At 45.2% G+C, this 52,316-nt stretch overlaps 2 protein-coding genes and 2 non-coding genes across 4 annotated transcripts; 1 reads left to right on the forward strand and 3 right to left on the reverse strand.

Annotated features, from left to right (window-relative positions):
* The first annotated feature begins 2,473 nt into the window (after positions 1 to 2,473).
* On the forward strand, positions 2,474 to 8,788 carry KLHL35 (kelch like family member 35). The gene is made up of 6 exons (XM_068556413.1): positions 2,474 to 3,366; positions 4,444 to 4,628; positions 5,105 to 5,223; positions 5,868 to 6,056; positions 7,487 to 7,675; positions 8,600 to 8,788. The coding sequence occupies exons 1-6, from the start codon at positions 2,489 to 2,491 to the stop codon at positions 8,786 to 8,788; spliced, it is 1,749 nt and encodes a 582-aa protein (XP_068412514.1). The 5' UTR covers positions 2,474 to 2,488.
* A 13,901-nt stretch (positions 8,789 to 22,689) lies between these two features.
* Positions 22,690 to 28,183, reverse strand: RPS3 (ribosomal protein S3). The gene is made up of 7 exons (XM_068554637.1): positions 28,100 to 28,183; positions 26,767 to 26,897; positions 26,395 to 26,488; positions 25,486 to 25,580; positions 23,839 to 24,026; positions 23,221 to 23,417; positions 22,690 to 22,760 (listed from the first exon to the last, which is right to left on the reverse strand). The coding sequence occupies exons 1-6, from the start codon at positions 28,127 to 28,129 to the stop codon at positions 23,224 to 23,226; spliced, it is 732 nt and encodes a 243-aa protein (XP_068410738.1). The 5' UTR covers positions 28,130 to 28,183; the 3' UTR covers positions 22,690 to 22,760; positions 23,221 to 23,223.
* Positions 23,528 to 23,672, reverse strand: LOC137772781 (small nucleolar RNA SNORD15). Its single transcript, XR_011075581.1, has one exon. It is a non-coding gene; the product is annotated as a small nucleolar RNA SNORD15 (small nucleolar RNA).
* LOC137772782 (small nucleolar RNA SNORD15) lies at positions 27,054 to 27,203 on the reverse strand. Its single transcript, XR_011075582.1, has one exon. It is a non-coding gene; the product is annotated as a small nucleolar RNA SNORD15 (small nucleolar RNA).
* Positions 28,184 to 52,316: the final 24,133 nt, after the last annotated feature.

Below are 52,316 nucleotides of genomic sequence, written 5' to 3' on the forward strand. Positions count from 1 at the left end.
CAACTTCTAGGGGCTGGGTACCTCAGTCTGTGTCAGCACCCTCGGCTTGAGGTGCCTAGACTCTTAGCTGGGATAAGAGAAAACTAGATCAAGCCCTGCCTGGGAATCCCTACCTTTCATGTTCCAATGGGGTGTCCTTCGGCCCCCAGACTGGAAATCCCTAGGGTGGAAACTGGGTCTGATGTCCCAGTGTGTCCACAGTGCCCAGTGCAGTAGACAGCAGGAGAATGAATGAAAAAGTACTGGCGCACTTCCCAGGAGGGGACTCCCTCCCTCTCCCCTGGCAGCCCCTTGTGCCGGGACATCTCTGCAGAGAGAAGTCCCACCTGACGCTGATGAGACCTGCCCTCTTGGATCTCAGCTCAGAGTGGGCTGCCTTCTCACCCAGTGGAAAATAGAACGAAGGCAGCATGCTCCCATGACCCCTATCAACTCCTTCCAGTGGTCCTGCGCTGCTCCTTGGGATACACCCCAACCTTGGCAAGTGAGGCTGAGCCGCTAGGCATGCAGAGTCTACAGCCAGGTGGGTTCAGGGCCCAGCCCCTCTACTTGGGCAAAGTAGTTAACTCCCTGGGACCCTGCCCATCAGGGAGCTCATTTCCTTTGATGCTAAGACAGGGGACCCACCACCCTGGATGGCCCAGGCATTAACAGTGAGAGCCAGACTGACTACTGGGCAAGATCTGACCTCCAGGGCAAAGCAGTCTCAGGGGAGGCAGAGCAGCTGGGATCAGGAGAATGGAGGGAGAAGCAAGGAGCAGAGAGCAAAGGTCTGCTGCCCTAGAGTAAGTTGCTACATAAAGGTGTGTGCGCTCCTTGTCCCTGGAAGTATGCAAGCAGAAGCTATATGTTCATAATGGCCAAACCATAACCAATCCGTCACAGCCCTTCAGGCTATAGAATGCTTTCACAAACACCCCTCCTTTGATCCTCACAGCAACCTCTGAAGGGCAGGTTCCATCAATGTGATTGTTTCCTCATGACAAACTTAGAAAAGAAGAGGGGAAGGAGTCTAAAGAAACTCTTCAGGTTTGTGAGGATCAAATGAAATTATGTACATAAAAGCAACTAACACATGGGGTGTGCTCCCTTCCTCTTGGGTAAAAACATGTTAAGGAAACATTTGTTGAGTTTGTACTGTATACCTAGCACTTTTCATACATTCCATTTGACAGTCACCAAGTCACAACAACCATGTGAGAGAGGCATTATGACCGCATTTTTAGATGAGGAACCTGAAGGGGAGTAACTTGAGCAGGTCACACAGCGAGTCAGTGGCAGAGGCAAGATTAGCACCCGGATCAGTCCTTAGAGCCAGCTCCTTCCACTCCCCCACAGGGCTTCCTTGAGAACAGAAAACTTACAAAAAAGGTCAACTTCCCTCTCAGCCTGGGCTCTAACCTCATGTCCTCTTTCCCTCTGGGCCTCTGCACAGGCTGTTCTCTCAGCTGGAGACTTCCTCCCTCCACTCCCTTCCCTTCACCTGGCTAATTCTACTTATCATTCTCAGTCTCCACTCAGGGATGCCTTCCCTGACTCCCTTCCAACTGGGTTCAGTGCCCCTTCTGAGCTCCCCTAATGCTCTGTACTTCCCCATGGGACCCTGCCAAACTGCGAGCTCCAGGAAGGCAGGGACTGTATCTTGTTCATTGACTGGCACAGAAAAGGCTCTCAATAAATAGTAACTTAATGTATTCACTCGACCTTGAACAGGCACTAACTGAGCACCTACTATGGGCCAGATCCTGTACTCTTGGGGGGGGGGCAGATATTAAATAGAATAATCAGGGTGTGGTCAATAGGGATCACCTGCCGGAGATCCCAAGTAGAGTGGACGGGGGTGAGGAGATGGGGGTAGAGTTATACTCCCCCGCACATACTGGATCTCTGTGGGGTCGACTGAATTCCTTGACCAAAGGCTACAGCTCCTGTCAGAGGGCCCTCCTTATACGGATATTTTGTGCAGGTTCCAATAACCTCCCAGCCCTCCGCCTTTAGACCTTGGGGAGGTAACGTCTCCCTGCTGTTGGTAGCCATGTGGCACTGCTCTATCCCTTGTGGGAGTCCCAAAACAGTCTATGCTTTTGTAAATCCTTCCTTTATTAGAATCTTCTTAAATTACCCCATCTGAGAGCATGCCATCTGTCTTCTGCCAATACTGATAGGAAAAAGCTTAGCACGTTTGAAGAACAGAAAGAGCAGTATGGCTGATTGCGTAAGTGGAGGAGGAGGTGGTACAGCTAAGACAGGGTCTAGACCTTCAGGTAGGCAGGGACTAGCTCATTGAGGCCATTAGGAATCTCGACGGGTGGATGGAAGGAAGAGTGGTTGCATGAATGAAAGCACACTAGTTAAGATAATGCGCGCCTGCCTGACTAAACCAGTGAACCAACGGCAGGAATGGTGGGTGAGAGGCCTCCTGCCCTCTAACCGGGCCCCAGCCAGGTGGATTTGCCGACGACGCGGTCTGTGTTCTCTGCCCGGCAGGATGCTGGAGGGCCCGGTGCCGGAGGAGCCGGAGCGGGACTGGGGCTCCGAGGCGCCGTGCGCGGGGTCCTGCCACGCACAGCGCATCCTGCAGACCCTGAATGCGTATCGGCGGAGCAGCACCCTCACCGACGTGGTGCTGCGTGCCGGTGGCCGCGACTTCCCATGCCACCGCGCCGCGCTCAGCGCGGGCAGCACCTATTTCCGCAGCCTGTTCGCGGCTGGGCAGCCAGAGCGTGGCCTGGCCATGGTGCCCGTGGTACCCGAGGCGCCCGGCCCGGCCGGGACAGCGGTGGCGACAGCGCTGGCCGTGGTGCTCGACTATCTGTACGGAGCGGGCGTGCGGCTGCGCGCGGAGGACGAGGCGGCTGCTGTGCTGGCGCTGGCCGAGCGGCTGGGCGTGGCGGGCTTGCGCGAGGCCTGCGCGCGTTTCCTCGAGGGTCGCCTGCGCGCCGCTAACAGCCTGGCGCTGCGTCGCGTGGCCGCTGCCTTCTCCCTCGCCTCTCTGGCCGAGCGTTGCGGCCGCGTGCTGCGCCAGGCCTTCGCCGAGGTGGCGCGCCACGCCGACTTCTTGGAGCTGACGCCCGACGAGGTGGCAGCGCTTCTGGCCGACCCAGCGCTGGGCGTGGCGCACGAGGAGGCCGTGTTCGAAGCGGCCATGCGCTGGGTGCGTCACGACCCGCCAGCCCGCCGCGGACAGCTGCGGCGCTTGCTGGAGCACGTGCGCCTGCCCTTGCTGGCGCCCGCCTATTTCCTGGAGAAGGTAGAGGCTGACGAGTTGTTGCAGGCCTGCGGCGAGTGCCGCCCGCTGCTGCTAGAGGCCCGTGCCTGCTTCATCCTGGGCCGCGAGACCGGCACACTGCGGGCCCGGCCACGGAGGTACGCCCCGCCCCCTCCCTCCCAGCCGCCCCTTGCCTCCTGCCCTGCATTATTTCCTACGTTATTCCCCTGTTCAACCGCTCGCTCAGCCCTCCATCATCCTTTAATCCTATCACTTGATCATGCCTCTTGAATGAGATTCAGTCATACATTCAACAGACATTTCATAGGCTTGGTGCTGGGTCCTTAAAGAGTTCACAGTCCAGTGGGGGAAATGAAGGGATCTCACATCTCGTGCACATTCTGCCTCAGTGCGGACTCAGGAGTGATTTGGAAACACCCTTTACCCTCAGGGAGCGCAGTCTAGTAAGGGGTATAAATAGGCAGGGCTTGGGGGAAAAAAAGAAAGAGGCTTATTCCCACCCCTGGAACACCAGACCAGAAGACTTGGGGTGGAGCAGTCAAGACGGTCTGTCACCCTCACAGGAGTAAGGGACAGACTCTGTCTGACTCATCACTTCATCTCCAACAGTAAGCTCAGGACCTGGTACAAGATGTTCAATATTTGTCAAAGGAATTAGGTAGGAATTGGCTAAAGGGTTTGGAAATTCTGGTGGGGCCAGAAGTCTGAGGGGTCAGTGGGAGGGGAGAATGCTTTGCTGAAAGGGTGTGTAGCCTGGTTCAGTGGAGTCAGTGATTAGGGGATGAGTTTAGGAGGTGGTTATAGGAGGAGGGACACAGCCAAATTAGTCCACGACGGAGGTCAGAAAAGGGTGAAGAGAATGAGTTAGTGGCACACCAACTTGGGCTTGAATTCCAGCTCTGTCTCTTACAGCTACATGACTTTTGCAAGCCAAAGTCAGGATTAAACAAGGTGGTTTTTCTAGGTAAGAGTAAGGACTTTGTAAAGATTTTTTTTCCCGTAACTTAGAGGTCAGTAGAATGGGGTAAGGAGCAGTGCCCCTCTTCCCCTCAATAGCCAGAGGGGAGGCTGAAAGTGGCAGAGTCCAGCATGCGGAGGGTGGGGCAGAAGCGCACGGAAGGGCAGCAGGACCATATAGTGCAGTCCATGAGCGGGTGAAAGAGGGCTGAAACACGTGTGTGGGTTAACCGGCATTGGGTTTGTCCCCACGCCAGATTCATGGACCTAGCTGAAGTGATTGTGGTCATCGGCGGTTGCGATCGCAAGGGGCTCCTGAAGCTGCCGTTCGCCAACACCTACCATCCAGACAGCCGGCGCTGGACCCCACTGCCCGGCATGCCCGGCTTCGCGCGCTCAGAGTTCGCGACCTGCACTCTCCGCAATGACATCTACGTCTCTGGTGAGGGCGGAGCCATAGCCGGAGTCCCACAGGATTGGTTCATCACTTCCCGTGCACCGCCCTCTGTTCTTCCCTCCAACCAGGCTATAGGAGCAGATCGGTCCTGATAACCTACAGTTACTGGCTGAGGTGGTACTGCAGAGCCAATCACTGGTGTGACTCCATCCTTGCAATGTTGACTTCAACTCAGATTAGTATTGATCACTTCTCTTTAACTAGCCTACCATGTGCTATGCATTATGCTAAGCAGTTTACATTAGTTATTTAATTCCCATTACAACTCAATTTTACAGGGAAATTAAGAATTTCCCCTGTTGTCTTGACAATGGCAAAGATCGGTTTGATACCAATGGACGGTGCCCTCCCTGAGATTCGAGCCCTAAAGACTCAGAGAATAAAACACAGTCCCTGCTCCCCTGGAGTGCCCTGGGGATAGCAAGAGGGCCTGGGAACAACAGCTGCTTCTCTCTCCCTAGGAGGCCACATCAACAGCCGTGATGTGTGGATGTTTAGCTCCCATCTGCACACCTGGATCAAGGTGGCCTCGCTGCACAAGGGCAGGTGGAGGCACAAGATGGCGGTCGTGCAGGGGCAGGTAGGGACACCCGGCAGCTGCTGCCTTGGGCTCAAGGTAGAGATCTATGGACTGCCTGGGGGAAGGCCCTTTATAATCCGCTCTCTGTAAGAAGGGATCTGAGGCCCCCAAAAGAAAAAGGACTTGCCCAAAGTTGCATAATGATGCTAATGCTAATAATGATAGTAATTATTGTAACAGTACAGCCTAGTAGTCAGGTGGTCAAGGGTGTGTGCTCTGGGGCCAAAGAGCCTCGGTTTGAATCTTGACTCTGCCACTTAAGACCAAAAAGAAAAAGGAAAAAAAAAATCTGCCAATTATCTTTGCAAGCTACATCCCTAATTCAGAAATGCAAATAAAAGTGCTTCTTAGGATCACTTAAGTAAGGTGGTAAACCTTTAAGAAATTAGTAGGTATTTTTATTAAGCATCAACTTGGTGCCAGTTATTTTACACATCTAATCTGTATTCAGCACCCATCCTACAAACCAGTATCATCCCCTTAGTACAGGAAAATCTGCTAAGGGAGGTTCAGTAATGGGAAGTCAGGACACAGAGCCAGGAGCTGGGATGCGCCCCTGGTGGGATAGTTTCTCCACACACAGCCAGAGGCTGTGGGGCCGAAACGCAGACAGCCCTGACTCTTGGCGACCCCCTCATCCACAGCTATTCGTGGTGGGTGGCTTCGACGGCCTGCAGCGCCTGTGCAGCGTGGAGCGCTATGACCCCTTCTCCAACACCTGGGCTGCTGCGGCCCCGCTCCCAGAGGCAGTGAGCTCAGCTGCCGTGGCACCCTGCGCCGGCCGGCTCTACGTGATGGGAGGCGCCGGGCGGGATGGCATCAGCACCAACAAGGTGGGCTGGGAGAGGGCGGTGGAGGCCTGCTGTGTGACTGGCGCAGAGCTGGGTCTTTCATGTCCTTGTCCAGGCACTGAAGAGTCATCCCCATGTTTCAGGCAAGGAAATGAATTCAGAGGGATGACTCAAAGGTCACACAGTAGGTCTGGACCTGGATGTTTGGGCTGGTGCCATATTGGTTTCATAGATTTTAAAAATTAAGTGAGGGCAAGGGTGCGACTAGTTAAAATGCTTTTCCTCCATTCCAAAATATAATACACTTGGGACTTCCCTGGCAGTCCAGTGGTTAAGACTCTGCACTTCCACTGCAGGGGGCATGGATTCGATCCCTGGTCGGGGAACTAAGATCCCACATGCCACGTGGTGTGCCCGAAAAAAAAAAAAAAAAATACACTCATTATTGAAAATTTAGAAAACAGAGAAATAGAAAAAAAAAATCATCCAAAATCTCACCACCTAAGGATAACTACTACCATTAATATTTGGTGCATTGCCTTCTAGGCTTCCTCTGAGTTGACTTTTGCTTTTGTTTTAGTTTTAGTAAAATTTTGTATTCTGCTTTCTCTTGTTCTAAGTATAAGCACTTTCTACATGCTTAGAAACTCTTCACAGCCATCATTTCAATGTCTGTGTAACAGTCAATGGAGTGGATGAATCACAGTCTACCAAATTTTCTATTGTACATTTAGGCTTCCTGTGAATAAAAACTGATCTTCGTTGTGGCAGCTCCCTCCCCACCCTGATGGCCTCACAGGCATGTGATCCTGAGATCTGACTCTTCCCCAAACTAGGATCTCTCACCCTCCTTATTCCCGCTCCACTCCCAGCACACCTTCCTGGGCTGGCTGGGGGAATGCCCTTTAGCACCTTCTTGTGCAGCACTGACATGAATAGGCCATTCTGGGGGTTTCCAAGGAAACAACTGAGGAAATAGGGAGTACGGTGAGCAGGCAATTACAGGTATGAACCCTCAGAAATTGTAAAAGGCGTCGTAAACACCTGTGGGCCTAGGAGGCCTGTGGACAGCTATAGACGTGGGGGCTGTGAGACACCCCAGCTGGAATCTGGGCATGACCTCAGCACACCAGGGAGGAAGAGGGTTGACAGTATATGCAGCCAGGAATGCATCTCCATGGGAGCTCTGAGAACCCTCTACAGCACTAATGCAGACGGTATCTCCACCTCCTGGGATACAGACCTCTTCCTGGACCTTGAAAGATGAGGAGGCTTTTGACAACGGGAGTCCAGGGGGAGGAGCTGGAATGTGGAACCAGACTGAGCACACGTGAGGGGAGACACGCAAGCTCAGGCCTGGTGGACATAGGCAAATGTGTTGAATGAGTCCCCCCGACCGAGAGAGATGGGAGGTGTGGGCAGCAGGGCAGTTGAGGGGTTAAGGCTTCACCTCTGCCACTCATTCCTCTCAGGTGCAGTGCTTTGACCCCAAGGAGGACCGGTGGAGCCTGCGGTCACCAGCGCCCTTCTCGCAGCGGTGTCTCGAGGCTGTCTCCCTGGAGGACACCATCTATGTGGTTGGGGGCCTCATGAGCAAAATCTTCACCTACAACCCTGGCATGGATGTCTGGGGGGAGGCAGCTGTCCTCCCCAGCCCTGTGGTAAGTGGAGGGTCGTGGGCACAGCCCTGGCACTGGTTCCATTTAGGAGAGTAAAAACCCACTTCTAAGGATCTGGTTCTCAGAGGTAGTGAGTCCTGTGTCTGACTCCATGCTAGGCGGTTTTACGTAGTTCTCTAGCTTTGTCCCATAATGATAATCAGCCTTGGGCTTCAAAGATAAGGAGACTGGCCTTAGAGAGGTTGAGGCCACCAGTAAAGCCATGTAAGGCAGAACCTGGAACCCCAGTCCCAAGTGCTGTAGCTTGGGATTGGGGGCTTGGTCTCAATGACCCTGCAGTCTCTCCTGATCTGTAGGCTACCAGGTGGTAGCTTACTGTTGGAGGAGAGGGGAGAATGGAGAGGGGACTTGGTAAGTTTCCCTTGCCCCAGTGATATCAGAGAAGGGAGGTCTAGGCCCTGGACGCTCCACCCCTGCATTCCTTGCCTCCCCACACTGTTCTGTTCCCTCTCCAAAGAGACTATATAGGGGTGTGGATAGATTGGTGATCCCTGCCAGTTCTGGCCTCCGGTGATTCTAAGAGCCTGAGATTTCTGGCTTCTCTGACTCTGGTGGTACTTATTATTGGAGTGCTTACTATATTTCAGGCACTATGTAAAATGCTTTACATGCTTAATCTCATTAACTGTTAAAGGAACCTTATGAAGAAGGTACTATTATTCTCCTTACTTTGCAGATGAGGAAACTGAGGCCAGAGAGGTGAAGTGACTTGTCAAAGGCCATTCATTTAGTAAGGGTCAAACCAGAGCTTGAAGTCAGGTCCACCCAATTCTTACCTCTCTACCTTCCAGACTGCCTACTCATATTCTGTGGGTCAAGGTTTTGTTGTCTGGCCTGGCCAGCTAGGGACAGAGGGAGCTCCAGGCTGGACCCTATAGCTAACTGTCTTTCTGTCTGTCCACCCAGGAGAGCTGTGGCGTGACTGTGTGTGATGGGAAAGTCCACATCCTTGGCGGGCGGGATGATCATGGGGAAAGCACCGACAGGATCTTCACCTTTGACCCCAGCAGTGGGCAGGTGGAGGCCCAGCCATCCCTGCAGCGCTGCACCAGCTCCCATGGCTGCGTCACCATCGTCCAGAGCCTGGGCAGGTGACTCATACTTGAACCAGGAGGTGGGGAGAGGAGGGAGAACTCAGGTTCACCACTGCTCCCCTCATGGCACCTCGGTGTAAACAGCCTCTTAACTTATTGCCCCTTTTCTTGTAGAAATAAAACCTCCTTCAAAGGTTGGGTCTGTGTTCCAGCTCAAGCCTCCTTTGCCTGGAGAAGTAATGCCCAATATCTGCTCCCTGCTTTGACTCTTTACAAAGCACCTTCATATGTTACCTCGTTTACCTTCATAATAGCAGCGTGGACATTTTAAAAAATTATGAAATATTTCATGCATAAAAAGAAGAAACATTTTGTACAGTTTAAGAATTATAATAAAATAAATATCTGTGTTCCCACGACCTAGCTTAAGAAATAGATCACTAGCTTAAGAAATGCCTTTGTAGGCCCCTCTATTTCCAAACCCATCCCTTCCCACATTCCTCCCAGGAACTGTCACTATTCTTAAATTTCAGATTATCGGCACTTAAAAAAAAAAACTTTTAGTGAGCTAGTTACTAATATCTGTATTTTACAGAGAAGCAACTGATTTTAAAAGATAAGGAGACTCACCCAAGGCAACATACTTAGTAAGAGGCAGAATCTATGACTCATAGATTTCATGAAGCTTTAGAATCTATGAGACACTTCTGGTCAGGATGGTTCTTCCTTTCTAAACCACCCTCTCCAATTCAAACACCTAGCAATGATAGATAAAATTAAAAGCCAGACAACTGAGGCATAGGCTTGTAAGTAAGCAAACATGTCTGAGGACCAGAAACAGAATTGTAAAACATAAGGCAGAAGCTCAAGCTTCTAAATTCAGATTCTGGGATAAAGGCTTTCAAACCAGGATGACAAACCAGGATCACTGCTAGAAGCCTGGGCCAAGCTGGGGCTCCCCTTCTCATGAAAGAAGCTGAAACAAAACAGAACAGTTGTAGAACCCTGAGCAGCCTCGGGGGTCAAGACTCGCAGTAAACTGGAGGCCCAGGGTAGTGGGCACCAGAGCCACAGGCCTCTAAGACACCAATGAGCCCAGCTCTGCACCTGGATGTGCGAGATCCCCAACATCAACATGCGGTACAAGCTCCTGATGCCATTATAAGCACCTGAGTTGGTCTGGGGCTCAAGGGCAGCAACATAAAACTGCTGGGTGGGAGGGATGAACTCAGTAGAAAGAGAGGGAACAAAGGACTGATGCCACATATTCTGTGAATCAAGGCCCAGCGGTTCAGATTCTGTGCCTGTATTTCTGAGGCCCAGGGGAGCTAGCCAGGCCCCATCTGGGGCTCCCCTTATTTGCACTCAGATTGCCTTTTGAAGAGCTGTCATCTGCTCCTCCATCTCCTCCAGCACAGGGCCAGCCCTATGCCCCTCGGCATCTTCCAAAGCCCCAGGGCCCTGTCTGCAGGATCTCTCCAGCTGGGGCTGACCCATCAAAGAGCAGCATAAAGGCCTGGGTCCCAGCTGAGCTCCTACCCTCCGATTATCCCGGATTAGGGAGCCTGTGACCATCTGGACACAGCTGATAATGGCAGAGGGGGAGGGGAGTGGGGTAGAGGCCCAGCCTCAGAGCCTTCCTGCTCCCACCCCATGCATAACACCCAGGACAAAGCAAAGGTGCTGTACTGCTTGCTTACCCAGGCGAAAGCCGGAGTGGAAAGGGTAGGGGCAAATCCAGGGCAAGCTCTCCCCGGAGACATGGGCATCTTACCCAGGCTCAGCACTTCTGTGTAGCCAGACAGATTGCCCAGTTTCCCCCATGATGGCCATTTGTGCCCCAGTGCTTGCTCATGCAAGTGCCAATGCCCTTTCCTGCTCTGTCTGCCTGGGCAGACCTGACACCCTCCACCCAAGAGCTGACCACTCCCTCCTCGTACCCCTTCCTTATCAGCCCTTCTTCCATCACCTGACATACGGCCAGGCCTTTGTGTGACATCTCTGGTCTCTCCGGACACACCCATATGATGCCTCTTGAGGCAGGAAAGGTGTCACCTTCATCTCTGGGTCCTCCAGTACCTGGAACAAACGCTTCCACTGAATATCTTAAATCAAGGTTTCCTGGATTTCTATCTCATAATACCTGTGAGGTAGGTACTACTGCTCCCCTCCCCCCCTCCCACCTCCGATTACAAATGAGTAAACAGACCCAAGAGATGTGAAGTGACCTGCTAACTAAGGTCACAGGGCTGGTGAGTGGTGGCAGAGCCAGGATTCCAACTCGGGTCCAGCTATCTCCAAAGTCTGCTTCCTCCATGCAGCCTCTGCTAACCTGAGAAAATGGTGTGGGGCACAGCAAAGCAGTTGTTTAGAAGTAGGAGATACATCATTTCCACGTGGGAAATTCCAGCCGGATAGGATACTGTCCCTGACCTTCTGGGCTTCCGACTTGATGAGAGACATGGTGCTTGTCCCTGGTGAGTGAGGCTCACAGGAACACAAGCAAAAGGTGAGAGCCACGTGTCCTAATTTCCAGGACTACTGGTTAGACCGAGACCACATATAGAGGATCCCCCTGGCTCCTAGTCCACTGCTCTCTGGCCCCCCAGGCTGCCTGCTGAATGTGAACTGTTACCATTCAGTTCGGAGGGAAGCCAGACAAGTCCATGACCCCTCAGCCACACATGGGTTTGCCATCTTCTCCCCGGCTGAGAACAGAGACAACTCTTGGTATGCAATCAGAGAGCGATGAACCCAAATTTCATTTTTGAGTTTCTTTTTTGAGTAGATCTATTTGTAAAGATTGGTATTTTACGACTATAACTCTTTCTTAGTCGGCTTTCAAAGAACAAGGAGAACTTTACTTCTTACATAATAGAATAAAACTTTCTATTTTGTAATCACTATATGGACTTGGATTCTTTTATAAATCTGAAACATATCCATGCTGTATACGCTACCCACCCATTAGTATAGGAAAAAACATAGTATATGTAGAGTTCCCTACTATCTGCGGTTTTAGGCATCCCCTGAGGTCTTGGAACATATCCGCTGCAAATAAGGGGGGACTACTGTATTCAATTAAGTTGTTCAAGAGGAAAGATTTCATCACCCAATTCTTTATGACAAAAACCTGGACTATCCCGGTTTGCTCAAAGATAATGTGACAGTATGTATCTTTTATGATGCCTATGCCCCCAAATTTACTTGGTAGTTTGTTACAGTTCATAGAGACGAGCTGAAGGCAGTTGTACATAAAGATGAGTGGAGAGAAACAGATGCTGTAGAAATTTTAAAAATTCATTGGATTGGTCATTTGAATTGACCTTTATAAATCTAAAAGTGAAAATGTTTTAAAATTATGAAGCAAAGAAAATGGCTATCCTCTCTTCAACAAAATTTTTTAAGGCACTGCATGTTGACAATCCAAGTGTAAAACAAAACAAAACAAAACCAAAAAAGCCCCAGAAGCTAGAGCTTATTAGAGATGTATTTGAAATCTGGAATCAGCAGCTAAAAGATGAATACCTTCACTTCATGGCAGTTGGTAAGCATTTCACTGCCTTCAAGTAACATTGCTCATTTGGGGTATATATCCTTCTAGACAATGAAAATGTGAAGTTGTTTGCTGTTATAACTCATATAGGTATGTGTATATATACACATACATATATATGTATATATGACAGCTCTACTGAGATACAATTCACATACCATAAAATTCACCCATTTGAAGTTTACAATCCAATGTTTTTAGTATATTGTTATGCTGTTAATACTTGCTAAATTTTTTTTTTTTTGATCATTCTTTTTTTTTTTTTTCACACACACACACTGTATTTTATTTTTACAAGAGATAAATAGACTGACACCAAGCATTGTACATGGATGACCACAACAAAAGCAACAATGATTGCAATTACCAAACATGAAACACACTCATACTATGTCATAATATTGACATTCAGTCCAGTAATCCTCCACTGTAACAGCTCCTTTACTTTGCAGTGAAAATTGATTTGTATATTCTTTGCCTCTGAGTCCTTGTGGGATTTTTTTTTTTTTAATTCAGACAGAAAGTCACAAAAATTATACTCATCCTCATCAGTTCACTCAGTCCCATGTAATTAAATTTTTTTTTTCATCTTGATCTTTTGTTAGCACTTTTATGAGTTCATCAGTTTTTCATTAGAGTTCTGAAAATGCTTATTCATTCAGTTCAGCAGTACAGTCAGTTACCAGAAACCTGTACTTGTCAGAGTCTTTTCCATGAATTTCTTAAAGATGAAACCCTTTTATAGGAACATATTTGCAAAAGCATCAGAGTACACACAGAACTGTCTGTAAATGACAAAAGACTTAAAAGTGACCACAGTTAAAAATTTGATGAAAGTTCATAATAATGCAGTTGACAAGAAAATTAGTTATTTCTGAGATATACATTTTAAGGTAATAACTAGGATTATGACTTATAACATTATACCAGAACATATAAGATTTTTAGAAATTTCATGTAATGTCTGAAACATTTATATTAACATATTTCCATACAAATAACCCAATGAAAGTTTAGTATTAGTTGTTTTGTTTGTTTTTTTTATACTGCAGGTTCTTATTAGGCATCAATTTTATACACATCAGTGTATACATGTCAATCCCAGTCGCCCAATTCAGCACAACACCATACCCACCCCACTGCAGTTTTCCCCCCTTGGTGTCCATATGTCCGTTCTCTACATCTGTGTCTCAACCTCTGCCCTGCAAACTGGCTCATCTGTACCATTTTTCTAGGTTCCACATACATGTGTTAATATACGATATTTGTTTTTCTCTTTCTGACTTACTTCACTCTGTATGACAGTCTCTAGATCCACCCACGTCTCAACAAATGACTCAATTTCGTTCCTTTTTATGGCTGAGTAATATTCCATTGTATATATGTACCACCACTTCTTTATCCATTCGTCTGTTGATGGGCATTTAGGTTGCTTCCATGACCTGGCTATTGTAAATAGTGCTGCAATGAACATTCGGGTGCATGTGTCTTTCTGAATTACGGTTTTCTCTGGGTATATGCCCAGTAGTGGGATTGCTGGGTCATATGGTAATTCTATGTTTACTTTTTTAAGGAACCTCCATATTGTTCTCCATAGTGGCTGTATCAATTTACATTCCCACCAACAGTGCAAGAGGGTTCCCTTTTCTCCACACCCTCTCCAGCATTTGTTGTTTGTACATTTTCTGATGATGCCCATTCTAACTGGTGTGAGGTGATACCTCATTGTAGTTTTGATTTGCATTTCTCTAATAATTAGTGATGTTGAGCATCTTTTCATGTGCTTCGTGGCCGCCTGTATGTCTTCTTTGGAGAAATGTCTATTTAGGTCTTCTGCCCATTTTTGGATTGGGGTGTTTGTTTCTTTAATATTGAGCTGAATGAGCTGTTTATATATTTTGGAGATTAATCCTTTGTCCGTTGATTCGTTTGCAAATATTTTCTCCCATTCTGAGGGTTGCCTTTTCGTCTTGTTTATGGTTTCCTTTGCTGTGCAAAAGCTTTGAAGTTTCATTAGGTCCCATTTGTTTATTTTTGTTTTTATTTCCATTACTCTAGGAGGTGGATCAAAAAAGATCTTGCTGTGATTTATGTCAAAGAGTGTTCTTCCTATGTTTTCCTCTAAGAGTTTTATAGTGTCCAGTCTTACATTTAGGTCTCTAATCCATTTTGAGTTTATTTTTGTGTATGGTGTTAGGGAGTATTCTAATTTCATTCTTTTACATGTAGCTGTCCAGTTTTCCCAGCACCACTTATTGAAGAGACTGTCTTTTCTCCATTGTATATCTTTGCCTCCTTTGTCATAGATTAGTTGACCATAGGTGCGTGGGTTTATCTCTGGGCTTTCTATCTTGTTCCATTGATCTATGTTTCTGTTTTTGTGCCAGTACCATATTGTCTTGATGACTGTAGCTTTGTAGTAGAGTCTGAAGTCAGGGAGTCTGATTCCTCCAGCTCCGTTTTTTCCCCTCAAGACTGCTTTGGCTATTCGGGGTCTTTTGTGTCTCCACACAAATTTTAAGATGATTTGTTCTAGTTCCGTAAAAAATGCCATTGGTAATTTGATAGGGATTGCATTGAATCTGTAGATTGCTTTGGGTAGTATAGTCATTTTCACAATGTTGATTCTTCCAATCCAAGGACATGGTATATCTCTCCATCTGTTGGTATCATCTTTAATTTCTTTCATCAGTGTCTTATAGTTTTCTGCATACAGGTCTTTTGTCTCCCTAGGTAGGTTTATTCCTAGGTATTTTATTCTTTTTGTTGCAATGGTAAATGGGAGTGTTTCCATAATTTCTCTTTCAGATTTTTCATCATTAGTGTATAGGAATGCAAGAGATTTCTGTGCATTAATTTTGTATCCTGCAACTTTACCATATTCATTAATTAGCTCTAGCAGTTTTCTGGTGGCAGTTTTAGGATTCTCTATGTATAATATCATGTCATCCGCAAACAGTGACAGTTTTACTTCTTCTTTTCCAATTTGTATTCATTTCTTTTTCTTCTCTGATTGCCGTGGCTAAGACTTCCAGAACTATGTTGAATAATAGTGGTGAGAGTGGACATCCTTGTCTCGTTCCTGATCTTAGAGGAAATGCTTTCAGTTTTTCACCATTGAGAATGATGTTTGCTGTGGGTTTGTCATATATGGCCTTTATTACGTTGAGGTAGGTTCCCTCTATGCCCACTTTCTGGAGAGTTTTTATCAGAAATGGGTGTTGAATTTTGTCAAAAGCTTTTTCTGCATCTACTGAGATGATCATATGGTTTTTCTTCTGCAGTTTGTTAATATGGTGTATCACATTGATTGATTTGCGTATATTGAAGAATCCTTGCATCCCTGGGATAAATCCCACTTGATCGTGGTGTATGATCCTTTTAATGTGTTGTTGGATTCTGTTTGCTAGTATTTTGTTGAGGATTTTTGCATCTATATTCATCAGTGATATTGGTCTGTAATTTTCTTTCTTTGTAGTGTCTTTGTCCGGTTTTGGTATCAGGGTGATGGTGGCCTCATAGAATGAGTTTGGGAGTGTTCCTTCCTCTGCAATTTTTTGGAAGAGTTTGAGAAGGATAGGTGTTAGCTCTTCTCTAAATGTTTGATAGAATTCACCTGTGAAGCCATCTGGTCCTGGACTTTTGTTTGTTGGAAGATTTTTAATCACAGTTTCAATTTCATTGCTTGTGATTGGTCTGTTCATATTTTCTGTTTCTTCCTGGGTCAGTCTTGGAAGGTTATACCTTTCTAAGAATTTGTCCATTTCTTCCAGGTTGTCCATTTTATTGGCATAAAGTTGCTTGTAGTAGTCTCTTAGGATGCTTTGTATTTCTGCAGTGTCTGTTGTAACTTCTCCTTTTTCATTTCTGATTTTATTGATTTGAGTCCTCTCCCTCTTTTTCTTGATGAGTCTGGCTAATGGCTTATCGATTTTGTTGATCTTCTCCAAGAACCAGCTTTTAGTTTTATTGATCTTTGCTATTGTTTTCTTTGTTTCTATTTCATTTATTTCTGCTCTGATCTTTATGATTTCTTTCCTTCTGCTAACTTTGGGTTTTGTTTGTTCTTCTTTCTCTAGTTTCTTTAGGTGTAAGGTTAGATTGTTTACTTGAGATTTTTCTTGTTTCTTTGGGTAGGCTTGTATAGCTATAAACTTCCCTCTTAGAACTGCTTTTGCTGCATCCCATAGGTTTTGGGTTGTCGTGTTTTCATTGTCATGTGTCTCTAGGTATTTTTTGATTTCTTCTTTGATTTCTTCAGTGATCTCTTGGTTATTTAGTAACGTATTGTTTAGCCTCCATGTGTTTGTCTTTTTTACGTTTTTTTCCGTGTAATTCATTTCTAATCTCATAGCGTTGTGGTCAGAAAAGATGCTTGATATGATTTCAATTTTCTTAAATTTACTGAGGCTTGATTTGTGACCCAAGATGTGATCTATCCTGGAGAATGTTCCGTGTGCACTTGAGAAGAACGTGTAATCTGCTGTTTTTGGATGGAATGTCCTATAAATATCAATTAAATCTATCTGGTCTATTGTGTCATTTAAAGCTTCTGTTTCCTTATTTATTTTCATTTTGGATGATCTGTCCATTGGTGTAAGTGAGGTGTTAAAGTCCCCCACTATTATCGTGTTACTGTCAATTTCCTCTTTTATGGCTGTTAGCAGTTGCCTTATGTATTGAGGTGCTCCTATGTTGGGTGCATATATATTTATAATTGTTATATCTTCTTCTTGGATTGATCCCTTGATCATTATGTAGTGTCCTTCTTTGTCTCTTGTAACATTCTTTACTTTAAAGTCTATTTTATCTGATATGAGTATAGCTACTCCAGCTTTCTTTTGATTTCCATTTGCCTGGAATATCTTTTTCCATCCCCTCACTTTCAGTGTGTATGTGTCCCTAGGTCTAAAGTGGGTCTCTTGTAGACAGCATATATATGGGTCTTGTTTTTGTATCCATTCAGCAAGCCTGTGTCTTTTGGTTGGAGCATTTAATCCATTCACGTTTAAGGTAATTATCGATATGTGTGTTCCTATAACCATTTTCTTAATTGTTTTGGGTTTGTTTTTGTAGGTCCTTTTCTTCTCTTGTGTTTCCCACTTAGAGAAGTTCCTTTAGCATTTGTTGTAGAGCTGGTTTGGTGGTGCTGAATTCTCTTAGCTTTTGCTTGTCTGTAAAGCTTTTGATTTCTCCATCAAATCTAAATGAGATCCTTGCCGGGTAGAGTAATCTTGGTTGTAGGTTCTTCCCTTTCATCACTTTAAGTATATCATGCCACTCCCTTCTGGCTTGTAGAGTTTCTGCTGAGAAATCAGCTGTTAACCTTATGGGAGGGAGTTCCCTTGTATGTTATTTGTCGTTTTTCCCTTGCTGCTTTCAATAATTTTTGTCTTTAATTTTTGCCACTTTGATTACTATGTGTCTCGGCGTGTTTCTCCTTGGGTTTATCCTGTATGGGACTCTCTGCGCTTCCTGGACTTGGGTGGCTATTTCCTTTCCCATGTTAGGGAAGTTTTCGACTATAATCTCTTCAAATATTTTCTCTGGCCCTTTCTCTCTCTCTTCTCCTTCTGGGACCCCTATAATGCGAATGTTGTTGCGTTTAATGTTGTCCCAGAGGTCTCTTAGGCTCTCTTCATTTCTTTTCATTCTTTTTTCTTTAGTCTGTTCCGCAGCAGTGAATTCCACCATTCTGTCTTCCAGGTCACTTATCCGTTCTTCTGCCTCAGTTATTCTGCTATTGATTCCTTCTAGTGTAGTTTTCATTTCAGTTATTGTATTGGTCATCTCTGTTTGTTTGTTCTTTAATTCTTCTAGGTCTTTGTTAATCATTTCTTGCATCCTCTCAATCTTTGCCTCCATTCTTATTCCGAGGTCCTGGATCATCTTCACTATCGTTATTCTGAATTCTTTTTCTGGAAGGTTGCCTATCTCCGCTTCATTTAGTTGTTTTTCTGGGGTTTTTTCTTGTTCCTTCATCTGATATATAGCCCTCTGCCTTTTCATCTTGTCTATCTTTCTGTAACTGTGGGTTTTGGTCCACAGGCTGCAGGATTGTAGTTTTTCTTGCTTCTGCTGTCTGCCCTCTGGTGGTTGAGGCTATCTCACTTGCTAAATTTTTAATATTTTTGGATACTTGTTAAAATTTATAATAAAATTGACTTTCACTATCCCTTTATTCTTACTTAAAGTGACTTAAAATATAAAAGGGGGGTGTTTATGGGCCCAGGTGGTAAATAGTGATGGCTATTGTTTTTGGTATATTAAGGGTAAAATCAGTGAGTAAAAGATCCATTTCCTCTGGTCCCCCTCCTGATGGGAAAGCAGGCCCCCTACAGCACCTATGCTCTCCCTTCCCCTCCCTCTGTAAAGCAAATACATTATTAAAGGTTATGGGAGCCCTACCCTCTCTCTAGGCAATTTTGGATTTTAATGGCTCCAGCTTCTCTGGTTCACCACACAAAGGACTGTTGGGTGCAAGCTCGTCATGGGGGCAGTCAATGGCTTGCCAGTGAGGGCAGGATGAACCCATTATAGCTGTCCTCACCAGAGGACAAAGGCCCAGCTGCACCTGGCCGGCTGAACTATTTAGTGCAATACAGGACTGAGCAGCAGAGGTGTGGTTTCATTTGAATTTCAGAGCTACAGGTCTCCATCTTTTTTGTTGTTGTAGAAACAAGAGTTTGGGATCAGATAAGTTGTTGCCAGTCTAGGATCTAATGTTACTTGTTCTCAAATGAGAAGTGGTAATCTCTCTAAGACAGTCTAAGTACAGTTGACCCTTGAACAATGTGGGTTTGAACTACACCGGCCCACTTATATGCGGATTTTTCTCAATAGTAAATACTATAGTACTACACTACCCGGGGTTAGTTGAATCCACAGATGCTGAACAGCAGATATGGAGGAACCGCATATACAGAGTTGACTGTTAAGTTAGGGTCTGCACCCCTGATGCCCCCATTGTTAAGGGTCAAACTGTATTTTCCAAAGCCTAAGATGTATTGCATGGGTTAATCAACACTGCTATAAAATGAAGTTAGTAATGGAATCTGCCCATAACAGGGATGTTGGGAAGATTAAATGAGACATCCACAGCAGGCTCAGGGCATGTAACAATAATCTCCTCACCATGGTCATGCTGCTTATCAAGTTATAAATAAATGTACCTTTGATTAGTAACAAATAGGGAAAAGGCTTAATAGCCATTTCATAAAATAATGTCAAGATCTCATGTCTCTTAGGGAGAAAATAGTAAGAAAAACTATCTTTTGAGACAGAAAATGTTGACTATCAATGATACCTAAATGTTTTCTTGGTCTGATGTTGACAGGCCTTACTGACATACAACAGCTTCATTTATACGTAGCCACACTGGAGCTCAGAAACAATCACTAAATGAAACACAGCACAGAAAAAGGCCATGTAAAATGGGGCTAGTGATACCTGCCCAGCTATGCCCACTTCCCTGTAGAAGCAGAAAGCATGGCCCCTGTGGTCAGGGCCCTTACAGTTAGGATGGGGAGAATCCATTACCATGAAGTTAGCTATTAATGATTTCCAAGAGGATAGATATGCTAAGTAGCTAGTAATAACAGCTAGCATTTACTGAGCACTTGCTATGAGCCAGGCACTGCTAAGAACATGCAGATGAACAGAGGCACAGGTATGTAACTGATGTGCCCATGCTTGTACTGCTAAAAGTTGTGGATCTAGTTTTGAATCCAGACAGACTGACCTGAAGGCCTGGGCTTGTAACTTGTCTCCAGATGATATAAATGACAAATAGTAGGGAAACATACTGATATTTAGATCTCCTTTAACTCCCATAACAGCCCTGTGAGATAACTGAGGATCAGAAAAGTCCAAAGTCATCCTCTCAGTGAATCAGTGCTGGTGCCAGCATTTTAACCCAGATCTCTGATCGCAAAGCCCAGTTTCTCCCCACAACCCCCTGAGTCTCCTTTGTAAAGTGCTCTGCAAGAGAAAGGTATCCTCCACTCTCACTCTGCTGACATCCTCACAGCCTTTGCCTCATTTCCCAACTAGGAGTGGAGATTAACTGACCTAGGGTGGGGAGATGGGAGGGTGTGCCAGCCCCAAGCCTACACTCTGCTGTGGGTTATAACAGCCTTTTCAACAGTGGTTTGCAAAACCAGATTGTCTGGGGGTGGAACCCACCTCCCTAAAATTAACCATCATCTGGATCCCACCAGTTCCTGTGCCTTTCCTGGTTCTACAGTGCTGTCTGTTGGTCTCCAACCTTTGTTTGCCCTTTAGGCCTATTCCCACACTCTCCCATGCCAGCAGGTGTTCTTTCCTTGCCTGATGGGCAAGTGGTTCAATCAGCACCCAGCTTTTGTTTGAGGCCCCCATCACCAGCTGCCAGGAGTCCTAATGACCAGAACCTAGTAACTCTTCAGGGCCTGACAATAACCTTTTGGTGAAGAGTCCATGGAAGGCTTCAGCACTTGCTTCCATGTTGCCAACAGCCATTATTCCCACCAGGCGGTCCCAAGGCCATTTCACAACATGGTCTTGGCTGACCAGCATCAACACCTTGCCTACTGAGGGGAGGGGCCACTGCATGAGTCTGGCCACAAGGTTAGACGTCAGATGCACACCTGGAAACCTGAACCTCAAAGGAAGTGAAGCAAAGAAAAGGACGGCTGAAAAAATCATTCACTGGGAATCTCGGGGTGGTAGTGATGACATCCTCTAAGGAAGTTTGCACTTCTTGATGAGCTGTGATTATGGAATGCTCATCTCAGCGCTACATTACGTGATTTTCTTAAGTAAACACTTAATTTAACCCCTCCTCCACCTCTGAGTAATGGGTAGACAGAGTTCACACTGATAATTCAAGCTGTATACTTGCACACTAATAATTTGCATACTTTTCTGCACATGTGTTATACTTCGATGAGTTTACTTCTCCCTCCCCAAGCTGCTACTTTGGTGCACCTTTCCTGTTACAGCACCACCTGGTGGGATGTTAACAGCACTACTGAATCCCAGATTTGACCTCCAGTTTTAAGTTTGCAGAAAACTCACTAGGAAAATAAATTTAAAAGATCACCTGATCAAATATGCAAAGAACTGACTGGCAATGCCAGTACTAGACACTAAGATCCTAGATGACCAGAACTGTCTTAACCTGTTTCCAGCACCACTACTCCACAGGCTCAAATTAGTTGAAATGGTTTCACTACCAACAGTCTACTCATAAATGAACTACATCATAAGCCCAGAAATAAATACAGGAAAAAATCAGCTTAGCTCAGTTCACACGCTAACATTTTTCAGTAACCACCTCTCTCAGCCCTCTCCATAAAACTTTCTTTCGCTTGAGAAAGGGCTCATTCCTGGAAATGTGCCACCCCAGGGTAAGGGGAAGCACAGGGAAATGAAAAATGTTTTTGTATCCAGGCTCTAGTTCCTAGCCGCAAGATAAAACATTTACATGAACCCACTCCCTGGAACACAGTAAATGGTCATTAACACATTAGCTATTTCAGTGGTTGGAAAATTGTAAAGAAGTATTTCTACTACTGAGACATGGTCTCAACTCCATTAACACTGACAAAAACAATGAGATGTTACTCTCTAGACAGTAGAAACATCCAAGGCTCTGTTAAAAGGGGACACACAGATAATGTCAGCGTGCTCTCAACATAATTCACTACCTCTAATTAATCTTGTAGGATTTTTATGCCAGTCTGTCCCTCACTAGTTTCACCTGAATAAATGAAAAGCACCCAATTTCTAATAAATACGTATCAGCAAACACCTTCAAAATATCACAGATAAAACTGTAGATAATTTAAATGTTCTTTATACTTTTCTAGAGTGTAATGGTTAAGAGAACAGGACAAAGAAATGTGGATTCTAATCGCAGCTTTATAACGCTTAGGCAAACTCACTTCTGAGCATGAGGCTCTTTCTTCATCAGCAGCGCAATCAAATTCCCTTTTAGAGATGTTGAGGATTAAATGAGAATGTATGTACCTAGAAATGAACACCACCTAGAGCACAGTATAACCCAAAATATAACGGTCATTATATTTTCTATGTGTAATAGAGAAAATGATCCTAAATACGTCCTTCTAAACCTCTAACCCTGAACTCCAGGTTGAGTCAATCAGGGTGCTGTCCTGTTAACAATCAGCCATCACCATCACCAGATTTGCTCCCCCACAAGGTATTTTCTTGGTTACTTCTGCCTGGGTCCTCCTGTTCTGGACCTCTCCTCACAAGTACAATTGAAACCAACAGGATTTTTACGGAGAGCACACAAACACTGTGAACCAGACAGCCCTAAGAATCTATCAAGCAATGCTCTCATGGAGTGACATGACCATCAGTCTGAATACTGGATGTAGAGTCTAGTCAGGCCACAGGTCTTTTAAAAAGATTTTATTAAAGGTCTTTATAGAGCAACATCCAGACTCCAGATCCAGCGGCCAAGGAGACCCTGAAACCAAATAAAACAAATAAAGTACAATAAGAACAGAAAATACACCTGAATATCGGGTTTGCATGAAAATTAATACACAAAGAATGTCTAGAAACAAACAACACAACAGGCGCTGGGCACAGGAGAGGCTTGTTGTTACTGTTTTAAGGGGATTGCTTCAGAACAGCTAATTACTAGCAAGAGTGCCTTGAAAATTTTAAGTTAAGGGAGGACAATAAAGAACTCTTATTTAAAACAGTGGTAAACGCAGGAACGTCTTAAAGAGACCAAAGGCACACACTCCTCCCAATAGCATACCATGTTAAATGAGTCCCTGGCTGCAACCTGTGTTCTCGCATGTAAAGCAAATGTAATCCAATTTTTATTCACTAGGTGCTCTCACAGCGTGGGACACAAGTGTTAACAAGGACAATGGAATAGGGTCCTATTCCGCCCCAAGAGGGCCTTACAGACATACCTATTATGCTGTGGGTACCGGCTGAGGCATGGCAGGCGGCTCTGGCTTCCCACCCTTCTGTTCGGAGATGGGAGTGGTGGGCAGTATTTCATCTTTGGGTTCCACAATGCTCACGTGATCAGGCAGGGGCTTCTTAGGGCCAATCTTACCAGTTGGGTCCCAAGGCAGCATGATCTTTACCTTGATGCCCAGCACACCTAGAAGATGCCATAGTTAAGACGGAGCTATGGTTCCATCACCCCCCACTACACGACGGGACAGGGCAGAAGGGAAAAAGGAAGTTACTCAAGCAGCCCTGGGTCTGGTCCCTTCTCAGACAAATGCCTCTAATCAATCAATGAAGAGGACACTTTTGCAAAAGGAACCCATGCACAGCACCACAGAACGTGGCACTGACAAGGACCAAGAGCAGGATGTGCCCTTTCTGACTCGTCATCGTGTCATCACTGAAGGGTACACCAGTGGCCGAGACAAGGGCAAACCAACTCTCTCCAATGAATCTAAACAAAAAAATGCTCCACGACTCCCAGACAAATCCCCGAAACACTGAGCTGTGTATATAAAACCACATCTACCCGTTTAAAAAGCCCCTTGCCCCAAGCACTCCTGGCTGCTCACCCTGTCTGAGCAGCACGTGGCGCACGGCAGTATCAACATAGTAGTTAACAGGGTCCCCGCTGTGGATCATCAGGCCATCCACAAACTTCATGGATTTAGCCCTCTGTCCTCGGAGTTTCCCCGACACCACGACCTCGCAGCCTTTGGCCCCACTCTCCATGATGAACCGCAGCACACCATAGCAGGCCCTTTGGGAGCACAAGAGACAAATGGCCATTTGTGTTATCACCAGACAGGATTGCTCAACCCCACCCTGCTAAAGAAAAAACACTCATTAGCCTGCACTGACTACTTTCAATGTTCCTTTAACGGAGAATAAGTTTGACCAGAGCCTGACCCAAGAGCTAGAAACTTTCTTCCACTCCCATCACACCTAATCTTAGGGAATTCCTCAGGGAAACACACCAAGTTCCTTCTAACCAAGTGCTTTCCAACCTTGGCTGCACACTAGGATCGCCTCAAGGTTAAAAATGAACCACTCTTAAACTTTGGTGTGTGCAAAATTCACCTGGAGGGATTATGAAGACAGACTGCTGGGCTGCACCCCCCATTTCCCAATTCAGTGAGCCCGGGTTGGAGACTGAGAATTTTTTTTTTTTTTTTTACATCTTTATTGGAGCATAATTGCCTTACAATGGTGAATCAGTTATACATATACATACGTCCCCATATCTCTTCCCTCCCACCTCTCCAGGTGGTCACAAAGCACTGAGCTGATCTCCCTGTGCTATGCGGCTGCTTCCCACTAGCTATCTATTTTACGTTTGGTAATGTATATATGTCCATGCCACTCTCTCACTTTGTCACAGCTTACCCGTCCCCCTCTCCATATCCTCAAGTCCATTCTCTAGTAGGTCTGTGAGACTGAGAATTTTTATTTCTAACCACTCCTCGGGTGATGGCAGTGATGCTGGCCCGCGGACCAAACTTCTGAGAATCACTGTTCTAAGCGGCAGAGCTGGCATTCAAACCAGGTGGGCAGTCTTCCGCACATCCTTGCCTACAGCACTCCACCATGTCAACCTGTCTACAGCACAGCTCTAGCGTCCCTCCTCCGCTGAAAAACCTCCCAGGGCTCTGCGTTAAGTATTAACAAATTCCAGACACCCGGGCAAGGCATTTCCATTTACTCCACAAATAGTGGAACTACTCAAAGAACTGCCAGCTGAAATCTTACCAGTAGGCCCAGCGCTAGGGCCAATCTAACCACCTCATGTCCTTCACTCCTCATGTTACTATCTACATACACAGAAATCTGACTAGATTTTAAGCTCTCCCATCAGGGAGGAGTCTTAGCTCTTCACAGTCCCCAGAGAATTAACAACACAGAATGGATCTGAATGGCTTCAAAAGGAACCCTAACCACTCCCCCGCACCACCCCGTTCTATTTTTGTTTTACTCCCAAAGCACACCCAGAATAGTTCTCCATCAGAGCACCCACCACTCTTTAAAAATTTGATTCTTTACAAGTCTTTCTTACTAGGCTTCCAGTTCAGTGACGACATGGATTAGCAATGTCTTATTGTTAAAACCCTCAGAGACTAACCGAGCCTGTCACATAAAAAGAGTTCATTTACTAAATGACCAAAATGATGATATTCTGATCCACAAAAGGACACAACCATTAAAAATCTCAGGACGCTTACCTCCGCACAGCAAGGCCTCCTAGGAGTTTGTAACGCAGAGACTCTGCCTGGGCAATGGCACAGAGACCTCTTGTGGCCACCTTTTCAGCATAAAGCTTTAAGAAGGAAACAAGGGACATCCTTAAACTTGTTACCTTTGCCACTGTTTTCAAATAAAAACCAGTACATCCAGGGGCTTCCCTGGTGGCGCAGTGGTTGAGAATCTGCCTGCTAGTGCAGGGGACACGGGTTCGAGCCCTGGTCTGGGAAGATCCCACATGCCGCGGAGCAGCTGGGCCCGTGAGCCACAACTACTGAGCCTGCGCGTCTGGAGCCTGTGCTCCGCAACAAGAGAGGCTGCGACAGTGAGAGGCCCGCGCACCGCGATGAAGAGTGGCCCCCACTTGCCCCAACTAGAGAAAGCCCTCGCACAGAAACGAAGACCCAACACAGCCAAAAATAAATAAATTGATTAAAAAAAACAAAAACAAAACGGAGCTAAAACTCAAGCCCTCTTAAAAAAAAAAAAAACAAAAAAACCAGTACATCCATCATACAAGCATACGCCGTTTTATGTATCATTGTACTACCCAAGTACTAAAGCACTTCTAATGCCCACACCTAACACACACTCAGTGACATAGGCTGAACTATTCCTCATTGCCCTCCCACCCCCAGCTCTTTCTATGGCCATACCAAGGAGACCGATGGGGCATCCAGTCCCTCATATGTATCATTACTACACCCAAGGTGAATGTAAAATCCTGCTAACTGCTTATTAGAAGAACTTCAACAAAATACCAATCCATTTGTATTACTCACTGATCACAAATAACTTTTCAGGGTGATAATATGGGTTTTCAGAAGTACCATCCTGAAGAGCCATTTCCAGGCCCACAGGAACCTCTGGCATAAACCAGGACCACCCACCTCTACACTGCCCTCAGGGAAGCCAAATCTCTTCTGAACCACAGCAGTCAATTCCCGGATCCGCCGGCCCTTCTCACCAAGAACATTCTGTGTCCTGGGGAAAATAAAGAATGACAATTCACAGCTCTCGTAAAATTCCAGATGTGATTTTAAATCTTGCTCATGTGTGGTAGTAAAATCTCATTCATCTGACACGAGCCAAGTATAAATTTTGGATGACAAGAACTAGAGTTAATTTTTTTTCTAAATGCAGCTTAAAAAAACTACATTCACTAAGACTAAGTTCATTGGTTGTCCCCTTAAGTTTACAGAACAGACCACCTTAGTACAGATGACAATTATAGGTGATGGCCAGAAAAAATGAATTTTTACCTGGTGGCCAAGATAATGATTTCTGTCCTGGTTGGTGTAACTCGGACCTCAACTCCAGAGTACCCATCTTCAGCCAGCTCCCGAGTGAGAAACTCATTCAGTTCAGCTTTGAATATGCCGTCAGCAACAAACTAACCAAAAAGTAAATTCAAAATTAGGATGTGGGCGCAGGTTCACTTTTTCTAGCCCAGGCTTTCAGCCAATGCAACCCTCATCAAAACTCAACACCTCCAACAAATGACCCATCATCGATTATTTTACCTTTGTTCCAGAGGGAACATGGCAACCCTTCTCAGACAAATGCCTCTAGGTCATCTTTTGGAAGTTACTTTGACCCAGGGCCCTTAAAACTGTGCCACAGAACGCAGCACAGAGTAGGGGCCACATGGACAAAGAGAACACCTCCAGTCAGACTCGTCATCTTCTCTTCATTGAAGGGTTTTAAAACTGTCATTTACATGTACACATGCTAAACAAAAAACTGCTCTTAAATGGCACATTTAGAACTAATTCAGCACAGCAGGAACACTATGTTTGCAACCAGCAAAAAGAGCAGATAGTGACTTTAGTTAAGCAGTCTCACCTGTAGACACAACTGGGCCCATGAGAAGAATCCCAGTCACCTTAATTATTGCTTTAATTATTCCCAGGTGTTTCACAAAGTCGGCAAATCCTAACTCACAAAAGCGTGTGGATTTCACCTTAACATCGATGTTATGTGTACACAAAATGGCAAACTGTCTAAAAGCAAATGCACTTTACACACTTCTCTCCCATGGAAAAGCAAAAAATTAAACTCAAGGAAGCGTTTTCCCCAGGTCCCCCCTCCATTTCCCCAGAACTTTTCCTTGGCCCCAAATGGAACAAGAAATTGTCAGTAACCTTCCCGACGGAGGTCTTTGGGGTCAGAAGGCTGCACCCCGACAGGACTAGTAAAAAGGCAAGAATACACTGCTACCGCCCTTTCCCAAAGCCACAGTTAAGACGAGGGAAATGGCTCATGCCCTCAAAACACCACACGTTTACTAGTTTTATTGATTGACCAAGAAATGCTCACAAGCGCCTTCTCCGGTGCAGGAGGGGTCCCCGGTGCTCACCTCTGCTCTCCGCCCGGAACCGGCAGAAATCTCTTCTCTCCCATCCCCACCATACTGCGCTCGCCCGGCTCGGGCCTGCGCTCAATCAACCTCCATCCGCGGCCCACGGGAATGCCACGCGGCCCAGCCACTGCCCGAGGCATGGCAAGGAGCCGCGGGGCTCGCGACGGCACCCAGAGAAGCTCCTGACCGCGGGACTCCAAAGTTCCCTGCAACCGGGCCCCTGTGTGTCTCACCTTCCTCTTCTTGGATATCTGCACCGCCATCTTGCCGCCACGCGCCGCCGAAAGGAAAAGAAGTGGCGAGTGGGCGGAAGTGCGGATAAAGGGCGCTGTACGACGACAAAGAACTGCGCGACGTCGACGCCTGTAGGCGCTCATGGGAAATGTAGTTTTTACTTTAGGAAGGAGGTAAAAGGAAAGAGAAGAGTAATGGAGACACCTATAGGCAGAAACAGGATCAGATCAATCGGAACTTAAAAACTACAAGGGAGCTTAGAGTCAAATTCTCATCAGTTTAAAAACGAGCAACGGCCGGCGCAGAGATGGAAATTACAGGCATAAGCTCACACAACAAATGCATAGAACCCTGGTCCCTACACTTTACGCTGTAATGCAAATCGGCTGAAAGCCCTCAATGAAATTCATTGAGGCGCCTATCTCTTCCAATCTATGTCCATTTCCTCTGTTCCAAATGATAATAATAATAATATCTAATATGTATTAAATATTCTAAGGACTGTTTTTTTTCCCCCTGAGGACTGTTTAATGACCTTTATATTATTAACCCATTTACCTCTACCTCACTTTCATAAAGTCTGTCACAACTTGTAACAGAAGTCACAATAGTGGCTCACAATTCTTTTTCAGGGCTTCCCTGGTGGCGCAGTGGTTGAGAATCTGCCTGCCAATGAAGGGGACACAGGTTCGAGCCCTGGTCTGGGAAGATCCCACATGCCGCGGAGCAACTGGGCCCGTGAGCCACAACTACTGAGCCTGCGCGTCTGGAGCCTGTGCTCCGCAATAAGAGAGGCTGCGACAGTGAGAGGCCCGCGATAGTGAGAGGCCCGCGCACCGCGATGAAGAGTGGCCCCCGCTCTCCGCAACTAGAGAAAGCCCTCGCACAGAAACGAAGACCCAACACAGCTAAAAATAAATAAATAAAAATTTAAAAAAATCTATTAAAACAATTCTTCTTCAATTAAAAAAATTTCCCCTCACATTTTATTACGAAAAATTTCAAGCGTACAGAAAAGTTGGAAGGATTGTACAGTGCACACCCATATATTCATCACCTAGGTGCTGCAATTAACATTTTTGCTATATTTGCTTTATCACGTATGTATCCATCCCTCTATCCACACAACGATGCATCTTTTGATGCATTTCAAAGCTACTTGCAGACATCAGCACACTTCACTCCTTAACACTTCACCAACAGGTTTTTTTTCCAGCTTTATTGAGAAAAAATTGACATACATGAATGTATAAGTTTAAGGCATACAACATAATGGCTTGATTTACATACATCATGAAATGGCTTGTGGTAATCAAGAAATGATTACCACAAAAGGTTCAGCTAACATCCATCATCTCATATAGATACAAAAAAAAGAAAGAAAAAAATTTTCCTTGTGATGAACAGTTTTATTTTAAATCTGAATAGTTTGCCTCCATTTAACAATCAGATTTCTCTATAAAACTAGGTTTTCTTAAAAATATAGAAAAGTCTAGCAAAATACTGGGCCCACATTTCCTCATAGCAGCACTCTCCTTCCCTGTTATATGGAAAAGGGTTTTTCGATGTGCCAAGGTCTCTGGCAGCTTCACTTACTTATTGTCTGGTCCTAGAAGCCATTTGAGCTTTTCCCCAGCACTGAAACAACTCTGATGCTGAGCTCTGTCCTATAATCATGGAATTAACAGAGTTCTGGGGGGAGCTGTACAGAGGGACCAGGGAAGATAGAAAGAATTGGATGAACCAAAAAGACATGCTGTGGACCTGCTGTACCTTGGTGATGGATTGAGGTTGAGGGGGGAATTGAGAATGACACCAGGGGTGGATGCTTAGTGACAATGCTCACTGAGGTAAGGAAATCAGGAACAGGCTTTTTTCTCCATGTGTCATCTCTCTCTGTCACTTCCTCTAGGATTGGGCCTCTCCTAGTTGCTCCCGTAACTATAACACTCATCTCACTGGGTTGGAATGGCCTGTCAATACATTTCTCCCACTAGACTGTAAGCTCCATAAGAGCCGAGACCAAGCCTGTTTTGTTCATTACATCCAGAGTCTAAGATATGGCCTGGCTCAGGCCCAGTGTCAATCAAAGTTTGATTATCAAGCAAATCAATGCATGAATTCTAGATCACTTTTTGGTTGTGTGGTTCATATGAATTTGCTTACAAGTGCCATATCTTACCTGGGTTGCCCACAAAACCAAGTTGTAGAGACTCAAAGCTGAGGAGCAGACCATGGCAAGTTCTTTGAGGTAAACGTCACCTCTGGAGTCTCCACAGTAGCTCATCTGCTGCCCTTCCCCAATGACACAAGAGGATGCCTGCCTGGGTATTGTCCTCTGGTCCCAGGAGAAAGCCCATGAAGGAAACGTTTATCTTTACCATAATGCCTTTCACTTTATCTAACTATTATTAAGACATTATATTACTCAAAATAACACTGTAAAAATAATAGCAGTCACAATACGCTGAATTTTTTTTTTAATTTTATTTTTAGCTGTGTTGGGTCTTCGTTTCTGTGCGAGGGCTTTCTCTTGTTGCGGCAAGCGGGGGCCACTCTTCATTGCGATGCGCAGGCCTCTCACTATCGCGGCCTCTCTTGTAGTGGAGCACAGGCTCCAGACGCGCAGGCTCAGTAATTGTGGCTCACGGGCCCAGTTGCTCTGCGGCATGTGAGATCTTCCCAGACCAGGGCTCGAACCCGTGTCCCCTGCATTGGCAGGCAGATTCTCAACCACTGCGCCACCAGGGAAGCCCCTTTAATTTTTAATTTTTATTTTTTTTGGCTGCGTTGGGTCTTTGTTGCTGCGTGAGGGCTTTCTCTAGTTGCAGTGAGTGGGGGCTACTCTTCATTGCGGTGTGTGGGCTTCTCATTGTGGTGGCTTCTCTTATTGCGGAGCATGGGCTCTAGGCACGTGGTCTCAGTAGTTGTGGCACACGGGCTCAGTAGTTGTGGCGCACGGGCTTAGTTACTCCGCGGCATGTGGGATCTTCCCAGACCAGGGCTTGAACTCGTGTCCCCTGCATTGGCAGGCGGATTCTTAACCACTGTGCCACTAGGGAAGTCCTGAATTCTTTTTTTAAAAAGAATATTTATTTATTTATTTGGCTGCACTGGGTCTTCGTTGCCATGTGCAGGATCTTTGTTGCAGCATGCAGGGTCTTTAGTTGCAGCATGCAAACTCTTAGTTGCGGCATGTGGGATCTAGTTCCCTGGCCAGGGATCAAACCCAGGCCCCCTGCATTGGGAACTCAGAGTCGTAGCCACTGGACCACCAGGGAAGTCCCTACACTGAATTCTAATTAAAAGTTGGGACCGTGAGGGAATTCCCTGGTGGTCCAGTGGTTAGGACTCTGTGCTTTCTGTCAAGGGCCCAGGGTTCAATCCCTGGTCAGCTGTTCGGCGTGGCGGGGGAAAAAAATAGATATCTGACTTTGGGACTTCCCTGGTGGTCCACTGGTTAAGACTCCTCGCTTCCACTGCAGGGGGCGCAGGTTCGATCCCTGGTGAGGGAACCAAGATCCCGCAAGCTTCACAGTGTGGCCAAAATAAAAGTTGGGACTGCGAGAGTGACTTAATCTCTACCTGGATATCCAAAATGTAAACAAGGTTTAGTCAGTTTGGCCCTTCATGCCACAGGAGCGTACCTGGAACTATGAAGAGAGGGCGACATGTCTGTGAGTGCCACACAGGTCCTGTCCTGAAATTCCTAAAAATCAAAGGTGAGACTTGCCTGGTTGAATGAATATAGCCCACAGTTTTGGAGAACAGTTTAGTCACTTGAAGACCAGTGAAGCACAGTGGAATCTCATAGAAAGCATTTAACACATGCGGATCCAACTAGAGGATCTTGGCAAAAAAAGAAGAGAGAATTTAAATAGAGTGAGTGAAGGGACTTCCCTGGTGGTGCAGTGGTTAAGAATCCGCCTGCCAATGCAGGGGACATAGGTTCGAGCCCTGGTCTGGGAGGATCCCACATGCCGCAGAGCGACTAAGCCCATGGGCCACAACTACTGAGCCTGCACTCTAGAGCCCACCAGCCACAACTACTGAGCCCGTGTGCCACAACTACTGAAGCCCGCTCACCTAGAGCCCCTGCTCCGCAGCAAAGAGAAGCCACTGCAATGAGAAGCCCACGCACCACAACGAAGAGTAGTCCCCGCTCGCCGCCAACTAGAGACAGCCCACGCGCGCAGTAGTGAAGACCCAATGCAGCCAAAAATAAATAAATAAATCGAGTGAGTGAAGGTGGGTGTGCCTGCCTCCCTGCTCAGTGAGCACGTGAGGTGGGAGGACAGAGGAGCTCTTCTGCTTAACCAGGCTGTGTAGGTCTTGCTTCCCGAGGACCTCTCCTGGGGTGAGCATCTAGCTGGGCTGAGTGTTCAACGATTTATGTTTTTTTCCTACAAGACCTCTGAATAAGCCAACAACTTTTTCCAGTGTTCAACCGAAGAACCAGGGATCTGTGCCAGTCCTAGAGGGAAAACTGGATTGACAGAGAGAGGGTAGGTACATCAGTCTCCACTAGACGAAGCAGTCCCCAACCTTTTCGGCACCAGGGACCAGTTTCATGGAAGACAATTTTTCCACGGACAGGATGCGGGGGGAATGGTTCAGGCAGTAATGCGAGTGATGGGGAGCGGCAGATGAAGCTTCGCTGGTCCACCGCTCACCTCCTGCTGTGCAGCCCGGTTCCTAACAGGCCGCAGACTGATACTGGTCCGGGGGTTGGGGACCCCTGCACTAGAGCACCTCTTAAGAGATTATTGTTTTAGGATAATATCGACTATATTTGGTCATCACTTCCTTTAGATAATAACGTCTCCAAGCGAGATACGATGATGCCATCACATTCTCAATGATTTGATTAAAATTCATCAGTGACTCACTCTGGGCCTTGAACTGAGTCTCTGGATATCAAGAGAACAATACTATAGAATAAATTTTTAAAGAACTTTAATTAATTAATTTATTTATTGGCCTCGCTGCATGGCTTGTGGGATCTTAGTTCCCCAACCAGGGATCGAACCTGGGCCCATGGCAGTGGAAGTACTGAGTCCTAACCACTGGATTGCCAGGGAAAGCCCCAAGAATTTAAAAAATTTATTGTTTTGTATCATTGCTAAAAGACTCACACTTCTGTTACCCCTAATTCCGATAAAAATAAGATCCAGTGTACAGAAGGGTGTGAGAAAGAGAGTATCCTCACCCTGTAGGTGGGGTGTAAACTGGGCTTCCTTTGGGAAGGCAGCTTGACGGTACCTACTCTAACTTAAGATGTCAATTCCCTTTGGCCCAGCAAATATGTTCACTTTTATCTACTCCAGAGAAACACACAAATGTAAATGAAAGTGGTGCAAGAATGTTTATTATGGTATTATTAGTAACAATGAAAACATAAATTAAAAACAGCCTGAAAGCCCTGCAGTAGGGAAATGGTTATGGAATATTATGTAGTGATTAAAAAGAATGAGGTGAATATATGTATGTACGTGAAAAGAGCACCAAGAAATATCACTGTGACCAAACTTATTTTCAGAACAATATGGACTGTGTAATATTTACGTACAATAAAATAAAATGGATATGCATATAAACACATAGGAGGATCTATACCCAACCGATAGATAACTAAGCTTACTTGGGGAATTGCAATAGTATTGGGGGAGCTTTAGGGGCAATTTACTTTATTGCTTGACTTTTCTTATAATAAAATATTTTCATGTATCACTTGTGAAATTTATTTTTTTATTTTTTGGCCATGCCACACGTCATGCAGTACCTTCCCCGACCAGGGATCGAACCCGTACCCCCTGCATTGGGAGCGCAGAGTCTTAACCACTGGACCACCAGGGAAGTCCCACTTGTGAAATTTAAAATGAATACAAATGGAAAAATATTCAAGGGCCGCATACAGATAGGATTTCTGATCACGTGGCTTGTGAAACAATGTGAATGTCCCAGCCTCCAACACCAAATCCCATAATCCTTTCTTCTGGAAGCTCAGAATAAAGAAAAGTTTATTCTCTTAATCAGACTATAAATCTGTACTGTCCCATATGGCAGCCACTGGCCTCGCAGGGCTACTGAGCAATTGAAATGTGGCTGGTCTGAGTGGAAAAGGGCCATAAGTGTAAAATACACTCCAGACTTCAAAGTATAAAAAAAAAAAACAACTCAACAATTTTCATATTGGTTACATGGTGAAACAATAACATTTTAGATACGTTGAGTTAAATAAAATATGCTATTATAGTTAAGCTCACCTGTTTCTTCTGCTTTTTTTTTTCATGTGGCTACTAGAAAATTTAGTTACATATATGGCTTCCACTAGTGGCTCTTATATTTCCCTTGGATAATGCTACTGTAATCCTTTCAACCACAGAAATCAATGATGTCTTTCTTCTCTGTTTCCATGAGATTAGGCACAGTGATTGGCAGAGAGTAGGCACTTAGTAACTGTTCACAGACTTAATGAACAGAAGATTACAGTGGAGTGTTACATACCAATCTTGTTTACCTGTTTGCCTGGGGCGCTGGGAAACTCAGAACTGTTTCATGCTCGGTGGATTCCTGGAATCCCACCCTGGCCCAGATCAGCTCTAGACTGGAGCTAGGGTGGACGAGGCCCCTCAGGCAGAATTCAGTATTGTTCCTGGAGTCAGGAAAGTGAGACTGTCACAGCCCCCTCTTCCATAGACACAAGCCCTTTTTCTTCTATAAACTGAGGCCCAACGAAGTCCAACAAATGAATAGAGCCAAACTCAGTGAGAACAACCATTTAACCTTGTTCAGGTTCTTCTGAGCAAACTTCCTGTGTGTCACTGGATCCACACAGCGGCCTGGGGTATGGATTTAAATCCCTGCCTTTGGGACCAGCCAAAACATCCTTCAGTTTGAATGATATTTTAGAGAAACTCTGGGTTTTTCATTCAGCAAAAGTTTTCTAAGCATCTATTCAGTGTGGCATAGTGTTTAAGTTCACAGACTTGAGCCAGATGGCCTGGGTTCACATCACTGGTCTGATTGTTTGCCAGCTATGTGACCTTGGTCAAGTGATCTCTGCATAATTTTCCTCATCTGTGAAATGGGATGGAAATAATAATTAACCCACCCCATAGAGTGGTGGTGAGATTAAATTAATTAATACAGGGAAAGTGCTTAACACATAGTAAAGCACCTGGAACATAGTAATGTTACCGAAAGTGGAGGCCCAGCTGCTTGCACTGCTCAAAAGCCAATAAGGAGGCAAAGTTGGTGGAAATGAAAGTTTGCTTTATTTTGGAGGCTGGCAATCTTAGGAGGGGGGAGGGCGGACTCCCATCCAAAGGCCGACTCCCCGCCACTGACCATCAGTGGGCAAGAGCTTTTATAGACAGAGGGAGGGGGCTACATTCAGAAACAGCACAGTCAGCTCTGAAAGTCATCTTGAAATTAGTCACGCAGTGGTCTGATCAGTGTCATCTTGATTGTTTTAAGTACAGTTAGTCTTTAGTTAGTCTTTAGGGTCGGTTTGTTCCCATTTCTTTGAGGCCAAGTCTCAGAATTGTGGCAGTTTATGTCATGGCTATAGTCTGGTCATCATGAAGTTAACTTTTTCCACCTGGTGGGGCTCTCAGTATCTATAAGACAGCTCCCAGGATATGGCTCAGAATGTTAACAATAGCCCTTGAAGAGGAGCTAAAGGACTATGCTTAATGACTGAACTATTACTATTTAGTCTTGTTGGACTGCTTTCCTTTGTTTCTGCATTTCCTCACTTCTCTGATTAAACTTATTCTTTGGCTAAAGTTTTTCCACAGACAAAAGGCAGGCTGAGGACATGGGGGGCAAGGACCATAGGCTCCTGCTCCGCTTCAGTAAGTGTTCAATTAGCATTAGTTACTATTACTTGGAACCACTGCCTATGTCAAGTCCTGGGGACACTTTTAGAGAAACTGATGAATCTGACACTGCTCCTGCCCTCCAGGAACTCAGAGCTGGGGCTGGAGGCTGGGGATACAGACAAGTAAATAAGTGTGATAAGCATCATAAGTATCAAAATAGGGACAATAGGGCACTGAGGAGAGCAGGGTGTTGGAAAGGATGTCACAGAGCTCCAATCCTTGAACTGAGGCTCACAGGATACTCAGGTGGTTGCCAGACAGACAGACACATGAGGCAGAATGAATGGGAGCAAGAGAAGGACTCCCCCTGCCCCCACCATTATGAAAATAGTTTTCTTCTTCAAAAAATAAAATACATTCATAAAAAAACATTGAAAAGATAGAGAAGCAAATGAAAACAACACTCTTCTGGTTAAGCAGTGTAAACATTTTGGGATACGTGTTTCCAGATCTCTTTCCACGCAGTGAGATGCACTCTGATGAATGGTGTGCACCTGCAATGTCACACAGATGGGGTTACCGCAATGCACGGGTGCCATGAAGGATGCTGGTGTCCTACCAGGAGGGTGCCGAGGGAGTGGACAGCTTGGTCAAAGGGGGGGCAGTGGGGAAATAATGAAGCCAGCTCAATCTGTTTCATATCCCAATGCTACCACTTACAAGCTTTGTGATCTCAAGCAAGTCACTTAACATTTCTGAGTCTCAGATTCTTCATCTGGAAAGTGGAGAAATGATCATTAACCTCATAGGATTTCTATGACTGAATTAAATGGTGTCTTTATATTTTTATTTTTTAAAATTAATTAATTAATTAATTTATTTATTTATTGGCTGCATTGGGTCTTCGTTGCTGTGTGTGGGCTTTCTCTAGCTGCGGTGAGCGGGGGCTACTCTTTATTGCAGTGCGCGGGCTTCTCATTGCGGTGGCTTCTCTTTGTTGCGGAGCACAGGCTCTAGGCATGCGAGCTGGAGTAATTGTGGCACACGGGCTCAGTAGTTGTGGCTCGTGGGCTCTAGAGCACAGGCTCAGTAGTTGTGGTGCACGGGCTTAGTTGCTCTGTGGCATGTGGGATCTTCCCAGACCAGGGCTCAAACCCGTGTCCCCTGCATTGGCAGGCGGATTCTTAACCACTGCGCCACCAGGGAAGTCCCTAAATGGTGTCTTTAAAGCATTGATCATAGTGCCTAGCATGTGGAAAGTGTTCATTAAGTGGGACAGATTATCACTGCTTTTAAGGCAAATAAACAACTTGGCATTTAGGTTTATGCTAGTCTTCAGTGTTTTTGGTTAGGGTGTCACCTTGCCAACACTAACACATAGGCCCACACCTCTGCTCTTTGCAGAAGGCCGTAACACACCAGTACCTTTCACACACACCAGGCGCTATTTGCTACCTAGGGCAGAGAAATCTTTCTTTAAAGAAAGATGTGGGGAAAATTGGGTCAGAGGTCAGGCTGCAGAAGCAGAAAGACATGGCCAAGGGAGAGAAAAAGGACAAGGAGGTCCCAACTCATCAGGCTTCTTCCAGGGGTGTGAGATCAGCCTCTGGTCAGGGGAGATGCTGCCTGACGACAGCTGTAACAGGGACCTGCCCAGGGCCAGTAAGGGCTAGGAGGGAGAGGGCAGGGGGTAGGCAGGCAGGTAAAAAAGACCAGTTGGACCTTTCCTGAGTGGATGTTACCAAGCCCAGCTCAAGGACGGGGAACACAGCTGCAGTACCCAGAAAGAGTTAAGTTTGTCCAGTTTGATCTTAGAACATGAAATTCCCCCTTTCCTAAACCGGCTCTCCCAAAGCTCTGCATATGTCTCCCTCTGGCGTTCACAACTGGCAGCTACAGTGCCTTGTTCAACCTCTTTCCCAGAAAGGGGCGGGACTGCTGCTCTCCCCGCAGACATTCCCCACCCCTTCAGCTGGTCCACTGGCCAAGTGGGCATCTTTGGCTAACCCCATTCAAGGGCCTGAGAATGTGGGACAAAACATAGCTGGGGAGGTGAGAGTCCTCCACAGAAACAAGAGTCAGGAGGCTGGCTTAGCAGAATCTGACTAGCGGAGTCCACACATTAGGGCTGAATTTACCATGACTCCATTCAGGTGACTGGAGAACAGGAACAAGATGGTAACAAGCCAGTGCTACCAACTGCCTAGCTTCCTACCCAGAGCCAGGTCGTGTGAAGGCACGGTTGGTTAGCTCGGAGACAAAGGGAGAGGACAAGAGCCAAGGGCTGGCGTGCGGCCAACACAGGGGTATGACGGGGGCTGGCTGCCTCTTTCTTAACAGTGAGTGCTTTGGCTTTTTGTAGAGAAGCCATTAGAATCATCTAATCTTGTTCTCCAGACCCTGATTCCACAGGCTCAGAAGATTCAGAAGGGGTTCAGGCTCCAAGTAACCTCTGCTTAGCCTTGTGCTTCCCCAGAGAGTCATGGCCATGTTTACCTTGTGACTGTTGCAGGTCTCCACACAGTCAGCAAGCACTGGGGAGGACTGGGAGCAGTGGAGCTCGCCTCCACTGCTGGGGGGAATGTAAGTTAGCATAGCTGCCTTGGAAAGTTTGGTATCCTGAGGAATGTTGGTGGTGCATCCCCAAACCCCAGCAATTCCACTCCTGGGTATACAGCCCAGAGCCCTGATCTTCAAATTTTTGTGCTCACATTCTCTCTACAAGAATTTGAAGGATGCGGTTTTCTTTTGTACATTCTAAGTTATGTAGAACTTTAACATAGGTAGAACTTTTCACCCTTAGTTTAAACAAACTTGAAAAGACTATTATTTCCAGTATTATCGTAATGTCAACTCTTTGAGATAAAGCAGTTAGTCATTCTTTTAAATGTATCCATAGGAATATAAATGCCACAGTGATTTGAACTCACAATTATCCACTTTAAAGGTAGACAACACGTTTTTCTTGAACAGTTGCACGTTATAGATTGTTTCATTTTCTCCTTGAACTTATATTTCCATTCTGCACAGCCCTGGGAATATCTTCATGTGCCCTGGAACATCCAGAGTTCTCTGTGAAGTGGATCCATGACCTCTCCCCCATTCACTCTGAGTTAACTCGGGTTTGTCTCAGCAGAGTGATTTTCCAGGAAGATCCCAAACCAGCTGGATGTTCTTCTAGCTTGGTGACCCGTTGAAATTTAGTTCCTTTCCATTACCCTTTGTTTGTTCATCAAGAAGAGTCTGAACCAGGGTCCTAGCATGCAGGGGCACAAGTGCTTCTAACCACAACACTCTTAAAAGATTGCTGCTTATGTAAACAACAGGGAATTTCACACACTAATAATTACATATATCGAGAGCTTATAATGTACCAGGCACTGCTCTAAGTACTTTATAAACATTATTGCCCGATAATCCTCACCATGCAGTTTAACCTATTTATCACACTATAACCCATTTTACCAACAAAAGGAAAGTGTCTTCTAAGACCCAAAATCTATCCCCCTAAATAAAATTACTTATGAATATCCAGGAATTTAAAGGATTAGGCAACCTCATTTTCCAGACGTTACTGATAATTTTCCACCAATAAGAAGCCACAGCTGGAGAAGTTAAGAGAAGTTGAAGATGTCTTCATTTTAATTGTAATGAGACCTATTGAGAAGATAGTAACCAGGGACCAGAATGATTCTTAAATTCTTTCCTTAAAGAGACTTTGAATTAACTACAGTCAAAACAGGACACTAGATGAGTGAAATAAATGTTTGGGGACCACAAAGTGTTTCAGGATACCTAGTCCAGTTCAGTCCCATCGCGAAGATGGGATGGCTGCTGAAGAGCAGGACAGCTTGGAAGAGGGACCGCTAGAGGGCGGCAGAGCACAGCGAGCCCGCACCGGTCACGGGAACCCCAACCGCGGCCCTGATGTCGAGAGAAGCCAAATGAAAAAGCCTGGCGGGCCTGGGGCGTGGGGAGAGGGGGGCGGCGGTGGGGGAACTGACCGCCTATCCCACAGCTTCTTCTGAAGGGCAAGGGAGGCAGGTGCCTGGAAGAAGGTTATGGACCAGCGGTGTCCAACAGAAATAACAACATGAGCCACTTACGTAATTTCAAGTTTTCTAGTAGCCACTTTATACAAGAAAAAAAAAGGAACAGGTGACATTAATTTTAACATTTTAAAATTTACCCACATATATCCAAAATGTTATCATTTCAACACATAATTAATATAAAAATTATTGAGATAGCTTACTTCAAAAAATTTTGGTATTAAGTCTTTGAAAACCGGTGTGTATTTTCTATTCACTACAGCACTTCTCAGTTTGGGCTAGCCATGCTTCAAGGGTTCAGTAGCCACTCGTGACTATAGATATTTAATTTCTTCCAGGTAAGTACTTCCTGCAGGACAAAGGCCTTATGAGGATTCCAGTAGCATCCTAGGGAAAAGGTCAGACCAAGGACCCCTTCTGGCCCAGCCTACAGCCTTGACCTACACCCCCAACCCCTCCCCCAAAACACCTCCTGTACAGGTTTCTGCCGGGGCACTGCTACCTCTCTGCTCATCTCTCAGGCCCCTCCTTGCTACACAGAGCTGCTTACTGAAATGCAGCTCAGCGTGTCAGGCCCCAGATTAGGAAACTTTCATGGCTCCTGGTGTCCCTTCCGCTCTCCTCTGGTCTGTGACCAGAGATGGTCAGTCTTGAAGAGGTTTGAGAGTTTAGATCGTTTACCTTCAGTGATTGGGAAGATGATAACAGCAATTGCTAGATTGGATTGTATATTCAGTTTCCCACTGAGAGAGGCAGACCCTCAGAGAGGTGAGGGCAGGCTCTGCTATCACCAAGCCTGGTGTGGATCCCAGCTGTAGTGGCCTTGGGCAAATGGCTTAAAGCTGTCTCTGTGCCTCAGTTTTCTTATCTGTAAAATAGAGGTAATAATAGTCCTTATCCAATAGGCATGTTGTGAGGATTAAATGAGATACTTATAACAGTGCTTGGCACATAGGAAGAGCTAAATAAATATTAACTCTTAAAAATCAACTTTTGCATAACTGCATGTTAACCCTTTTAAACAATTATTATTTGGCAAAATACATAAACTGTTGAGAACTGCCAGCTGCTGTGTTGGACCTGGAGTTGCTCTGATTAAACCTTTGTCTGTGGTGCCTGGATTGGGCTGTTATGATAGTACCTCCTGTCACCAGCCAAATGGATCCCATCATTATCAGTCTGCCAACTACAATTTTTAAACAACATAAAGAAAAAGTTTACCAATTAAAATACCTTTAAAAATAATTTAGTTATTTGCTAATAAATGGCTAATGCTTATTGAATACTTGCAAAGTGCCAGGTGGGTTTTTTTTTTTTTTTTTTTTAACGTGCTCTAATGCATTGAATTTCCACAACAACTTTATGAATTAGAATCTATATTTTACAGATGAGGAGACAGGTCACACAAGTAGGAGGTGGCAGAAGTTAGATTCAAATCCAGACAGCCTGGCTCCAGAGTCAGCATGGGCCACCCTTTTTTACTTTTCACCAGCAAAATCTATTCCTTCAACCCTTAGGCCTTGTGTGAAGCTCCTTCCCCCAGCCCAGCCCCACCCCTGGGCCTGTGTGCTCCTGGTCCTGTGTTCCCAGAGGTGCTTGGGTCAGACCGCCAGTCACCTGTCATGTGACATCGCCATGAGTTATGCTGGAATCTAGTTCCTCATACCAGCGTGTCAGCCTCCTGCCTGGTGACAAGGCCCAGGCCCAGGCCCAGGCCCAGGGTAGGGAGCTGGATAGGTTTGATTTCTGGCTCTGGAACCTACTTTGTGGGTGCCTTAAACAAAAAGCTTAATTTGCTGTGCTCAAAGGTGTCATGAGTGCTTTTGGCCCTATGTGTAAAGTTCCTGACACATAGTGGATGTTTTACAAATCCTGGCTTCTTATCATCAAAGATAATGACTGTGCTATATTTTTCTCTGAATTAAAATATAAGTTAGTTTCCTTACAACCATAAAATGGCATAATCAGTAAATTGATATGGAAGGCAATTTGGTTACAACCTGAAACTCATTAAATACACTTGCCCTTTGACCCAGCAATTGCATTTCTAGGGAATTATATACAAATATATTCCCATATGTGAGAAACTATGTATGCACAAGAAAGTCATTGTAAGAAAAGGTTGGGAGCCACCAAACTGTCAAACATTAGGAAACTGTTTAAACAAATTGTAATATATCCATCAGATGGGATATGATGAAATCATGAACAAGAATGACATGGCTCTATGTACAGTGGGAGGAACCACTTTCCAAAAAAAAAGAGCAAAGTGCAGAAGAGTGTGGAAAATGTTACAATTTGTATAAAAACTAAAAAGAAAGGCTATATGTGTAAGTACTTATATGTGGATTGAATATCTCTGGAAGGAAGTGCCAGAAACTAGGGGGCTGCAGAGCTGGGCTTCAGACGTGGTTAGGAAGCTGACTTTTCACTGACTACCCTTTTTGAATGTTGTATGATATGCATGTATATCAATTAAAATTTTAACTAAAAATAAAAGTGAACACCTGGGGCTTCTCTGGTGGCACAGTGGTTAAGAATCTGCCTGCCAATGCAAGGGACACAGGTTCGAGCCCTGGTCCGGGAAGATCCCACATGCCGCGGAGCAACTAAGCAACTACTGAGCCTGCGCTCTAGAGCCCGCAAGCCACAACTACTGAGCCCATGTGCCACAACTACTGAAGCCTGCGTGCCTAGAACCCATGCTCTGCAACAAGAGAAGCCACCGCAATGAGAAGCCCATGCCCCGCAACGCAACTAGAGAAAGCCCGCATGCAGCAACGAAGACCCAACACAGCCAAAAATAAAAATAAATAAATAAATAAATAAAATAAATAAATGAAAAAAGTGAACACCTGAAGATATTCAATCTCAGTCATAACATTTTTCCAAAAATGATTTACAAATGGCAAACAGATATATGAAAATATGCTCAACATCACTAATCATCAGGGAAATGCAAATCAAAACCACAGTGAGATATCACTGCACACCTGTCAAATGGCTATTACCAAAAAGACAACAATTAATGAGTGTTAGGGAGGATGTGGAGAAAAGGGAAGGCTTGTGTAAAGCTGGTGGGAATGTAAATTGGTACAGCCACTCCGGAAAACAGTTTGGAGGTTTCTCAAATAATTAAAAATAGAACTACCATACAATTCAGCAATCCACTTCTGGGTATATATCTGAAGGAAAGGAAAACACTCTCTCAAAGCGATATCTGTATGCCCAGGTTCATTGCAGCATTATTTACAAGCCAAGACAAAGAAATAACCTCAGTGTCTATCGATGGATGAATGGATAAAGAAGATATGTATATATATATAAATTATTCAGTCATAAAAAAAGAAGGAAATTCTGCCATTTGTGACAACATAAATGAACTTTGAGGGCATTATGCTAAGTGAAATAAGCCAAACAGAGAAAGACCAATTCTGTGTGATCTTACTTATATGTGAAATCTATAAAACAAAAACCCAAACTCACAGAAAGATGGTTGCCAGAAGCTAAGGGGATGGGAGACATGGGGAGAGGTTGGTCAGAGGGTACAAACTTCCAGTTAGAAGCTAAAGAAGTGCAGGGGGGGTAATGTATAGCATGGTGACTAGAGTTAACAATTCTGTATTGTATACTTGAAAGTTGCTAAGAAAGTAGATCTTAAAAGTTCTCAACACACACACACATAAAAGTTAACTACGTGAGGGGTGATGTGCTAACTAATCTTACTGTGGTAATCATTTTGCAATATATACAGTTGCCACATCATCACGTGGAATACCTTAAACTTACACAACGTTGTATTTCAATTGTATCTCAGTAAAGCTGGGGGAAAAAAACCTCAGCTGTAATAAGGGACATGCAAATTAAAACAAGGTGATTATACTTTTCATCCGTCAGATTGGCCAGCATTTTCAAGTCTGGTGTCAAGTGTTGGCTCACGCTGGTCCTGTAACACCTTGTTGGTGGCAGAGTAAGATGATACAGCTAACTTTATTATTTTTAAAAAATATTTATTTATTTATTTTGGTTGCACTGGGTCTTAGTTGCGGCACGTGGGCTCCTTAGTTGCAGCATGTGAACTCTTAGTTGTGGCATGCATGTGGGATCTAGTTCCCTGACTAGGGATCGAACCTCGGCCCCCTGCATTGGGAGCATGGAGTCTTAGCCATTGCACCACCCAGGGAAGTCCTGTTACAGCTAACTTTAAAACAACTTGGCTTTATCTAGTATTTGCCCTACGCTGGCACGATCCCATTTTCTAGGTCAGTTCAAAGCCAGAGGTAGAGCTGTGTCCCTACCCTAGCTCAACATCAGCTCTTGGCAGCCGTTACCTCTGCGGGGCGCTGAGGCCAGACTAGAGAAGCTGGTCGGAGGAGACAGGCCTCACTGTACTGTTTCCAACTTTTTTTTTAATCCAAGGAGAATGTATTCATGCATTAGTTGTATAATTAAATATAAGGTTTAAAAGTTAAAAATATTTTGAGGGACTTCCCTGGTGGCAGAGTGGTTAAGAATCTGCCTGCCAAAGCAGGGGACATGGGTTTGATCCTTGGTCCGGGAAGATCCCACATGCTGTGGAGCAACTAAGCCCGTGCAACACAACTACTGAGCCTGCGCTCTAGAGCCTGTGAGCCACAACTGCTGAGCCTGTGCATCTAGATCCCTCTCCGCAACAAGAGAAGCCACTGCAATGAGAAGCCTGCACACCGCAATGAAGAGTAGCCCCCGCTTAACGCAACTAGAGGAAGCCCGCGTGCAGCAACAAATACCCAATGCAGCCAAACATTTAAAAAATAAAATAAATAAATTTATTTTTAAAAAGTTAAAAATATTTTGGCAACCCAATCCAAAAATGGGCAGAAGACCTAAATAGACATTTCTCCAAAGAAGATATACAGATTGCCAACAAACACATGAAAGGATGCTCAACATCACTAATCATTAGAGAAATGCAAATCAAAACCACATGAGGTATCACCTCACACCAGTCAGAAAGGCCATCGTCAAAAAATCTACAAATAGTAAATGCTGGAGAGGGTGTGGAGAAAAGGGAACCCTCTTGCACTGTTGGTGGGAATGTAAATTGATACAGCCACTACGGAGAACAGTATGGAGGTTCCTTTAAAAACTACAAATAGAACTACCATACGACCCAGCAATCCCACTACTGGGCATATACCCTGAGAAAACCATAATTCAAAAAGAGTCATGTACCACAATGCTCATTGCAGCTCTATTTACAATAGCCAGGACATGGAAGCAACCTAAGTGTCCATCGACAGATGAATGGATAAAGAAGATGTGGCACATATATACAATGGAATATTACTCAGCCATAAAAAGAAACAAAACTGAGTTATTTGTAGTGAGGTGGATGGACCTAGAGTCTGTCATACAGACTGAAGTAAGTCAGAAAGAGAAAAGCAAATACTGTATGCTAACACATATATATGGAATCCAAAAAATAAATGGTTCTGAAGAACCTAGGGGCAGGACAGGAATAAAGACGCAGACACAGAGAATGTACTTGAGGACACGGGGAGGAGGAAGGGTAAGCTGGGACGAAGTGAGAGAGTGGCAGGTACATATATACACTACCAATGTAAAATAGATAACAAGTGGGAAGCAGCCACATAGCACAGGGAGATCAGCTTGGTGCTTTGTGACCACCTAGAGGGGTGGGATAGGGAGGATGGGAGGGAGACCCAAGAGGGGGGAGATATGGGGATATATGCATATGTATAGCTGATTCACTTTGTTATACAGCAGAAACTAACACACCATTGTAAAGCAATTATACTCCAATAAAGATGTTTAAAAAATAAATAAATAAACTACTATATATAAATATAGATACTATATCTGTTATCTAAAATAGATAATAAGGTCCTACTGCATAGCATAGGAACTATATTCAATGTCTTGTAATAAACTAGAATGGAAAAGAATATGAAAAAGAATATAGATAGATAAAACTGAAACACTTTGCTGTACACTAGAAACTAATACAACACTGTAAGTTATCTATACTTCAATTTAAAAAAGCACTTTTGTTTGTTTAAATGATAAACCATGTGGTATGGCAAATAATGTCTTGAACTAGGAATTAGAAAACTTGAATTAATTCTCTCATGTCTCATCAGTTTTGTGATATTAGGCAAAACGTGTAATTTTTTAGATCTCAGTTTCCTCACCTGTAAAAGTGGAAGAAAAACTGTCCTTACATGAATGTGAGGTAAAGCAAACAAGCTAATACATGAAAGTCTTCAGTAAAAAAATATATATATATTTTGGGAATTCCCCGGCGGTCCAGTGGTTGGGACTCCACGCTTTCACTGCCAAGGGCGCAGGTTCAATCCCTGGTTGGGGAATCCCACCAGCTGTGCGGCACGGCCAGATATAAAAGGTAAAAAATATGTTACAAACATGTTCTCAGGAAACGTGGAGGAAAAGAAAAATGAAACAGAGAGGAAGAAACATCTTGATTGCCTAAGGTAACCACTTTGACATTTTAGCCATTTTCCCTCCATTGTATTTTTTTCCTCATAGTTTACCCTTGAGCTATGTTGAGAAGGTACACAATTTTGTATTCTATTTTTCCCATAACTTTATAACTTGGCATCGGTTAACATCTGTGGCAGGTCCATGAGTCTCTCTCCACATCTCTTAATGGCCTGAGGGAAGGAAAGCATGTGGGCAGGGGGTGGAGAGTTCTGTCTGCTCTGGGTACCAGAGGGCCAGTTTCTCAGCCTTGGCACTTCTGACATTTTGGTGTGGATAATTCTGGGTTGTGAGGGACTGTCCTGTGCACTGTGGGATATTGAGCAGCACGCCAGGCCACTGCCCACTAAACGCTGGTAGCACCCTTCTCCCTGCAGCTGTGACAACCCACAATGTTTCCTTACATTACCAACTGTCACCTGGGGGTAGGGTTGCCAGGTTCAACTAAGAAGAGTAGAGGACAGCCAGTTAAATTTGAATCTGCATTTCAGATAAGCAACAAATAATTTTTTAGTATAAGTGTGTCCTAGAGGACATAATGAATAGGGACACACTGAAAAATTGTTATCTATCCGAACCTCAAATTTACCTGGGCAGCATGTATTTTATCTGGCAACCTAGGGGTGGGGTGAAGGGGTCGCCTTCTGTTGAGCTCCTGCTATAGGGTATCAGACATAAAGAAACAGGCAGAGGAAATCCTTGCTCGTGAGGCTTACGATCTCATCTCAGATCTCACAGCAGGATGTGGCGTTCATATGTGCCACTAAAGCTCCTCAGGTGCTGGCTGGGCCCTTCATCTCCTGGTTCTGCTTCTCCCTCCTCCTCAGGCTCAAACCGCTCCCCCCAAGAGTCTCCATGGCCTATTCACACTCTGTCCCCCAGAAAGCAGAAGTCACTGAAACCCAAAGTACGACACTGAGTCTCCAGCTGCCAAGTGTAAAGGGCTGGTGGCCTCTTGGGGTTCGAAACTGCCAATGAGGCACACCTGGGCTCTGGGATTGCTTTGAGGGCAGGCTCACGGGGACTCCCTAACTCCCAGTTTGGGGACCCTGGGAGTGGGCCCACTGGGCCTGGCAGGGGTCAGTGGGAGAGGGAGCAGGTTCAGAACCTAGAGGCAGTGGGTGAGACTGGCCGGTCATTTGATAAAGTTCATTTATTGAGTGCTCACTGTGTGCCAGGCGCTGTACTAGGTGCTGGGGAGGTGTCAGCCATCAGGCCGAGCTGGTCCCTGCCCAGGTGGGCAGGTGTGGAAGGTGCAGGCAGGGAGCATGGTCAGCATTGTCAGGAGAGGGCATCCAGAGGGCCAGCCTGACTGGTCTGGGGACAGCGAGGTGATCAGCGGGTGGTGAGTCCAGCTCTGGACATATGCAGAGTCCAAGACTCTGGAGACATTTGGGACAGATGTCCAAGGAGAAGAAGAACCATGGCTCTGGGCTTGGGAGAGAAATGTGGGCAGAAGCCCTGGTGGGGTGTGGGGTAGCCAGAGTTGTAAGAGAGAGAGTCGGGTGAGGACAGAGCCTGGGAGCCTCCCTGTTTAGGGGCAGTGAGGGAGACTTAGAAGAGATGGTCAGAGAGGTAGGTAGGGGTTGACATCCTCGGGAGGGCCGGGGGAGAAGAGAGTTCCCAAGAAGGAGTGGTCGAGAGCAAGCAGCACAGCTGAGAGGGCAGGTGAGCTGGAGACATGGATGGAGGGCATTGAGCCCACTTGCCAGCACAGTTCTGGGCATCACATTTTAGGATGAACATTCACCAGCAGAGAAGATCCAGGGGTGACCAGGTGTCTTTCAGGGAAATGTTTGAATGAACTGGGGATGCCAGCATGGGAAAGGAGTCTCCCAGGCCCGAGAGTTCCCCATAGACGCAGCCCCTCAGACTCCGAGCACCTGGCGTGGCAATGCTGATTCACCCTCTGCCCCTGGCTCACTCTGCTCCAACCCAGCTGGCCTCCTTGCTGTTCCTTGGATGCCAGACCGGCTCCCACCTCAGGGCCTTTGCACCTGCTGTTGCCTTTGCCTGGAACACTTCCTCAATACATCCTCATCTCCTTTAGGTTTTTTTGTTTAAATATTTATTTATTTTAATTATTTATTTGGCTGCGTTGGGTCTTAGTTGCAGCATGTGGGGTTTTTTTGTTGCAGCACGCGGGCTTCACTCTGGCTGTGGCACGTGGGCTTAGTTGCCCTGAGGCATGTGGGATCTTAGTTCCCCGACCAGGGATCGAACCGACATCCTCTACATTAGAAGGCAGATTCTTAACCACTGGACCACCAGGGAAGTCCCTCCTTTAGGTTTTTACTCAAATGTTATCTTCTCTGTTAGGCCTTTCCTGACAATCAATTTAAACTAGCAGCACCCCCTCCCAACATTACCTAGTCCCTTCCCTACTTAATTTTTCTCCATAACACATCTATCATCATCTCATAATACCTATATTGAAGTTTTAAAATGTTTATTTTGACTTGAGTGGATAATATATTCACATGGTTCAAGAGTCAAAGTTGTATCCAGTCTTTTGCTATTACAAATATCTCTGCCATGAATAAACTTGTGCCTGCATCATTTTATTGTATAGATGAAGCTCTAGGCTAAAGTCCCAAAAATGGGATTACTGGGTTAAGGGGTAAATGCATTTATAGCTCACTTATTAATTTTTTTTTTTTCTGCTCTCATGGCTAGAATAAGCTCCATGACAGGACAGGAATTTTTAAACTTTTGTTCATTGCTGTATCCCCAGTGCTTCAAACAAGGCTCAGCACATAGTAGGTGCTCAATAAATACGTGTTGAGTGAGTGAATGAACCCATTCCTGGAAGCCTGAAGATACACCTCTGACAGCCGTTCTAGAGTCGGCCTCCTTCCCGACCTCAGGGCTGTGGATTCACAGTACAATGTCCTCGCCAGTCCCACACCCGCTCCAGAAAGTGAAAGCCTTTCCTCAGCAGATACAGCAATGCTGTACTAACGCTGGTTTTTCTCTCCTCTGCTTCCCCTGCTTTACCCAGGAAGGCCTTTAAAAATATGTCTACTAATATTTGCAAATGAATCAATGGACAAAGGATTAACCTCCAAAATATACAAACAGCTCATGCAGCTCAATGTCAAAAAAACAAACAACCCAATCAAAAAATGGGCAGAAGACCTAAATAGACATTTCTCCAAAGAAGATATACAGATGACCAAGAAGCACATGAAAAGATGCTCAGTATCACTAATTATTAGTGAAATGTAAATCAAAACTACAATGAGGTATGACCTCACACCGGTCAGAATGGCCATCATCAAAAAATCTACAAACAATAAATGCTGGAGAGGGTGTGGAGAAAAGAGAACCCTCCTATACTGTTGTTGGGAATGTAAATTGATACAGCCACTATGGAGAACAGTATGGAGGTTCCTTAAAAAACTAAAAATACGATTACCATATGACCTAGCAATCCCACTCCTGGGCATATACCCAGAGAAAACCATAATTCAAAAAGACACATGCACCCCAATGTTCACTGCAGCACTATTTATAATAGCCAGGTCATGGAAGCAACCTAAATGCCCATCGACAGATGAATGGATAAAGATGTGATACATATATACAATGGAATATTACTCATCCATAAAAAGGAAAGAAATTGGGTCATTTGTAGAGACATGGATGGACCTGGAGACTGTCATACAGAGTGAAGTAAGTCAGAAGGAGTAAAACAAATATTGTATATTAATGTATATATATGGAATCTAGAAAAATGGTACAGATGAACCAGTTTGCAAGGCAAAATAGAGAACAGACGTAGAGAACAAACATATGGACACCAGCGGGGGAAAGGGGGGGTGGGATGAACTGGGAGATTGGGATTGACATATATACAGTACCTTATATAAAATGGATAACTAATGAGAACTTGCTGTACAGTAGAAACTAACACAATGTTGTAAAACAACTATACCTCAATTAAAGAAAAATGTCGGGCTTCCCTGGTGGCGCAGTGGTTAAGAATCCGTCTGCCAATGCAGGGGACACAGGTTTGAGCCCTTGTCCGGGAAGGTCCCACATGCTGTGGAGCAACTAAGCCCATTCGCCACAACTACTGAGCCCGCACACCACAACTACTGAAGCCCGCACGCCTAGAGCCGGTGCTCTGCAACAAGAGAAGCCACCGCAATGAAGAGTAGCCCCCATTCACCGCAACTAGAGAAAGCCCGTGCGCAGCAATGAACACCCAATGCAACCAAAAACAATAAATTAAAAAAAAAAAAAGAACATGGTGAAAATTGTGGCTGCCGGCAGGTCTCATCATTCCTGGGGAGAGAGCACCCAGCGAATCTCCTTGTGGGCAGGGGCTCAGGTTCTGGCATGTTCAAGACATCCACTACCCCTGCCCTCCAAATTAGCAGGTTAATGTTTGAGTTCCCCAGACTTCTAGGGCAACGGTGAAGAAGTCGACTGTAATAATTCCCCGATTTCTCTCACCTGTCAAAAGGACCACTTTTGTTAGTTGGCTTCACGTTTCCAGGAGTGTCTGTTGATATTTGTCTGAGTCAGCTGTTTAACTGCAGGAAACTTGGCCATTCTGATTCCCTCTGGGCCCCTTGAGGACGCCCCAGGTCCCATGAGGACATCTCCTGTTGGCTTCCAGTTTCCACGGGAGTGGGGAGAAAGAAGAGGTTAAAATATGCAGCCAGACTGACCTGGGTTCACACACTGGCCTGGCAACTGAGTAGCTGTGAGGTCTTGGGAAACTAAGGTCAAAGCTCCCTTCATCTTGTGTTCCAGCCCTGCCTATTTTTCTTGCCCCTCCTATAACCAACCACCCTGATAAAGAGGAGGGAAAGGGTAAAGTCCAGAACCTACGACCCAGGTTTGGGCCAGAGACAGAAGATCCCATAATGGCAGCCTGTGTGCCCCAGGACAGGCCCCTCCTTCATCTTCATGGTCAAGTGGGCTGTTTATAACAAAACCTGGGATCCATGGCAGCAGCTCCAAACACCTTTTGGCTCCAAACCTGAACTTTCTGGATTTTCTGAGAAGTTCACTTATAAATTAGAGCATTGTTTGGATATCTTTAATCACATCTGGCACTCAAGTATTCACAGTGTGTGTAACCAGGGGCGCTCCTAATAAACTTTGGTAAACACAAAAGTCCAGAAGATTTCTAGGCTAGACACCTGCCTCAGTGTTTATGCTGGAATGGGGGATCTCAAATTTCTATAGGGACAGGACCACCAAGAAAAGGTCCTTTAAGGCTGAAAGAAATGGGAGATTCTTTTGACTCTAAAGAAACTGAAGATTTGAGAGAGCTTGAAGTAGCCTGAACTTGAAAACTGCCCAGGAAACAATAGTGATTAAAACAAGGGATTTGGCCTTTAAAGCAGGGGCAAAACAATCCCTGCAGGTTTGAGCTGGTGACTGGATCAGTAGAGAAGAAAGTGTCAAGTCCCTAGATTGTTTCTGTCCAAAGTGGAGCATTCCCCTGCAGCCTGGGAGAGATTTAGGAGACATGGAAACTAAATGTAATAAAGAGACCTTGTCTGGATCCTGATTCAAACAAGCCAACTGTCAAAAAGGAAAAACTATGAGACATTTAGGGAAATTTGAAAACTGACTGGATATTTGAGATGAAGCCAAGCTTGATAGTTGTTGAAGGTGAGTGATGGGTACATGGTTCCTTTTGCTATTTTTTTCCACTTTTGCCTATGTTTGAATTTTTCCATAATAAAAGTAAAATAAGGCCTCCAAATAGACTGTTTCATATGTTAAGCTCAAATACTTCCCTTTCCTTACATATCATCAATTGCTTAAAATCATGCCACATTTTTATTTCCTTCACATGTGAATCACAATTTTCT

Source organism: Eschrichtius robustus, chromosome 11 (assembly GCF_028021215.1).
Source record: "Eschrichtius robustus isolate mEscRob2 chromosome 11, mEscRob2.pri, whole genome shotgun sequence".
NCBI lineage: Eukaryota > Metazoa > Chordata > Mammalia > Artiodactyla > Eschrichtiidae > Eschrichtius > Eschrichtius robustus.

Excerpts from the sequence above, each read along its gene's own strand:
- RPS3 (XM_068554637.1), bottom strand. The coding sequence starts at position 28,129 with ATGGCGGTGCAGATATCCAAGAAGAGGAAG. Across the intron at positions 26,898-28,099 it reads AGATATCCAAGAAGAGGAAG|TTTGTTGCTGACGGCATATT; the intron begins GTGAGACACACA and ends CTTTTTGGTTAG. Across the intron at positions 23,418-23,838 it reads CCACGTGCTGCTCAGACAGG|GTGTGCTGGGCATCAAGGTA; the intron begins GTGAGCAGCCAG and ends GGCATCTTCTAG.
- KLHL35 (XM_068556413.1), top strand. The coding sequence starts at position 2,489 with ATGCTGGAGGGCCCGGTGCCGGAGGAGCCGGAGCGGGACTGGGGCTCC. Across the intron at positions 4,629-5,104 it reads CAATGACATCTACGTCTCTG|GAGGCCACATCAACAGCCGT; the intron begins GTGAGGGCGGAG and ends CTCTCTCCCTAG. Across the intron at positions 5,224-5,867 it reads TGGCGGTCGTGCAGGGGCAG|CTATTCGTGGTGGGTGGCTT; the intron begins GTAGGGACACCC and ends CCTCATCCACAG.